Here is a 72,089-nt window from a genome sequence, read left to right on the forward strand (position 1 = left end):
TAAGACGAGATGATAACTAAGTTTTTTCTGTAAAGATACTTTGGTTAGTTGTCACCGGGTTGCTTATTGATCAGGCCTTAATGTATTAGTAATGTTACATTCAAATGAAAACTAGGATCAATCACTTGCACTATTATGCCTTGATCCTCTCACTTATGTCTCTTCCTCTTAGAGGTCACTAGAAACATGCTCCATTCCCTTTCCTGTACTTAGTCAGTACAAAGCATTGCTTTTATTTCAAATATGTTTTTTCTATTTTAATTCTAACTACCCATGTGAATGGTCAATATTGAAAACGAGACAGCCCTTCTGCATGCTGCTCTCAGCTTTGGTCGCCTCTTGAGTCATCTACATGTGCCAACTGCTATCTGTACTCTGTCCTGCTTTTGGAGATTCTCTCACACCCAATGAAGCTCACCGATAGTCAGCCAGCCTTGCTGCTGAACAGCCGGAGCGCCTGTCTCCGAGCAGTCAAAAAAAATTCTCTTCCATGTGCCAACCAAGTAAAACCGCCATTGTCCTTTCCACCATAGCGCCCTCTTCTATTTGTGTTGCGGTGCCGCTCCTCCCTCCATCGATCTCCTAAGCTCTCTTGGTGTAGCTCATTCCCACTGTCTTTTTTTGCTGCAGCCTATGATGGCCCGAGCACGACCATCCAACAGCCTCTGGTCGCTGGTGAGAGCATCTCTAGCAGATCCGGTATACATCGTCCTGTAAAAATCGGTTTACATGATACCGCCAAACATTTTTTTTGCGCATGATTTTTGCTTGACAGAACAAATCCTGTAAAATTATTTTATGGTCCCGGCAACATTGCACAAACCCCCAAAAACACCCACTAAATTACAATTGGGTCCATATTTCTTGCCACATTTCCCCATCCGCGTACGAAGCACGGGTTGGGGCGGAGGTGCCGCAGCGCGCGAGGAGGAGAGCGCGTCTTGCCGGTGACGGTGCCGGGAGCAAGGGTGGACGTGAGGAGCAAACAACAGCAGCTAGCTAGCGATGGTGACAGCAGCTAGCTAGCTAGCTCGTGACCAAGCTTGGGCGCTCGCGGGGTAGCTCCAGCGGGCGGCGGCAACTAGGGTCTGGTGGTCGCCGGCCTCAAGGTGTTCCGGCGAGGTCGCACTTGGTGGCAGGATCCAAAAGTTCCCTTCCGTCAATTGTTTCTATGTTTTCAGGTCACTGTAAAAAAAAGCTTAAATCTCATAGATACGAAAGAAATAAGTCCGTGGATTTGGGGTCCCATAAAAAATCCGGGACGGCCGAATTTACTGGATCTATTCAGACCGCAAAACTGCCACCATCTCGCAAACCGGCGTTTATTTTGTCTGATGGCCTGATTTGCGAGATCTGCTACTCCGAACACCGTAGGCACCGGCATGCTCAGTTTCGGCTTCCCCGCGCGCTCCACCAGCCTCGCCATCGCATTCGGCAGCCCAGCCATGCTCCCCACCTTTGAGTCCAGGCCAGGTGATCTCTTATTGGTGGATCGCCGTCGCCTCAGCCGTAGCCGCAGTCTGGTCCTGTTGCCGACCGGTCATAACATAATTGTATACTGTAGTACATGAACAGAGTGGGTCTTGGGGGTCTGACATGAGTGGGTTGCACTATATCTAGCTTACATATCTTATTAGAATGACAAACATGTGAAATTGTAGTTATTCGGTATTCAGCGCAATATAAGTGATAATCTAATTATCTTTACCACTGATAGGTGAAGGTTAAAACACGAAAAATATCACTGGTGGAAAAAGGGCCTTTGGTCGCGGTTCGCAACTGCCATTAGTCGCGGTTGCGCAACCGCGACCGAACGGGCGCGACTAAAGGCCCCACCCTTTAGTCGCGGTTGCTTAAGAACCGCGACTAAAGGCCCGTCCACGTGGGCGCCAGGCGGCCGTCGGGGCGGAGGACCTTTAGTCGCGGTTCTTCTGGCCAACCGCGACTAAAGGCCGCCGCAGGTTTAGGGTTTTAGCCCCCCCTAAACATGTTTTCTGTTTAATTTGTATTGTTTTATTTCTTTTGTGCTTTATTTTAATTTTGAAGGAGTTTCACATATTCTACGATACTACATACATGCATATGAATGTACAATTTCAAACAAATTTGAAATTAGAACCAAAAAGAATTCAAGAGGAATATACAATATATATTCAATATCATCGGATGACCATATACAATTTTGAACAAGTTTCCATACATAATTTAATGCATATAAAGTTCTACGTCCTCGTAATGGTGTTCTCCTTTAGGATGGAGGACTTCCCTCCTGAACCATCCAGCTAGTTCCTCTTGAAGTGGTCGGAAGCGAGCTTCTGGACTAAGCATCATCCGGAGGTTATTCCTCTGAGCATTGGTATCACTCGGAACCCGCTCAGAGGTGTATCTCCGGATCATCTCACAGACATAGTATGCACATAGATTGGTCCCCGCTGGCTGAATATCCTCACCATTCTTAGCCTTTGCCCTTTTGAATTCTAGCTCTTTTTTGAATTCACCGACCTTTGTATTCGCGGTTGGGGAGGCGACCCGCGACTAAAGGGTACCTTTAGTCGCGGTTGGGGAGGCGACCCGCGACTAAAGGGTACCTTTAGTCGCGGTTGGGGAGGCGACCCGCGACAAAAGGGTAACCTTTAGTCGCGGTTGGGGAGGCGACCCGCGACTAAAGGGCTTTTTTGGCGGGTTTTTGTTCCCGCGCGCAACGACCTTTAGTCGCGGTTGGGCAGGCCAACCGCGACTAAAGGTATTCTTAAAATACTTTTTCTTTTTCAAAATGTTAAAAATACAAATAATATATCGAAAAATTCAGAAAAATAAAACTAATTCAATTCAATATGTTAAAAACACAAATATTATATCAAAAAATTCAGAAAAATAAAACTAATTCAATTCAAAATTCTAAAAATATAAATAATATATCAAAAAATTAAGAAAAATAAAACTAATTCAATTCAAAATGTTAAAAATACAAATAATATATCAAAAAATTCAGGAAAATAAAACTAATTCAATTCAATACGTTAAAAACACAAATAATATATCAAAAAATTCAGAAAAATAAAACTAATTCAATTCAATATGTTAAAAACACAAATATTATATCAAAAAATTCAGAAAAATAAAACTAATTCAATTCAAAATTCTAAAAATACAAATAATATATCAAAAAATTAAGAAAAATAAAACTAATTCAATTCAAAATGTTAAAAATACAAATAATATATCAAAAAATTCAGAAAAACAAAACTAATTCAATTCAAAATTCGAAAAATACAAATAATATATCAAAAAATTAAGAAAAATAAAACTAATTCAATTCAAAATGTTAAAAATACAAATAATATATCAAAAAATTCAGAAAAATAAAACTAATTCAATTCAAAATTCTAAAAATACAAATAATATATCAAAAAATTAAGAAAAATAAAACTAATTCAATTCAAAATGTTAAAAATACAAATAATATATCAAAAAATTCAGAAAAATAAAACTAATTCAATTCAAAATTTTATACGCCTAGGCAGGAGTATGACTAAATCACTCCAAATTTCATGTATCATCAGTGGTATCTCGAATCATTCGAAAATGGACACCAAACACATCACGGGCAATATAATTCACATGATCCATTCAACAAAGTTTGGTACAATAAATTATTACACATCATTTCTTCCGTTGTGTCCCTGCTTGCTTATGATTGTGCCGTATCCATGGAGCATCCTCATCATTTAACTTAATGCTTGGGTCGGTGTTCACTTTGAAGGGTGGAATTTCAGCAAACATATTATAATCTTCTGACATGTCTGTCTTGTCCTCCACTCCCACGATGTTTCTTTTCCCTGAAAGAACAATGTGGCGCTTTGGATCATCGCATGATGTACTGATCGTTTTCTTATCTTTCCGTTTCCTCGGTTTGCTACTCATGTCCTTCACATAGAAAACCTGAGCGACATCTTTCGCTAGGACGAATGGTTCGTCAAGGTAACCAAGATTGTTGAAATCCACCATTGTCATTCCGTATTGCTGGTCCACCTTTACCCCACCTCCTGTTAGCTTGAACCATTTGCACCGGAACAAAGGGACCTTAAAGGAGGGTCCATAGTCAAGTTCCCATATCTCCTCTATGTAACCATAATATGTGACCTTTTGCCCATTCTCGGTTGCTGCATCAAAGCGGACACCACTGTTTTGGTTGGTGCTCTTTTTATCTTGGGCGATCGTGTAAAATGTATTCCCATTTATCTCGTACCCTTGGAAAGTCGTTATAGTCGAAGATGGTGTCTTGGCCAACATGTACAGCTGATCTACAACATCATTGTCATTCATTAAATGTTTTCTCAACCAACTGCCGAAAGTCTCCATGTGGGCCTTCCTAATCCAGGATTCAGGCTTCCCCGGGTTGTCCGAGCGTAAAATATTCTTGTGTTTCTCAAAGTTGACTTTCAAATCCTTGACCATATCAAATACCTCAGCACCAGTGCGTTCCGCAGGCTTCGGCCGGTGATCTGCCTTGCCGTTGTAATGCTTGCCTTTCTTTCTTACTGGATGAATTTTCGGAAGAAATTGACGATGCCCAAGGTATATGTTCTTCTTACAATTTGGCAAATGTACACTTTCAGTCTCATGTAAGCAGTGCGTGCATGCATTGTATCCCTTATTTGACAGTCCCGAAAGGTTACTAAGAGCAGGCCAATCGTTGATGGTTACGAAAAGCAACGCTCGTAGGTTAAATTCCTCTTTTTTGTGCTCATCCCACACACGGACACCAGGTCTGCCCCACAGTTGTAAAAGTTCATCAACTAATGGCCTTAGGTACACATCGATGTCGTTGCCGGGTTGCTTCGGACCTTGGATGAGCACTGGCATTATAATGAACTTCCGCTTCATGCACAACCAAGAAGGAAGGTTGTAGATGCATAGAGTCACGGGCCAGGTGCTATGGCTGAAGCTCTGCTCGCCAAAAGGATTCATGCCATCTGTACTTAGACCAAATCTTATGTTCCTTGCGTCAGCTGCAAAATCTTTGAACTCTCTGTCGATCTTTCTCCATTGTGTTCCATCTGCGGTGTGTCTCAACTCCCCGTCCGACTTACGGTCCTCTTTGTGCCATCGCAACAACTTGGCATGCTCTTTGTTCCTGAACAGACGTTTCAACCGTGGTATTATAGGAGCATACCACATCACCTTGGCGGGAACCCTCTTCCTGGGTTTCCCGCCCTCAACATCGTCACCAGGGTCATCGCCTCTGATCTTATAACGCAATGCAGTGCATACCGGGCATTCATTCAAATTCTCGTATTCACCGCGGTAGAGGATGCAGTCGTTGATGCATGCATGTATCTTCAGAACCTCTAAACCTAGAGGGCAGACAACCTTCTTTGCTTTGTACTTACTGGTGGGCAACTCGTTATTCTTTGGAAACATATTCTTCAACATTTTCAGCAAGTTTTCAAATGCCGAGTCAGCTACACCTGCCTGTGCCTTCCATTTCAGCAAATCCAGTGTGCAGCCCAGCTTTTTCAGACCATCATCGCATCCAGGGTACAACGACTTTCTGTGATCCTCTAACATGCGATCCAAATTCTCCCTCTCCTTTTCAGTTTCGCAGCGTCTCCGTGCATCAGCAATGGTCCGACCAAGATCATCAACGGTCTCATCACGTGCCTCTTCTTCACCTTCACCTTCACCTTCCCCTTCACCTTCCCCTTCACCTTCCCCTTCACCTTCAGCATCCTCCATGAAAGTATCACCGAAATGAGCAAGATAGCTTTCATCGATGAAATCATCCCCTTCTTCATCTGCTTCCATTATAACCCCTCTTTCTCCATGCTTGGTCCAACAATTATAGCTTGGCATGAAACCGTGCCGAAGCAGGTGCAGGTGAACTTCTCTTGAGGAAGAGTAACCCTTCTGATTCTTACAGTCAACACATGGACAGATAACAAAACCCTTCTGCTTGTTCGCATTAGCCACTACGAGGAAATCTTTCAAACCCGTAGTGAACTCGCGGGAGAGTCGGTTACCGTACATCCATTGCCGATTCATCTGCATTATTATAATATAAAATATATAATTAACCATCATGCATTTGTTAAAGTAACTAGCTATAAACAATAGAAATTAAACAATGAACAACACACATGCATATTTTATCAATGACACACATGCATGAAAGGTTCAAGTTGCTAACCGCGATCGAGGAGGAACCTCAAGTGTGGCTCCAACACTTCATATCATGTTTGTTTCACGCTGTTGGGCATTTCATCAAACACCTTGTGTGCATAAGAGGAACCAAAAGCAAACCTACACCCCCTTGTGAAGAGAAGTGGCACCAAATGGCTAAGTGAGTGCGCTGAACTGGTATATATAGGGGAGGAGCTTTAGTCGCGGTTGGCCAGGCCAACCGCGACTAAAGGCCTTTGGGCACCTTTAGTCGCGGTTGGCCTGGCCAACCGCGACTAAAGCCCCTCACGTGCACCAGTTGGCCACCGAGCGCCCTGGCCCAAGCCTTTGGTCGCGGTTCGTCTGCCGAACCGCGACTAAAGACTTCATTAGTCGCGGTTCCTACAGTTTCGCGACTAATGGGGCTGGACGGAAGCCTCTTTTTCTACCAGTGTATAACTCAAATCCTTTCATATTAATACAGGTATTTTGACAGTAGTGGAGCATTTCGATCATATACTCATATCCACTTCATGCTTTTCATTCTATCAATAATGAAGAAAACATGGCCTCGCTCAAGGAACTGGAAATTAAACAATTTTGCAAATGTTTAAATTTAATAAAACATGGAAGTACTAATGGTTTGCAAGGTGTGATAGATTTAACTTGCATATGTGCATTTGTATATAAAAATTTCAATTGTTGTCAGGTAATACACTGCATAATGTAAAGGAATTTTGTTTTCTATATTTGTAGTGTATTGGAAAATATAATTTACAAAACAAAAATATGGTGTCCAATAAAGTTTGGTCTATGTACAGATGTACTATTAGTGGGGCTGATTTACATAGTGGCTCAATGCTCTATTAAGTCATAATTATTTAATTGAGATTTAGCCGGGCAACCCAACTGAAGTGCTCATGTATATCCTGCAAATTAGGGGTAAATGATGGCGTAAAGCAACTCACCTTGCAATAATACTATATACATACAGCAGAGAGGAATTTTAGAATTGTGTATCCTAGGAAGACCAATATTCGATATACATGTAATAAAACCTGCAACTAGCACACACAATCATACACTTTGCTTCAGGAAGTAATTAAACATGACGAAAGAAGAAAGAGAAAAGCTGGGCTGTATGTGTGGAATTTGGAAAAGTAGTGGTAAATTGTGTACTGAAGGTTAGTCCATCAACCTTAGAAAAACCTCATGGATAAATTGTCGAAAAGACAGTGTTTTTAACTGTTAAAATTTATCATGAAAATTTGGTGGGTCATCCAGATCCGAATCTAAGAGCTTGAGGCAGTGGCAGCAGAGATTCATCCCCGCCTACGATTCATCCATGTCGCAATGGAGAAGGTCGCGAGGAGAGCGAGCGAGCGAGCGATTCGTTTCGGTTTTTTTTTCGTTTCGTGTGCTTCAGTTTTAGTTCCGCGAACCCAAGTAACCACGGTGGGCCAAATTGATGCCGAGGAGGAGCATCCCCTAAAGTTGTGCCGGTGCGGGATCTGACGGCTATAAACAGTTACATAGGATCATCCGACGGCTAAAACGTAGAGGTCGTGAGAGAGCTCATCTCATCCTTGGTGCAGTTTTACCTCCCCGCTTGTTCCAGACATTGTGGCGGCCGACGTCTCCAACCTTTTCATCGTTTCGAGGTCAGGCGGCTGCTCCTGGTTTTATAGATCGAAAATGTCGAATCTCCGGCACCTCCTTCGGTTCTTCGGCACCTCATCCCGATCTCCGTTGGAGTCAGGATGGTTGCGGAGGCAGGCAGCATGGAAAGGTCGGATCTATCCACTGCACCTGCACGAGCCAGCAAGATTCATCCTCCCCGGGTTGGGTCAGGCTCGCCGGTTTGGCACAGCCAACCAACGGCGGCAGCAGCAGACCACGAAGCAGCATCTGTACCTGGTACTTGATGACCACGTTGACGGATACAGCATCCACAAGCTGGACATGGACAATGACCCGGAAGCCGGCTGCGGCTTCTGCAGGTTCCCCGCTGCGCCTCTCCGAGCCGCCTGCCCTCCGCATAGGGCCTCCAACAATTGGTAGGGGCTCACAGTTTGCTGCCCTTGGCAGCCACATCATAGCCACATGCCCCTCCGCCATGGAAATACCCATGGTACAAGAGGCCCAGGACTGTGCCACCCTTATCTTTGACACGAAGACAGCTACGCTTACCACGTCAAATATTTTACCGCAAGGTCTACAAAAGTGCTATGATGCAGCCATAGCCGTCAGGAACAGGCTATATGTGTTTGAATCATTTAGCGACAACAACGACGGCACCGACGGTTTATATTATTTTGGGGGCTTCCACTGCCTATCTTCGGACCCGAATGATGATGAGAGGGACTGGACTTGGCGACCCTTGTTCAATTCCTCACGTTTCTCTTGGAGTTGGCCTAAGTTCGGTGGCAGTCCACCTGACTTTCCGTTTGATCCCAAGTTTATGACTTCGCTTGTCGTGCACCCGCGGACGGGCACCATCTTTGTTTCCGCTTGTAGGAGGGGGGGTCTGGTGTACATTGTCCTACGGCACAAGAGGCGATGGCCAGTGGAGGCGCCGTGGTAATTGGGTGCTGCCATTCAAAGGCCCTGCCCACTATGATGGTTTGCTCGACGCATGGGTCGGGCTCCACCTTGACACGGGTGATGCCGATGGGTACCTTTGTGCATGCCATATCATCTCTGGCCGGCAGCCGCCAAAGTGGAAAGTAGGCACGGAGCAGCTCTTTCTCGAGCACCCACACTGGAGACATGTCGATGCAAAACTCGTTTACATGGGTGAGGGCAGTAAGTACTGCCTCGTGGAGCGCCTCCGACCCGAGGGAGCGGACGAGATGAAGTATGTGCTTCGTGTGACCACATTCATTGTCAAGTATGGCGAGGACGGTGAGCTCACGACCATGGCTCACCGGTCTGCTCGCTTCTACAAGGCGCCCAGCTATGATGTGCAAGCGTTTTGGATGTAGTCCATGCTCAAGCTTGTTCATCTACCAACTTTTCATGTTTTCTGCTTTTTTTTGCCCATGTATTTGATGAGCTGGTGTTTGCAGGTTCTTAATGATGATATGAGTTAATATGTGGTATCAAATTCGATGGTGGCTCTCTTAGCTGTTGTACTACGACTAGGTTTTATCACATTTGATAATTTGCTCCCAAACAATATGTGCCTCACAATACTTCTGTTTATGTTGTTATGGAATTTAGCCTCGCATTTGAGTAGCGTTTGTAAAAATGCTACCCTCTTGTCTGGTTTGGATAATTTTTGTAACTTCTGTGGTAAATTACTAACTTTGTTTCACTGTTGGTATTTGATGATAATAATGTATCGTAAATATGATGAAGTGTGATCCATTTGAGGATTGCTTGTATAGTTATTTCCTTACCAAAAGCATATGAGGTGCAGATGTAAAAGATAGAAAGATCCACAGAAACTCCAAAGTTGCCGTTAAGAATTGAAAAACCTAGGTTTGCTAACCTCTCGAATTTGTGAAGCAAAAAGGAGGAAACTTAGTTTGTCTACTATTGCTGTGAAGAGACATGGTTCTGGTGCCGACTTTGCTAATGTATTCCTTGCAAGCATTATTGCAGGATCTGCTTTAGAGCAACTACAAAGGTACCTTCATCAGTCAGCAAATCAGTATGTACTACACGAGAACATTTCTAGTGGTACCGGGCCTTAGCTGATACTCTACAATGGATATAGGTATAGGATCAGCATCCTTTATTAGCGTTTTGGTATCTCTTTAGTAACAGCATCCCGAATTCCTTTACCTGGAGCTGGACCCGATCTGGGCACTACTCTGCTAGTTATGTCTATGATATGCTTTGCCAAGGCGCCACACAATTCTCTGAGGCTGTGTGTACATGGAAATGTGGGGTGCCCTTAAAATGCAAGATCTTTGTCTGGCTAGCGTTGAAATATAGTCGATGGACGTCGAACAGGCGACTCCGCCACGGACTTCAACATTTGCCTTCTCCATGCTTTGTCTGTGGCCAGGAGAAGGACACGGCGGCTCATATCCTGGCTCAATGCGTTGTCGCTAGGGAAATTTGGCATCAATGCTTCGCTTCGCTTGCAAGTGGAGGTTATGATCTCGTGGACCGTATCCTAGACGAGTTTAGGATCTGGTACGAGGCTGATGCGGTGTATCTAGATAGTTTTTTGAGTAGTTAGTCTTTTTTCCTTTGGGTGCTATATGTGGTGTGTCAGGCCACAATGTTCGCGTTTTTTGTTTTTTCCTCCTTAAAAATGGAGTACTTAGAAAAGGCAAGCAGAGCCAACCGCTCGAATGGAATCCTTGTGCATGCATGCTGTTCTCGGAACCGGCTCCTCTACCGTCGTGAAGGCACGGTAGGGTGCTACAGTAACCTGTGAAATGGAAAATACGTAAGGCACGGCAGGTTACACTATAGCAGAGTTTACTGTAGCAAGATGTGCTGTTTTCGCATTGTAGCATGTACACTGTTTATGTTCTGTAGCAAGATATCTGAGCCATTCATACTAGATCTGAAGGCTGATAGGTGGCCCAAAGGTAGGCTACTGTAGCAACCTACCTTGCCTTCACGACGGTAGAGGAGCCGGTTCCGCTGTTCTCAGCCTGGTCGCCTCTCGAGTCATGTACATGTGCCAACAGCTATCTGTACTCTGTCCTAGTTCTGGAGATACTCTCACGGTCTCACTGATAGCCGCCCTCGCTGCAGAATAGCCGGAGCGCCTGTCTCCGAGGAACAGTCAAAAAAGTTTGCACGCCTCTGCCATGTGCCAACCAACTGCAACCGCCCCCTCTTCTATTTCTGTTGCAGTGCCACTCCTCCCTCCATCGATCTGCTCAGGTCTCTCGCTGCAACTCACTACCACCCCACAGTCCCATTCTCTTGCTCTGCTGCCTTGTGTGTGATGGCCCGAGCACGACCTTCCAGCAGCCTCTGGTCACTGGTGAAGACCATTGGCGCCGGCGTGCTCAGCGTCGACTTCCCCATACGTTCCACAGGCCTCGCCTTCGCATGCGGCGGCCCAGTCATGCTCCCCACCCTCGACTCCATGCCAGGTGACCTCCTGCTGGTGGACCGCCGTCGCCTCGACTGGTTCCGCGGCGACGTCGTCGCTTTCCGGTAAGAGCCTCTTGGGCCGGGTCACAGTCATATATGAATGGTTTTTGGAGGCGTGACATGAATGGGTTGCAGGAGCCTGGTCGGCCACAGCAAAGAGCCTATTTTCAGTGAAGGAAAGGCATACCACAGAGGGGTTGTCAGCAGGCTGATTGCGCTGCCCGGCGACCTTATCCGGCTGCGGGGGACGACGGAGCTCCTGGAGGTCCCCGAGGGCCATTGCTGGGTGGAAGGCGACAACCCCAGCCAGAGCAAGGACTCGAGGACGTACAGCCCTGTAAGTAGCGGTAGCGCGCGCACACACATCCTTCTGTATGAGTGTGTGACAAGCATCTCGAATTTAATCTTGGTATTTGCGTGCATGGATGCAGGTTCCACTTGAGCTGCTGGAGGGGACGGTCACACACATAATTTGGCCGCCTCACAGGATGGCTGCAGTCCCCGGCAGGGTCCCGGAAGAAAGGGTTAGATTGATCATCGACCCCGCTGGCTCTGCAAAGGAAACGACGGGAATAGCTCATTCCTGTGGTAGTGTGGATCCTCGCTCCAGTAGCACTGGAGGAGGAGGCCCTCCCTTAGGATCCCGCAAGGAAGGATTATGCCGAAGTGATTGTAATTTCATCTGGTTTGTGTGACAAAAGCCTGGAGCTGTAACGTACTATGTGCTGTCAAACAGTCATAGGTAGCCAAGTTATTTTTTCGACAAAGGGTGAATTTTATTGGCTCAAAACGGAGCATCCAGAAGATACATAACATAATGAGCACACATCCGGCCTCTGCATAACTAGGATGCACACAGCCAACATCAACTCACACATGCGAAAACTCACCGGCGACAAGCAAAGTCATATAAGACCAAATCTATTAGTAGGCGAGAAAATAAGAAAAAAAAGCCTCAAAGCGATCAGATCTAGGACCGACAAACTAGAACGGAGACCGTATCCGCACCAACCATCTCATGACACCACATTGACGACGAGGTTCTTCAACAGCAACGCCTTCAGAAAGGGAGCAACACTTAAGCGCCGTCGTCGCCGGATTCAACCACAAGGTCAGAATCTAGGTTTTCACCCTGAAGAATCAGTCCGAGCATATCCGAGCAATGCCTTCAATAAGGTAACGATGTAAGAAACATCGCCAATGCCAAGTATAACCACTCGGGTCTGACATAGGCTTTTGCCCCGGGGCTCAAGACCGGGTGCTCTAATTGCACCACCATCAAAGTCACTAATGTGTTGCTGCCACCACTTTTCCACGATCCCGACAGCTACAAGCGTTGCGCCCGTCGCCACTGCACAACCATTTCTTTGCGTCAAGTCATCGTTCATAATTTGTATCTCACCACCGAAGTTAACCACCGGATCTGAAGAGATGAACACTCTCGAAGACCTTTCAGTGATCACCATTGTCATGAAGCCATAAGAAGTCGCTGCATCATGTTTGCAGTTACCACCAACCGGCTGATCTGATGTGAATCACCACCACGAAATCATGCACCGTAGCACAGTCGGCCGACCACCGGACGCGCGTAAGGTCACCATCTCGACGCCGCAGTCCACAACCAACGGAGAGGCCGACCCACACCAAATATCAAGTTATTAAGCAATTAATAATGTTGCTGCCTTTGAAAATCTCGTGCCTAGCTTAATATGACACGGTACTGAAATATTCCGTTAGTTACACAGAAAAGTATTACTAGTACTTATCTTCTGGCTGAAATTATCCTTTGTTGTTGATGCTACTTGGTGCAAACCTGGAAGCATGCACACCATGCTGGTTTAGCCATTTAACTAAAATGGAACTCTGTATACCATCTCTCTAAATTTAACACCTCAAAATTTGAGGTGTTAAATTTCTGGGCACTTAGAGCATTTCTAGCAGACCCCGTATAATGCCATGATCGAAAAATAACCGTCAAAATACGGGTCCGCGCGAAAAAAAACTGTCCGGTCAGACCCCGCAAACGCGTCAGACCCATAAATATTTTTACCGGGCACGACAAAATTCCCATCCAGCCCACGAAAACGCAGGTTCTCCCCCTCGCCTTGTTGGTGCCCTATATATAGCGGGAGCGGTTGCACCATCGCCGGGCCGCCGCCTACGATTCCGGCCATACCAGTCATTGGGATCACGCCGGTGGGCCGCCACACGCCCGAGATTGTCCTCCACCACTTCCTCCCGCCTCGGCGGACCGGAAAGTTGCAAATCGACGCCTGTTTGTCGCGGCCGCCGGATTTGGTGTTTCCGGCCACCGGCGGCTGCGCCAAGCCATGGATAGGCCGGGGAGCACCCCGCACAGCTTCGACAAAGCCCCAGCGCCGCATGCAAGTACTGGTTCATCCTCTAGCCGTCGTCGTCGGTTTGCCGGCAAAGACTCGGCCGGCCGTCGCCCAGGCTCGACACTCGTGCAGCGGCTCGTCGGCTCGCCGATGCCGCTCATACAGTGCGACGACTGCACACAGACAGTGTTGCGGCTAACATCTAGCACGCCACAACACCCAGATGGGTATTCTTCAAATGCGAAAACGACGGGGTATGTTCTTGTTTTCATTCGGCTTTGTCAACCTATCCGGTTCAATTGTGGTAGCTTATTGAGATGGTCATGTGTGTAGGAAGGTGGATGCTCATTTTGATATTGGGAAGAAGAATACATCGATTTATTGATAGAAAGAAACTTAATAGATGTTCGTGCACTCGTTGGTAGAATTGAGGCTAATGATGCGGCTGTATGTGCAATTAAAGAAGAAACTAGAGGGAAAGCAATGTCTACTTCTTTAGAATCAAAGAAGAAGAACCAAGAATGCAAGATCAAGAATCCGCAGATCAACAATGAAGGCATGGAGAAGATGTTGGTCCAACTAGTGGGAGCAGTTACGAAAGTTGGATATCTTCTAAAATGCCTAATTGTGGTTCTTGTTTTCTTTGGTGTTACTATTCTAGCAAATATTTGAAGGAAATATGCCCTAGAGGCAATAATAAAGTTATTATTTATTTCCTTATATCATGATAAAAGTTTATTATTCATGCTAGAATTGTATTAACCGGAAACATAATACATGTGTGAATACATAGACAAACAGAGTGTCACTAGTATGCCTCTACTTGACTAGCTCGTTAATCAAAGATGATTATGCTTCCTAACCATGGACAGAGAGTTGTTATTTGATTAACGGGATCACATCATTAGTTGAATGATTTGATTGACATGACCCATTCCATTAGCTTAGCACCCGATCGTTTAGTATGTTGCTATTGCTTTCTTCATGACTTATACATGTTCCTATGACTATGAGATTATGCAACTCCCGTTTGCCAGAGGAACACTTTGTGCGCTACCAAACGTCACAATGTAACTGGGTGATTATAAAGGAGCTCTATAGGTGTCTCCAAAGGTACATGTTGGGTTGGCGTATTTCGAGATTAGGATTTGTCACTCCGATTGTCGGAGAGGTATCTCTGGGCCCTCTCGGTAATGCACATCACTTAAGCCTTGCAAGCATTGCAACTAATGAGTTAGTTGCGGGATGATGTATTACAGAACGAGTAAAGAGACTTGCTGGTAACGAGATTGAACTAGGTATAGGATACCGACGATCGAATCTCGGGCAAGTAACATACCGATGACAAAGGGAGCAACATATGTTGTTATGCGGGCTGACCGTAAAGATCTTCGTAGAATATGTAGGAGCCAATATGAGCATCCGGATTCCGCTATTGGTTATTGACCGGAGACGTGTCTCGGTCATGTCTACATTGTTCTCGAACCCGTAGGGTCCGCACGCTTAAGGTTTCGATGATAGTTATATTATGAGTTTATGCGTTTTGATGTACCGAAGGTTGTTCGGAGTCCCGGATGTGATCACGGACATAACGAGGAGTCCCGAAATGGTCGAGACATAAAGATTGATATATTGGACTGCTATATTCGGACACCAGAAGTGTTCCGGTGAAGTTTCGGATAAAACCGGAGCACCGGGGGGTTACCGAAACCCCCCGGGGGGTTAATGGGCCTCATGGGCCTAAAGTGGAGAAGAGGAGGGGCTGCTAGGGCAGGCCGCGCACCCCCTCTCCCCTTAGTCCGAATTGGATAAGGAGGGAGGGGCGGCGCCCCCCTTTTCCTTCTCTCCTCCCCCCTCTCCTACTTGGACAAGGAAAGGGAGGGGAGTCCTACTCCCGGTAGGAGTAGGACTCCTCCTGCGCGCCTCCTACTAGGGCCGGCCGCACCCCCCTTGGATCCTTTATATACGGAGGCAAGGGGCACCCCTAGACACACAAGTTGATCCACGTGATCATATTCTTAGCCGTGTGCGGTGCCCCCTTCCACCATAGTCCCCGATAATATTGTAGCGGTGCTTAGGCGAATCCCTGCAACGGTAGTACATCAAAATCGTCACCACGCCGTCGTGCTGACGGAACTCTTCTCCGACACTTTGCTAGATCGGAGTCCGGGGATCATCATCGAGCTGAACGTGTGCTAGAACTCGGAGGTGCCGTAGTTTCGGTGCTTGATCGGTCGGGCCATGAAGACGTACGACTACATCAACCAATTTAATGCTTCTGTTGTCGATCTACAAGGGTACGTAGATCACACTCTCCCCCTCTCGTGTGCGTAGGAAATTTTTTGAAATTACTACGAAACCCAACAATATTTGGTGAATTATTATGTATCCAATGCCCTTGAAGAAAATAAAGAAGTAAGGAAATGTGTTTTCATGCCCGAAATTGAAATGCAAATTACTGATTTACGGGCCGGTGCGGGGTCTGCTTGGCCGCCGCCCGCGCTGGCCCACAAAGCCGTTTTTTTGCGAAGTGTAAACGCATTTTGCGGGTCACCATTATATGGGGTCTGCTAGAGATGCTCTTAGTCCTTCCCCAGACCTTAACTTACCAAACCAACATTTTGACAATCCACTCAGTTCAACTACATTTGAAACACAATTTCAACTTGACAAAACAGACTACTGGAATCAGGTTGTTTGAGTACTCGGCAAAGGATCATATTCGCTCGGTAACAGGTTTTGCCGAGTGGTGCACTTGGCAAAGGGTGCTCGACATACCACCTACCGGCAAAGTGGGATTCACCAACTGTCTTCCCTCTAGAACACGACATTGGCTTTCCCGAGTGTCAGACGGTGCTACTCGGTAAAATATAATTGTTTGACAGCCAGCTGACACGTCTCCAACGTATCTATAATTTTTGATTGCTCCATGCTATATTATCTACTGTTTTGGACTATATTGGGCTTTATTTTCCACTTTTATATTATTTTTGGGACTAACCTATTAACCGGAGGCCCAGCCCAGAATTGCTGTTTTTTTGCCTATTTCAGTGTTTCGGATAAACGGAATATCAAACGGAGTCCAAACGGAATAAAATCTTCGGGAACGTGATTTTCTCACCGAACGTGATCCAGGAGACTTGGACCCTGCTCCAAGGAACAAAAGAGGCGGTCACGAGGGTGGGGGTGCGCCCCCCTAGGGCGCGCCCCCCTGCCTCGTGGGCCCCTCGTTGCTCCTCCGGCGTACTTCTTCCTCCTATATATACACACGTACCCCCAAACGATCAGAACAGGAGCCAAAAACCTAATTCCACCGCCGCAACTTTCTGTATCCACGAGATCCCATCTTGGGGCTTACTCCGGAGCTCCGCCGGAAGAGGGCCGTCATCACGGAGGGCTTCTACATCATCATAGCCTCTCCGATGAAGTGTGAGTAGTTTACCTCAGACCTTCGGGTGCATAGTTAGTAGCTAGATGGCTTCTTCTCTCTCTTTGAATCTCAATACAAAGATCCCCCCCTCTCTTGTGGAGATCTATTTGATATAATCTTCTTTTTGCGGTGTGTTTGTTGAGACCGATGAATTGTGGGTTTATGATCAAGTCTATCTATGAATAATATTTGAATCTTCTCTGAATTCTTTTATGTATGATTGGTTATCTTTGCAAGTCTCTTCGAATTATCCGTTTGGTTTGGCCAACTAGATTGGTAGTTCTTGCCATGGGAGAAGTGCTTAGCTTTGGGTTCGATCTTGCGGTGTCCTTACCCAGTGACAGAAGGGGCAGCAAGGCACGTATTGTATCATTGCCATCGAGGATAACAAGATGGGGTTTATTTCATATTGCATGAATTTATCTCTCTACATCATGTCATCTTGCTTAAGGCGTTACTCTGTTTTTAACTTAATACTCTAGATGCATGCTGGATAGCGGTCGATGAGTGGAGTAATAGTAGTAGATGCAGAATTGTTTCGATCTACTTGTCACGGACGTGATGCCTATATACATGATCATGCCTAGATATTCTCATAACTATGCTCAATTCTGTCAATTGCTCAACAGTAATTTGTTCACCCACCGTAGAATACTTATGCTCTTGAGAGAAGCCACTAGTGAAACCTATGGCCCCCGGGTCTATTCTCATCATATCAATCTCCATTACTTTAATCTTGCTTTGCTTTTTTTCTTTGTCTTTACTTTTTACTTTGCATCTTTATACCAAAAATACCAAAAATATTATATCTATCAGATCTCACTCTCGTAAGTGACCGTGAAGGGCTTGACAACCCCTAATCGCGTTGGTTGCGAGGAGCTATCCCTTTGTGCAGGTACGAGGGACTTGAGCGTGGGCTCCTACTGGATTGATACCTTGGTTCTCAAAAACTAAGGAAAATACTTACGCTACTCTGCTGCATCATCCCTTCCTCTTCGGGGAAAACCAACGCAAGCTCAAGACGTAGCACCAGCCGGCAAAAACGGCGCCTGCCAGGTGGCAGCAAGGTTTGCCAGACTATCTCCGGCGGCATACTAGGCAAAGACAGGTCCATTGGAGGACGCCATGTGTCCGCAGTATTTGCCGAGTGTCATATGGTGCTACTCAAAAAATGTTTGTCGAGTTCCCTCTGCAAGGTTCTCGGCAAAGTGCGACCAACAGGAGGCAACACGTGTCAACCTTTTGCCAAGTACCCCCTCGGCGACACTAGAATTCCTTCGTCGCCTGAACTATCCAAACTGGCAACGGAGGGCGGCTACTGTTAAATCACACGAGGATGAGAAAACAACAAAGAAAGAGAAAAACAACTCTTACTTTCTCACAATGATAGCAGTCAAACAACCTTGTTTGGGTCGCCCGTGCGACTCTGCCTTCCCTGAAGGAGACGACCCTTGCTCTCTTAGGGTAATCGATTAAGCCTACACTCTTATGACAGAGCCGAGGCCGGTTTGGATAGTCCCTATGAGAAGGCCCAGGCTGCCACATGTCATATCCCTGAGGTTGCTTGGCCCTATCCCCCTCTTCGCTACTACCACCGGGCAACAGAGAGATGGGCCCGGGGGCTATTATCGGCGTCATTAAAACCAGCGTAATAACATTCCAGTGTAGTGGGCCTAAAAAACAAATCGTGCCGTATGTTTTCGTGTGCATGAAGGGAAGCCTTGGAAGAGCTCCACAACATCTGATGAACTTGGCCATGTGGCAATACGAAGCATCCTGAGAAGATGAAACCAGCCGTGCTCCTACGATTACTTCCTGGGGCCTTTCCGCGAAGGGCGCGTCAACATGTCTGAGAGGGGAAAACATCATCCCCAAACCAGACGAGCAGTGACCCATGACCAAAGGATGGTTGCTGAGGCTAGGTGGCAGACTAAGGGTGTACCGCTCAAGCCTCCCGCCTATGCTCCTGAGGGATCCATGTAAACCAAGTCATCTGCGGTGGTCATGATAAGATTCTTGTGTTGTCCACGACGCAACAGTGGCGGTATTTCAACACCGCCCAACGAATACCGAAGGAGGCAGACAAGTATCGGGGGGGGGGGGTAACACGCTGCCTCAGAAGGACATCATCATCACTCGTACAAGCATGCCATGGGAAACCATGCCACCATGGTACATGCTACACAAGTATACTCCAATATATATTCAACCAATCAGAACCTTCGACAAGGTGTCCCTCGACGCTATAAATACGGGAGACCCAAGACTCACAGGGGGTCGATCTTTTTGGCCTAGGAGGAGACACGAGCCGATCTTCTCATCTTGTAACAAACACATTATAGCTCCATACCATTGCAATACAAAACAAAGCAGAATTAGGGGATTACACCAAGAAAGTGGCCTGAACCTGGATAGTTCCTTGTGTTCATCTGTAGTTCATCCACCATATTCATCCATGACTTAGATCATCTCCAGCCGTTGGCCCTCCAGGGGGTGCATAAAATCGCCGCCTGGGGCGAGCCGGTGCTAAACTCGGTGTGGGGGCTTTCGGGTTCCTAGCCGCCGGTCCTAGGGTCGCCCCCAGAAGGCGGTTAAAAAAAGAATTCGGCTAAAGTTCGGCAAACTGGACAAATATTCGGCTAAAGTTCGGCGAACATGACATTACATAACAAAGTTTAAAAAAACGGTCCAACTACAACTACGGGTCGAAGAACGCGCTCAGCACGGCGAAGTCACCGACGTTGCCGCCATCCTCGTCGTCGTCCTCGTCGGCCTTCTCCTCCTTGACGCGACCGCCCCTGCTGGACCCCTGCCCGGCGTCGCCCTGGCAGACCGGTGGCAGCGGCGCGTCATCGTCGCTGTCGTAGAGGACGACGACGCCTCCCTCGTCGCGGCCACGACGCCAAGCGGCGAACTGCTCGTAGGTGCGGCGCTGGCGCTCCAGCTTTGTCCACGCCTAGTCTTCACGCGCCCATTTCAAGGCCGCTGCGTTGTTGAGCTTCTCCTTGACGCCGCCGGCGAGCCCCGACTCCGTCTTTGATTTGACGTAGCGGGGAGGGGCCGAGGAGCAGGCGTGCCCGCCTCCCTCATTGATGACGATGCCGACGATGCAGGTGCGCCGGCCGAGCGGCGTCTCCGCTGTGGGCTCGGCCTTGACGCTGAACACCACCGGCGAGCCGGAGGAGTGGGAAGAGGAGCAGGAGGAGGAGTGGGAGGAGGAAGAAGAGGATGAGCCGAACCTCCAGGGCATCCATTTCCCAGCGCTCCGGTAGGGGACCAGGGCGGTGGCCGCAGCAGGGTATGCCAGCGGCGGGTCTTTGCTGCCCCATTGCCGGGGAACCGCTCGACCATCGTCGCGGATGGGATTGGGGAGAGAGGGGAGGACGATGGTGGCTGCGCACGGGGAGAGAGGCAGAGCTCGACGGTGGCTGTGGCCAGAGGCGAGGGGGGAGGCGTTGCTTTTAGAGTCAGGCGCCTTGTGTCGCGTGGCGGGAGGGGGGGCGTCGCCGCGCCGCTCGTGAAGTGCCGCCCATGAGGAATCAATGGAAGGCCGAACGGCGGCAGCCTTGCCATTGATTCCCCGCGAGAAACCGAGGCGTTCTGAGGACGACAAGGCGAGTGTCGCTGACTCGGCGGGCCCGCAGCTTTGTCGCGCCAAAATCACTCGCCCCGGTGCCCCCGGGCGCCCCCAGCGCACCGGGTTCGGCCTGGGTCCGCTGGCGCCAGTTTCAGCCCAAACCGGTGAAAACGGCCTCCTGGGGGCGCGACTGGGCCAATTTTTGGGTGTCGGCGCTGAAAATCGCCTAGGGGGGCTGTTGGGGGCGTGGCTAGAGATGCTCTTAGGATTGCGGACGTGTTTAGTCCCTGGCCGAACTCTCAAAGGGTTGTTGCTCACAACTGATATGTAGGTTCTTAGTGAAGGAAATATGCCCTAGAGGAAATAATAAAGTTGTTATTTATATTTCCTTATATCATGATAAATGCTTATTATTCATGCTAGAATTGTATTAACCGGAAACTTAGTACATGTGTGAATACATAGACAAACAGAGTGTCACTAGTATGCCTCTACTTGACTAGCTCGTTAATCAAAGATGGTTAAGTTTCCTAGCCATAGACATGAGTTGTCATTTGATGAACGGGGTCACATAATTAGAGAATGATGTGATTGACTTGACCCATCCGTTAGCTTAGCACTATGATCGTTTAGTTTATTGCTATTGCTTTCTCCATAACTTATACATGTTCCTATGACTGTGAGATTATGCAACTTCCGAATACCGGAGGAACACTTAATGTGCTATCAAACGTCACAACGTAACCGGGTGATTATAAAGATGTCCTACAGGTGTCTCCGATGGTGTTTGTTGAGTTGGCATCGATCGAGATTAGAATTTGTCACTCCGATTGCCGGAGAGGTATCTCTGGGCCCTCTCGGTAATGCACATCACTATAAGCCTTTCAAGCAATGAGACTAATGAGTTAGTTGCGGGATGTTGCATTACGGAACGAGTAAAGAGACTTGCCGGTAGCGAGATTGAACTAGGTATGATGATACCGATGATCTAATCTCGGGCAAGTAACATACCGATGACAAAGACAAAGGGAACACACGTATGTTGTTATGCGGTTTGACTGACAAAGATCTTCGTAGAATATGTAGGAACCAATATGAGCATCCAGGTTCCGCTATTGGTTATAGACCGGAGATGAGTCTCGGTCATGTCTACATAGTTCTCGAACCCGTAGGGTCCGCATGCTTAACATTTGATGATGATATGTATTATGAGTTATGTGATTTGATGTACCGAAGATAGTTTGGAGTCCCGGATGTGATCATGGACATGACGAGGAGTCTAGAAATGGTCGAGACATAAAGATTGATATATTGGAAGGCAATGTTTGGACACCGGAAAGGTTTCGGATAGGTTCAGGCATTTTCCGGAGTACCGGGGAGTTAATGGGCCTTGGTGGGAGAGACGAGGAGGGGCGTGCCCCCCAAGCCCAATCCGAATTGGGAGGGGGCCGCCCCCCTTTCCTTATCTCCCTCTTCCTTCTTCTCCTACTCCAACTAGGGAAGGGGGGAAACCTACTCCTACTAGGAGTAGGAATCCCCCCTTGGGGCGCGCCATAGGAGGCCAGCCCTCCCCTCCTCCACTCCTTTATATACGGGGGAGGGGGCACCCCATAGACACACAAGTTGATCTCTTAGCCGTCTGCGGTGCCCCCCTCCACAGACTTCCACCTCGGTCATATTTTCGTAGTGCTTAAGCGAAGCCCTGCGTCGGTAACTTCATCATCACCGTCAACACGCCGTCGTGCTGACGAAACTCTCCCTCGGCCTCAGCTGGATCTAGAGTTCGAGGGACATCACCGAGCTGAACGTGTGCAGATCGCGGAGGTGCCGTGTGTTCAGTACTTGATCGGTTGGATCGCGAAGACGTTCGACTACATCAATCGCGTTGCTTAACGCTTCCGCTTTCGGTCTATGAGGGTACGTAGACACACTCTCCCCTCTCGTTGCTATGCATCCCTAGATAGATCTTGCGTGATTGTAGGAATTTTTTTGAAATACTGCGTTCCCCAACACTTTGAAACCGACAATTTATGATTGGGATATTCACTGAAAGTAATTTAGTCTTTTCTGAACTTTATTATCCATGATCATGACAACTTTGTATTTCTCTTCGATCTATCCATTTGGTTTGTCCAAGTAGATTGATTTATTTTTAGTGGGAGAGGTGCTTTGTAGTAGGTTAAATCTTGTGGTGTCCTCATCCAGTGATAGCAGGGGTAGCGAGATACGTATTTGTATTGTTGCTATGAACTAAGGGTAAAACGATGGGGTTTTATCATATTGCTATGTCATGTTTCTTAAAGCGTTACTCTGTTTGTCATGAACTCAATACCATAGATGTATGCTAGATAGCGGTCAATTGGTGGAGTAATAGTAGGAGATGCAAAATCATTTTGGTCTACTTGTCATGGACATAATGCCTATATACATGATCGTTGCCATGAATATCGTCATAACTATGTGCTTTTCTAACAATTGCCCAACAGTAATTTGTCTACCCACCGTATGCTATTTTTATGAGAGACAAGCCTCTAGTGAAAACTAGGGCCCCAGGTCTATTTAAATCATATTACAAAAACCAAAAATACCTTACTGCAATTTTAATTCTTTTATTTTAGTTTTTAATTTATGTATCTATCATTACTAGATTTAATCCTTGCAAGTAATGAGTTTAAGGGGATTGACAACCCTCTTGCTTGTGTTGGGTGCAAGTACTTGCTCTTGTATGTGTGTAGGTACCGTTCACTAGGCAATTGTGTGCTTCCCCGATAGGTTCGATAACCTTGGTTCTCACCGAGGGAAATACTATCCACTACTATATTGCTTCACTCTTCCTCTTCAGGGGAAATTCCAACGCAGCTCACTGCTACCTCTTGAGCACTGCGTTGGTTTTCCCCGAAGAGGAAGGGATGATGCAGCAAAGTAGCGTAAGTATTTCCCTCAGTTTTTGAGAACCAAGGTATCAATCCAGTAGGAGACTACGCGCGAGTCCCTCGTACCTGCACAAAACAAATAAATCCTCTCAACCAGCGCAAATAGGGGTTGTCAATCCCTATAAGGCCACTTACGAGAGTGAGATCTGATAGATATGATAAGATAATATTTTTGGTATTTTTGTGATAAAGATGCAAAGTAAAATAAAGGCAAAGTAAAAGCAAAAGGAAATAACTAAGTAGTAGGAGATTAATATGATGAAGATAGACCCGGGGGCCATAGGTTTCACAAGTGGCTTCTCTCGAGAGCATAAGTATTCTATGGTGGGTGAACAAATTACTGTTGAGCAATTGACAGAATTGAGCATAGTTATGAGAATATCTAGGTATGATCATGTATATAGGCATCATGTCCGAGACAAGTAGACCGACTCCTGCCTGCATCTACTACTATTACTCCACTCATCGACCGCTGTCCAGCATGCATCTAGAGTATTAAGTTAAAAACAGAGTAACGCCTTAAGCAAGATGACATGATGTAGAGGGATAGACTCATGCAATATGAAGAAAACCCCATCTTGTTATCCTCGATGGCAACAATACAATACGTGCCTTGCTGCCCCTACTATCACTGGGAAAGGACACCGTAAGATTGAACCCAAAGCTAAGCACTTCTCCCATTGCAAGAAAGATCAATCTAGTAGGCCAAACCAAACTGATAATTCGAAGAGACTTTCAAAGATAACCAATCATACATAAAATAATTCAGAGAAGTTTCAAATATTATTCATAGATAGACTTGATCATAAACCCAGAATTCATCAATCTCAACAAACACACCGCAAAAAGAAGATTACATCGAATAGTTCTCCACAAGAGAGGGGGAGAACATTGTATTGAGATCCAAAAAGAGAGAAGAAGCCATCTAGCTACTAACTATGGACCCGTAGGTCTGAGGTAAACTACTCACACTTCATCGGAGGGGCTATGGTGTTGATGTAGAAGCCCTCCATGATCGATGCCCCACCGGCGGAGCTCCGGAACAGGCCCCAAGATGGATCTCATGGATACAAAAAGTTACGGTGGTGGAATTAGGGTTTTGGCACTGTCTCCGATCGTTTGCGGGTACGTAGGTATATATATAGGAGGAACGAGTACGTTGGTGGAGCAACAGGGGGGCCACGAGGGTGGAGGGCGCGCCTGGGGGGGGGGGGTAGGCGCGCCCCCCTACCTCGTGGCCTCCACTTTTCTTTCTTGATGTAGGGTCCAAGTCTCTCGGGTCTTGTTCGTTGAGAAAATCACGTTCCCGAAGGTTTCATTCTGTTTGGACTCTGTTTAATATTCCTTTTCTTCGAAACCCTAAAATAGGCAAAAAACAGCAATTCTGGGCTGGGCCTTTGATTAATAGGTTAGTCCCAAAAAATAATATAAAAGTGGATAATAAAGCCCAACAATGTCCAAAACAGTAGATAATATAGCATGGAGCAATCAAAAATTATAGATACATTGGAGACGTATCACTCACAAGTAGCAAATGGTTCCAATCAAGGATCCAAGTAATGCTTTTGCTATTGTGATAATCTTCAACTATGGTGAACCTTGTCATGATAAGAAGTTTACAAGAAGCCCATGGTTTGTTTCATCTGTAAGATGACAAACCTTCTCGTGGAAGCATGCCCCATGTGTTGGGAACGTAGTAATTTCAAAAAAAATCCTACACACACGCAGGATCATGGTGATGCATAGCAACAAGAGGGGAGAGTGTCGTCCACGTACCCTCGTAGACCATTAAGCGGAAGCGTTATGACAACGCGGTTGATGTAGTCGTACGTCTTCATGATCGACCAATCCTCAGTACTGAACGTACGACACCTCCGCGTTCAGCACACGTTCAGCTCGGTGACGTCCCGCGAACTCACGATCCAGTAGAGCTTGGGGAAGAGTTTCGTCAGCACGACGGCGTGGTGATGATGTTGATGAAGCTATCGTGGCAGGGCTTCGCCTAAGCACCGCTATAGTATGACCGAGGTGGATTATGGTGGAGGGGGGCACCGCACACGGCTGGGAGAGATCTTTGTGATCAACTTGTGTGTCTAGAGGTGCCCCTCTGCCCTTGTATATAAAGGAGCAAGGGGAGGCCGGCCGGCCCTTGTTGGTGCGCTAGGAGGAGGAATCCTCCTCCTAGTAGGAGTAGGATTCCCCTCTTTCCTACTCCTACTAGGAGGGGGAAAGGAAGGGAGAGAAAGAGAAGGAAAGGGGGGGCGCCCCCTCTCCTAGTCCAATTCGGACCAGAGGGGAGGGGCGCACTGCCTGCCCTAGGCCGGCCCCTCTCTCTTTCCCTTATGGCCCAACAAGGCCCATTAGCCTCCGGGGGGTTCCGGTAACCCCTCCGGTACTCCGGTAAAATCCCGATTTTACCCGGAACTCTTTCGATGTCCAAATGTAGGCTTCCAATATATCAATCTTCATGTCTCGACCATTTCAAGACTCCTCGTCATGTTGGTGATCATATCCAGGACTCTTTAGTTGTATTGCTTGGAAGGCTTATAGTGATGTGCATTACCGAGAGGGCCCAGAGATACCTCTCCGACAATCAGAGTGACAAATCCTAATCTTGTTCTATGCCAACTCAACAAGTACCATTAGAGACACCAATAGAGCACCTTTATAATCACCCAGTTACGTTGTGATGTTTGGTAGCACACAAAGTGTTCCTCCGGTATTCGGGAGTTGCATAATCTCATAGTCATAAGAACATGTATAAGTCATGAAGAAAGCAATAGCAGTAAACAAAAACGATCAAGTGCTAAGCTAACAGAATGGGTCAAGTCAATCACATCATTATCCTAATGATGTGATCCCATTGATCAAATAACAACTCATGTCTATGGTTTGGAAACTTAACCATCTTTGATCAATGAGCTAGTCAAGTAGAGGCATACTAGTGATACTATGTTTGTCTATGTATTCACACAAGTATTATGTTTCCGGTTAATACAATTCTAGCATGAATAATAAACATTTATCATGAAATAAGGAAATAAATAATAACTTTATTATTGCCTCTAGGGCATATTTCCTTCAGTCTCCCACTTGCACTAGAGTCAATAATCTAGATTACATAGTAATGATTTTAACACCCATGGAGCCTTGGTGCTGATCATGTTTTGCTCGTGGAAGAGGCTTAGTCAACGGGTCTGCAACATTCAGATCCGTATGTATCTTGCAAATCTCTATGTCTCCCACCTGGACTTGATCCCGGATGGAGTTGAAGCGTCTCTTGATGTTCTTGGTTCTCTTGTGAAATCTGGATTCCTTTGCCAAGCCAATTGCACGAGTATTGTCACAAAAGATTTCCATTGGACCCGATGCACTAGGTATGACACCTAGATCGGATATGAACTCCTTCATCCATACTCATTCATTCGCTACTTCCGAAGTAGCAATGTATTCCGCTTCACATGTAGATCCCGCCACGATGCTCTGTTTAGAACTGCTCCAACTGACAACTCCACCATTCAATATAAACACGTATCCGGTTTGCGATTTAGAATCGTCCGGATCAGTGTCAAAGCTTGCATCAACGTAACCATTTACGATGAGCTCTTTGTCACCTCCATAAACGAGAAACATATCCTTGGTCCTTTTCAGGTAATTCAGGATGTTCTTGACCGCTGTCCAGTGATCCACTCCTGGATTACTTTGGTACCTCCCTGCTAGACTAATAGCAAGGCACAGATCAGGTCTGGTACACAGCATTGCATACATGATAGAGCCTATGGCTGAAGCATAGGGAACACTTTTCATTTTCTCTCTATCTTCTATAGTGGTCGGGAATTGAGTCTTACTCAACTTCACACCTTGTAACACAGGCAAGAACCCTTTCTTAGCTTGATCCATTTTGAAATTCTTCAAAACTTTATCAAGGTATGTGCTTTGTGAAAGTCCAATTAAGCGTCTTGATCTATCTCTATAGATATTGATGCCCAATATGTAAGCAGCTTCACCGAGGTCTTTCATTGAAAAACTCCTATTCAAGTATCCTTTTATGCTATCCAGAAAGTCTATATCATTTCCAATCAACAATATTGCATCCACATATAATATTAGAAATGCTACAGAGCTCCCACTCACTTTCTTGTAAATACAGGCTTCTCCAAAAGTCTGTATAAAACCATATGCTTAGATCACACTATCAAAACGTTTATTCCAACTCCGAGAGGCTTGCACCAGTCCATAAATGGATCGCTGGAGGTTGCACACTTTGTTAGCACCTTTTGGATCGATAAAACCTTCAAGTTGTATCATATACAATTCTTCTTCCAAAAATCCATTTAGGAATGCAGTCTTTACATCCATTTGCCAAATTTCATAATCATAAAATGCGGCAATAGCTAACATGATTCGGACGGACTTAAGCATCGCTACTGGTGAGAAGGTCTCATCATAGTCAACTCCTTGAACGTGTCGAAAACCTTTCACAACAAGTCGAGCTTTGTAGACAGTAACATTACCATCAGCGTCTGTCTTCTTCTTGAAGATCCATTTATTTTCGATGGCCTGCTGATCATCGGGAAAGTCAACCAAAGTCCACACTTTGTTCTCATACATGGATCCCATCTAAGATTTCATGGCCTCAAGCCATTTTGCGGAATCTGGGATCATCATTGCTTCCTCATAGTTCGTAGGTTCGTCATGGTCAAGTCATGACCTCCAGGACAGGATCACCGTACCACTCTAGTGCGGATCTTGCTCTGGTTGATCTACGAGGTTAGGTAGTAACTTGATATGAAGTTTGATGATCATCATCATTGGTTTCCTCACTAATTGGTGTAGGTGTCACAGGAACCGATTTCTGTGATGAACTACTTTCCAATAAGGGAGCAGGTACAGTTACCTCATCAAGTTCTACTTTCCTCCCACTCACTTCTTTCGAGATAAACTCCTTCTCTAGAAAGGATCCAGTCTTAGCAACAAATGTCTTGCCTTCGGATCTGTGATAGAAGGTGTAACCAACAATTTCCTTTGGGTATCCTATGAAGACACATTTCTCCGATTTGGGTTCGAGCTTATTAGGTTGAAGCTTTTTCACATAAGCATCGCAGCCCCAAACTTTAAGAAACGACAACTTTGGTTTCTTGCGAAACCATAGTTCATAAGGTGTCGTCTCAACGGATTTTGATGGTGCCCTATTTAACGTGAATGCAGCCGTCTCTAAAGCATAACCCCAAAACAATAGCGGTAAATCAATAAGAGACATCATAGATCGCACCATATCTAGTAAAGTACGATTACGACATTCGGACACACCATTACACTGTGGTGTTCCAGGTGGCGTGAGTTGCGAAACTATTCCGCATTGTTTCAAATGTAGACCAAACTCGTAACTCAAATATTCTCCTCCACGATCAGATCATATTTTTCTTGTTACGATGATTTTCCACTTCACTCTGAAATTCTTTGAACTTTTCAAATGTTTTAGACTTATGTTTCATTAAGTAGATATACCCATATCTGCTCAAATCATCCGTGAAGGTGAGAAAATAACGGTACCTGCCGCGAGCCTCAATATTCATCGGACCACATACATCAGTATGTATGATTTCCAAAAAAATCTGTTTCTCGCTCCATAGTTCCGGAGAATGGCGTTTTAGTCATCTTGCCCATAAGGCATGGTTCACAAGTACCAAGTGATTCATAATCAAGTGATTCCAAAAGTCCATCAGTATGGAGTTTCTTCGTGCGCTTTATACCAATATGACCCAAACGGCAGTACCACAAATAATTTGCACTATCATTATCAACTCTGCATCTTTTGGATTCAACATTATGAATATGTGTATCACTACTATCGAGATTCAACAAAAATAGACCACTCTTCAAGGGTGCATGACCATAAAAGATATTACTCATATAAATAGAACAACCATTATTCTCAGATTTAAATGAATAACCGTTTCGCATCAAACAAGATCCAAATATAATGTTCATGCTTAACGCTGGCACCAAATAACAATTATTTAGATCTAAAACTAATCCCGAATGTAGATGTAGAGGTAGCGTGCCGACGGCGATCACATCGACTTTGGAACCATTTCCCATGCGCATCGTCACCTCGTCCTTAGCCAGTCTTCGCTTAATCCGTAGTCCCTGTTTCGAGTTGCAAATATTAGAAACAGAACCAGTATCAAATATCCACCTGCGAGCTCTGGTAAGGTACACATCAATAATATGTATATCACATATACCTTTGTTCACCTTGCCATCCTTCTTATCCGCCAAATACTTGGGGCAGTTCCGCTTCCAGTGACCAGTCTGTTTGTAGTAGAAGCACTCAGTCTCAGGCTTAGGTCCAGACTTAGATTTCTTCTCCTGAGAAGCAACTTGTTTGCTGTTCTTCTTGAAGTTCCCCTTCTTCTTCCTTTTATCCTTTTTCTTGAAATTGGTGGTCTTGTTGACCATCAACACTTGACGCTCCTTCTTGATTTCTACTCCGCTGCCTTCAGCATTGCGAAGAGCTCGAGAATTGTCTTATTCATCCCTTGCATATTATAGTTCATCATGAAGCTTTTGTAGCTTGGTGGTAGTGATTGAAGAACTCTGTCAATGACACTATCAGCACGAAGATTAAATCCTAGTTGAGTCAAGTGATTATGATACCCAGACATTTTGAGTATATGTTCACCGACAGAACTATTCTCCTCCACCTTGCAGCTATAGAACTTATTGGAGACTTCATATCTCTCAATCCGGGCATTTGCTTGAAATATTAACTTCAACTCCTAGAACATCTCATATGCTCGATGACGTTAAAAACGTCGTTGAAGTCCCAGTTCTAAGCCGTAAAGCATGGCACACTGAACTATCGAGTAATCATCAGCTTTACTCTGCCAGACGTTCTTAACGTCATTAGCAACATCTGCAGCAGGCCTAGCACCCAGCGGTGCTTCTAGGACTTAATTCTTCTGTGCAGCAATGAGGATAATCCTCAAGTTACGGACCCAGTCCGTGTAATTGCTACCATCATCTTTCAACTTTGCTTTCTCAAGGAACGCATTAAAATTCAACGGAACAACAGCACGGGCCATCTATCTACAATCAACATAGACAAGCAAAATACTATTAGGTACTAAGTTCATGATAAATTTAAGTTCAATCAATCATATTACTTAAGAACTCCCACTTAGATAGACATCCCTCTGATCATCTAAGTGATCACGTGATCCAAATCAACTAAACCATGTCCGATCATCACGTGAGATGGAGTAGTTTTCAATGGTGAACTTCACTATGTTGATCATATCTACTATATGATTCACGCTCGACCTTTCGGTCTCAGTGTTCTGAGGCCATATCTGCATATGTTAGGCTCGTCAAGTTTAACCTGAGTATTTTGCGTGTGCAAAAACTGGCTTGCACCCATTGTAGATGAACGTAGAGCTTATCACACCCGATCATCATGTGGTGTCTCGGCACGACGAACTTTGGCAACGGTGCATACTCAGGGAGAACACTTTTACCTTGAAATTTAGTGAGAGATCATCTTATAATGCTACCGTCAAACAAAGCAGAATAAGATGCATAAAGGATAAACATCACATGCAATCAATAGAAGTGATATGATATGGCCATCATCATCTTGTGCTTGTGATCTCCATCTCCGAATCACCGCCATGATCACCATCGTCACTGGCGCAACACCTTGATCTCCATAGTAGCATCATTGTCGTCTCGCCAACTATTGCTTCTACGACTATTGCTACCACTTAGTGATAAAGTAAAGCAATTACAGGGCGATTGCATTGCATACAATAAAGCGACAACCATATGGCTCCTGCCAGTTGCCAATAACTCCGTTACAAAACATGATCATCTCATACAATAAATATAGCATCATGTATTGACCATATCACATCACAACATGCCCTGCAAAAACAAGTTAGACGTCCTCTACTTTGTTGTTGCAAGTTTTACGTGGCTGTTACGAGTTGAGCAAGAACTGTTCTTACCTACGCATCAAAACCACAACGATAGTTCATCAAGTTAGTGATGTTTTAACCTTCTCAAGGACCGGGCGTAGCCACACTCGCGGTTCAACTAAAGTTGGAGAAACTAACACCCGTCAGCCACCTATGTGCAAAGCACATCGGTAGAACCAGTCTCGCGTAAGTGTATGCGTAAGTTCGGTCCAAGCCGCTTCATCCAACAATACTGCCGAACCAAAGTATGACATGCTGGTAAGCAGTATGACTTGTATCGTCCACAACTCACTTGTGTTCTACTCGTGCATATAACATCTACGCATAAAACCTGGCTCAGATGCCACTGTTGGGAACGTAGTAATTTCAAAAAAATCCTACGCACACGCAGGATCATGGTGATGCATAGCAACAAGAGGGGAGAGTGTCGTCCACGTACCCTCGTAAATCGTTAAGAGGAAGCATTATGACAACACGGTTGATGTAGTCGTACGTCCTCACGATCGACCGATCCTCAGTACCGAACATACGGCACCTCCGCGTTCAGCACACATTCAGCTCGGTGACGTCCCGCGAACTCATGATCCAGTAGAGCTCGGGGAAGAGTTTCGTCAGCACGACGGCGTGGTGACGATGTAGATGAAGCTACCGTGGCAGGGCTTCGCCTAAGCACCGCTACAATATGACCGAGGTGGATTATGGTGGAGGGGGGCACCGCACACAACTGGGAGAGATCTTTGTGATCAACCTGTGTGTCTAGAGGTGCCCCCTGCCCCTGTATATAAAGGAGCAAGGGGGAGGCCGTCTGGCCCTTGTTGGTGCGCCAGGAGGAGGAATCCTCCTCCTAGTAGGAGTAGGATTCCCCTCTTTCCTACTCCTACTAGGAGGGGGAAAGGAAGGGAGAGAAAGAGAAGGAAAGGGGGGGGGGGGCGCCCCCCTCTCCTAGTCCAATTCGGACCAGAGGAGAGGGGCGCGATGCCTGCCCTAGGCCAGCCCCTCTCTCTTTCCCTTATGGCCCAACAAGGCCCATTAGCCTCCGGGGGTTCCGGTAACCCCTCCGGTACTCCGACAAAATCCCGATTTTAGCCGGAACTCTTCCGATGTCCAAATGTAGGCTTCTAATATATCAATCTTCATGTCTCGACCATTTTGAGACTCCTCGTCATGTTCGTGATCATATCCGGGACTCGGAACTACCTTCGATACATCAAAACATATAAACTCATAAAACCGATCGTCACAGAACTTTAAGCGTGCGGACCCTACGGGTTCGAGAACTATGTAGACATGACCGAGACATGTCTCCGGTCAATAACCAATAGCGGAACCTGGATGCTCATATTGGTTCCTACATATTCTACGAAGATCTTTATCGTTCAAACCGCATAACACTATACATTGTTCTCTTTGTCATCAGTATGTTACTTGCTCGAGATTCGATCATCGGTATCCCAATACCTAATTCAATCTCGTTACCGGCAAGTCTCTTTACTCGTTTCGTAATGCACTATCCCGCAACTAACTCATTAGTTGTATTGCTTGCAAGGCTTATAGTGATGTGCATTACCGAGAGGGCCCAGAGATACCTCTCCGACAATCGGAGTGACAAATCCTAATCTTGATCTATGCCAACTCAGCAAGTACCATCGGAGACACCTGTAGAGCACCTTTATAATCACCCAGTTACGTTGTGACGTTTGGTAGCACACAAAGTGTTCCTCCGGTATTCGGGAGTTGCATAATCTCATAGTCAAAAGAATATGTATAAGTCATGAAGAAAGCAATAGAAGTAAACAAAAACGATCAAGTGCTAAGCTAATGGAATGTGTCAAGTCAATCACATCATTCTCCTAATGATGTGATCCCATTGATCAAATAACAACTCATGTCTATTGTTTGGAAACTTAACCATCTTTGATCAATGAGCTAGTCAAGTAGAGGCATACTAGTGACACTATGTTTGTCTATGTATTCACACATGTATTATGTTTCCGGTTAATACAATTCTAGCATGAATAATAAACATTTATCATGAAATAAGGAAATAAATAATAACTTTATTATTGCCTCTAGGGCATATTTCCTTCACCATGAGGAACTTGCCTCATCTTATGGCTAAAAATATGGGTAGTGTTGCACATGGGCTGGGTTTTTATCATGTGGAAGTACCTATAAACATAGAGTTCTCAATAATTGTGCTATAATTTGTGTGGAATCCAGGGAAATGTCAAAATCGGAGCTAGGCCAAGAGTTCTTTGTGATTTATAAAACTAACGAGATCATTGGTGTTGTGTCCGTCCATTTGTCCAATAAAATGGTAAGAATTGGAATAAATATAAGGTGGCATGGAACATGAAACTTCAATACAAACTAAGTTGTGTTGAATTTAAGTACAACTTGGAACTGAATTTTCATGACAAGAATATATACAACTCTGACAAAAAAGGTAAATATATGTGTTCTAACATGCTAGGAGTTTTAGTTGCACCACAAACCATTCTGGGCAAGAGGGCAACTGTAATACAATAAATACACAAATACCTTATCATAAGTTCCATACTCCCATATCCTGCATTATATCTATTCTTATAGGAGGTATGTTCTCATTGCTATCCTTCTCCTCTTTGAACCATACTTCTCGTGACAGTTCATTAGCGACGACCTTGAAATGTTTAGGAAACCATAAATTAATAATTTTCCAATCATATGTGGATGCACTAAAATCAACGAAAGTGGTGCGGGTTATGATGGGCAAAGACAACCCAACTACGACAACAATCAAGAGAGGAGAATTCATCAGAGAAACCAAGATTACACCGATGTTGTCGGCGCAACCAGGGTTTTTCTAGCTCCACTCATCGGTGGCCCTTTGATGACTATATTTTCTCCCCATGGGCCATGCTTACTCGAAGCTACAGGGGCTGCCTACGTTTACATGGCCCAGTGTTAACCAGAATAGTCTGATTTTTTCACCGAAGCTGCCCCTTATGATAGCCAACTCATTTTCGAGTAAACAAACAATTAATTAGGTAGCAATCAACGGCCCAAAACTACTCAAACATGTGATATAACAGCCAAGAACGCTAAGGGCGTGTGAGGGGTGGATAATGGCTTAGTTTTTTACTGTCCTAAATTGACCTTGCCTGATTAAAGAGATTGATAAGTGGACCGTCATTGTTAAATTTCCAACACATATCCTAGTGGAGGAACTTCCAGGCTATCCTAGGTTTGATTTAGTCAATGAGAGGGGTCATTACTAATGTAATTGAGTGGAATGAGAGATTGGAGGCTTTTCACATGCTACATGAGATTTGGGTTCAGATCAGAAACTCGCACACCCAATGGTGCAGGTGGAATATCTTACATCAGATAACATCCTGCTTTGGACTAGCAGGGGATGTTCCAAACTTTCTACGAAATTGTGTGAGTTAAAGTGTTTTGCGGAGATGCTTCCAAGATACCACATGAAAGAATGTTTTGGCATGGATGAGTAAAAAAAGTAACATATGTAATACTTCTACCAATCAATCGGGAAGGAATAGTGGTGGAGATAGAAAAGTGGCTATGGATGCCTTAAGGAGGTTGAATTCGTAAAATAAGATGATGAAAGGATGGACATGAATGGGGTTGTACACTATTGGTTTGAACAACTATAAGTCACAGGGGTTGTATATTCCACAAGGAAGTTTGTATAGCAAAATGGTACAAGTCTGGACTAGTGTTGCAAGAGGAAAGCATAAAGGCAAAGTTGACACCCTATGTAACCCCTTTCAAATTAACTATTGATGAGGAGTGCATGCAAATAGAAGAGGGAGTCAGTCAGGTAGAAGATGAACAACAGATGATGTTTGGAATGAAAATCAAGAAAAGTAAGTGTTAATGAAAAACAAGTGCGAGAAAATGTGGACAATGAGACTTTGATGGACATGATGTCTTCATATTTCCCAGCTGATGTGCCACATCTTATGTGCATGTTTCCTGATCAAAGTCCACGGATGCATTTCCTAGCTAAAGTGTGAGCCTTTGTGTTTGAATCACGTTTCTCATGGATGATGACCATCTTGTGGCAACAAGACCCAATTGAGGGACATAAACTACAGATGTCGACTGTGAGCCTATGTGTTATAAGTAGAGTTTGGATGATGATCTTCTTTGTGTGAAGTGATCACTTTGATTCGTTCCTATCTTGCAAGGGTTCGTAGTTAGAGGCGTTTTATATTTGGTGATTCATACAAACCTGACATTATTCGACCCAGCAGTGCTATATCGAGTCCCATTGTCTCATGCGGATCCTACCGTGCGTGTAACATGGTCGATACGGAGCAAACACGCACCCGATGTCACTGTTTTAGGTTGGCCCTGTGCGAGGCACGACAGGGCACATTTTTATCCCGTTTCACCTTTTCATTTCTTTCCGCATAGTTGGATCAGGCGCACATGGGTTGGGCGTCAAGGTCTTTTTTCGTTCTTCCTAGTTTTGTTCAATTTTCTTTTCGATTTTTTCTTTCCTTTTTCCATATTCCCTTTGTATCTTTATCTTTTCGCTCTTTCCATTTAATTTTTATAGTGGATATTGTTTCCTTTATGTGTTGTATTTTTATTTTCACCATCCATTTCCAATTTCATGATTTAAAAAAATCCATGCACATTCAGGGACATTTTCTTAATTTTTTTGAATACTTTAAATTTATGAACATTTGAGAAGTGTGGATATTTGTAAAATTCATGAAAATATTCAAACTTTTATGAACCATTTTATATAATCATGAATGTTTAAAACTAATGATTTTATATAAAATTAATATTGTAAATATTTATAAATATTTCCAAAATTCATGAATATTCGTAATTTGCTAAAAAGTTTTAAAATTCTTAGAATTCATTGATTTTTCTATGAAACAATAATATTTTCTGGAAACAATTAAAATTGGTTCAAAGCCGGGCATGGTCCCGCCTAGATGCTTCCTTTTGTTGAGATAAACTCCGAAGCTTTTTATTCAACCGTCACAAGGTTTATAGGGACGAAATCAAATCCACCGGGCCAACCTAGCCAAACATGATGACCAACCCCTAGGGATAATGCATGCTTCGCGAGTTTGTGAGCATCGACGTTCGAGATCCTAAGTTCATGAATAATATTACAATTAGTAAGAGTGTTCTTCCTATGTATGATGGCACCATAGACCGCGGGATTCTTTTGATGAATGTCCTCGACGATCACCTTGCAGTCCGGCGCCACGTGTATTCTTCTCTCATAAAGATCATCAGCCAGCGCCAAGGCCGCTCTGATAGCCAAACATTCTAGTGCCAAAATCTTTGGAAACACGAGTGTTGAGCATTTTGTTACCAGGCCTAAACCAGGTGATGGGCCAACCGAAAGGAGCCCAGTAACGATTGCTACAACGCCGAGGTGCGCGTTTGCTCACACGCGGAAAAGGGCGTCTCCCGCTGCGTACGCACTTTGGGCTGGCCCAACTAGTTCCTCTTTGGTTTTGGGAAAGTTCTAGAACCTTCTTAGAATGGTTTATTATTTATTATTTTCTTTTCGGTTTTTCTGATTTTTTCTCATTCGTTTAATTTATATTTTTCATTTTCATTCCTTCTTCTTTTTTCATGTTCATTTTTATTTTCATTTATTATTTATTATTCATTATTATTTTTATTTTTTGAACATCTTTTCAAATTTGTGAATATTTCTAGAAAACATGAATTGGTTTTTAAATTATAAACATTTTTCGATTTTGCAGAGATTTTTTCAAATTCTTGAACATTGTTTTAAAAATGTATGATCATTTTTCTTAAATCGCGTACATTATCAACGCCGTGAATTTTTTTTTTAACTTTTTATGAAAGTAGCCCACATTTTTTTTGGAATAGACAACATTTTTTGAAATTTGGTACCATGTTTTGAAATTCATCAACATTTTTTGAATACATATACATTTTTCTAAATCAGGAACATTTTTTGAACCAGTGAACTTTTTTGTAATTCATGAACATTTTATAATTTTTGTAAAAATTTGCTAAACATTTATGAACATTTTTTGAAGTAGCAAACATTTTTAGAATACATGATAATTTTTTATAAAATCATGAACATTTTTCGATTTCCCGAACATTGTTTGTGCAAAATTGTGAACATTTTTCTGAAAATGCAAACAGTTTTTTTTCTAATCATGAGCAAGTTTTTAATCCACAAAGCATGTTGTAATACCTTTAAAATTTATCAAAATTTATTGATATATTTGGATTTTTTTTGAAATGGCGAATTATTTTAAAGAAGAAAAAACACAGAAAAGCATAAAAAACAGAAAAAGATATAAAAACATTTGGTGTGGCGCCGCCGCGCCTGGGCCCAAAAGGACTGCCTTGCCGTTGATGTCCAAGGTTTGGCCCACGCAAACAACGAGAGTACGTACATGTCCCGATTACCCCCTCCGACTCAGACCAACGCGCCAGCACCCAGCAGCAGCGGCGGCGGCGAGAAAGCAACCAGAGCGTTCGCCATTGTTCCGCTCCCTCTCTCTCTCCGATAGTGCGAGGCAGAAGCGCCGCTGATGGATTCGCCGTCACTCCTGACCATGCACCTGCGCGGGTCTGCTTCGCCGCCCGACGTCGCCACGTCGGTGGCAATCGAGGTGGAGGGAGGCGACGGGGTGGACCTCGCCCAGGTGGGCCTCGCGCTGGGGCTGGACCCGGCCACCGTCGGTCTCAATGGCTACTTCCTCAGCTGCGGCTCCGGCCACGTCTCTTTGGCGGTCACCTGGGGCGAGCTCCTCGCCTTCTTCGCCGCGGGCGGGCAGCCCACGGGTGCCGACCCTGCCGCGCCCGTCGCCGTCGACGGCGGGCCCGTGCCTTCGCCTCCAGGTGCGCCTCCCTTTCTTGGAAGATTGCATGTATTATTTGCGGCGATCGAAGCTACATTGTGCGCGCGAGATGTCATTAGCACCTGTTCTCTGATTCTCTGACTTTCTTGCTCCTTTAAACTAGTAGCATAAATAATTGTTCAGGGTCCAGTTGTTCAGTTTCATATGTTAGTACAAATTATATAGTAGTACTAAGTACTATCCTATTTGAGCAAGTTGGATACTGATTATCACTGAATGCATTGGGATATTAAAGTGTCGCGGTAGCTATCAACTCGACTGTACTGTTCTTGTTCATAGATTTGCATCATTTTCATGTGGTTGTTGCGAAGCAATTATCTCACATCAAGTATTATTTCCTGATCATGTGATTCAGTACGTCATCTGTTTATGCTACAAGAATGCGTTTATGTCCACTGCACTTGAAGAAGTTAAACAAAATATATTTCCACGAAATTTTGATCTGAATCTGCAAATAATATCTCTGTTAGAGCCCAGAGTTGTTCTGTCCTCAAAGCGAAAGCCTGGGTTGGAGACCGAAAATTGTTCCAAGAAGAGTAAGCTCCAACACAACAGCTCCGCTCAGTCAAAAGGAGGCGAAGAGCTACTTACCGATGAGATCACCCTTGGTTTGAAGAGAAGACTCACATTGGACGAGGCTAGTCCATATAAGAAGATTAAACAAGTAGACTACAGCTCAGGCTCTGGTGAGTGACAACTGACAACTGACCAAATCTCTCAAGAGTCTTCACCAGTTACTGTATTTATTATATTCACCAATAATCTAGCAAATATTCTGAAATATGAAAGGTTCTTGTTTGGTTTATTGCATTGGTTGGTTGATCAATGGAGTAGAAGCACAGCAGTCAGTTAAATACTCTTACAGCTTCGCCATCAGTCACGACAAAGCGGCCATCGAATGATGAGATGGTCATCTCACTGTCGCGCAAGGGAGTCTGGTGATGCCAGTCTATTCTTGCAGATTGATATTTTAGTGTTACTCAAAAGAACTCGCGGACGTATATGGTGATGAGCAACATGTCAAAGAGGCGCAGTGACGTAGTGACTGAGATTTGATTATCACCTTGTCGCAAGTCATTGTTACTCGAAACAACTCCAGAGTTATGATGATAAACTGGCATCGCTAAGAGGCCTAGTGAGATTTGGTGATTCCCCATTACCATCATGTAGTTAGTTTGGTCCGGAGTCATAGTTTCTGGTTTGTATACACAGCGCTAGTCACAATAGTTTCAGGTTTGGATACAGTGCTAGTTAGAATAGTTGTACAATGGAGTATTTCTTTTGTACATCGCAGTATTTGATATAATGCCAGAGAACTTGCCGATGTCTTTCTGTGAACATAATAATGGCTGGCCTAACATGTGTACATTTTGCCTGCAACACAATAGCGCTACTAGCACCGTCAAATCTGTAATCAGTGCATTTGTTGCAAGACACTAACATTTTTTTTCGAGGAATAGCAACTGCTGTTTGGTTTGATTGTACTGTATGCACAATTATTCAGTATTTCACAATGCATATGCATGCTGGAGATTCAAAAAAGAGAGAGAAGAAGCATTCAGTATTTCGCCACACAGAGATAGGTTACTTGATATGATTAATACCCATGTAAATCCCTGAAGAATTGTACTTTTTTTGGGGATAATAATTATAAATTTTGGGGTACATGATTGTATACACAAACGAGAGCAAAAGAGATCTGCATACCACCAACAAAAGTTAGGTCTAAGGTCTTCTATATATTATTAGAGTATATTCCATTTTTTACCTCATCTTCTGAAATGTTGATTTGGATTACCTCGTTCAAGTTATTTTCATCCATTCTACCAGTATTTTCATCCATTTTACCCCATTAACCCAACTTGTGCCGCATTTTATCTTTTATTTGTCTACATTCTGTCATGCTGGTGCGGCATCGCATGTTTTTATTTCGCAACCGGTTTCTCCACGCACTTGTCAGCACTCCAGGTTTGGCTAGAATGAATTTATGACATCGTAAAAATTGATTTCAATTGATGACAGTTTAAAGGAATGAACTGAATATATTGTAAATGTATTTAGACTTCTTTAAGGGAAAATGTATGTAGACTTGAACATATATGATGAGCACACTGTGACATGGATAATGATACATTCGGTGGGGTGTGTTTATTTTGTCGATCTAGCTGGGCTTAGGCTGTAGCCGCACATAGATGAGTTACCTTATTACATGGACATCATGGATATGTACTTAAGTGTACATGGCAGCATCGTATCCATCTTGGTTGATTACAACATAGCCTAAAGGGGTACCGGATTGAGGAAGAGTGCGGTGCCGAGGTCCTTTAGGTCGCTACCAAAGGTGTAGGCATCCCTGCCTTTGAGATAAATGATCTCGTTTGTCCTGCTGCCGGCAATAGTGCACGGTCTATCTCCATGGTCACCTGGTTCAATATTCTCCACCTATTCTCTAGGAGTGCGGCGACAGCCGCCATAGCTTCATCACCTGTTGAGTCGTTCTCTATCATGTAGCACTCCAAGGCGCTAGGCATATCCTTCTTGTGCTTTCCCAACTGCATACATATGTAGGTGAAAGGGGTACATCTGATGAGTATACACATATGCTCATTCACCATACAATGAATGTACAACATATCACATTTTAATATGCAAACTTGTGTTTATTTTGGTGCATATATACCTAGTAAGAAGACATATCGTTGAGGAAGCGAGTGACCTGTGAACCAGAGCGGACCATTCCAGGAACTCTGTCTACCCATTCAAATACCTCTTGGGTTGCCACATCGCCATAGCCCATTAGTGTCACGAGAGTAAGCATCGGTAGACCCGAGGTCATGTTAGATATCTCCTCATGTTCCTTGAAGCTCGGCCGATATTTCTTGCTAGACAAAACAGCCTCACGTAGGTAATATTCTGATGACAGCTTGTACTGTGTCATAATTTGACACATGCGACATATGAATTAGTATCTCTGATAAATATTAGGAAGCGAGATAAAACAATTAATTGTACATACACATGCTCATACACTTTACAGGTGAATCTGTATCTCAATATAGGGCACCATACCGCTTTTTTAATGTAGGTCATGCGATACTTGTGGTTTGGTTCCAACGCATCCTCAAACTCTTTGAAATTGCCGAGAGTCTTGATGTACAACATGTGAAGATATTCCGGTAGAATAGAAACCTCATTTTCATCCCATCTACGAACAAATAGTACAATGATACCCATTAGAGATCATTATACAGAGATGGAGTGAGAGTGAGAGATAGATCTAGTAACTCATGAATCAGATAACTAGTAGTCTACCTTTGCATTGCTTCATTGAGCTTGTGACACTCCTCTAATGTGGCATGGACATCAAAAGTATCATCTAGAAGTGACACCATTCCAAACACTTTGGCGAATAGGATACGTGCACGAGAGTACTCCTCCTCATGGAGCATTCCATAAGTCCAAAAGTAGATCTCCACCATACGGGCACGAGCATATGGTAGCTTCATGGTCTCATATAGTTCCCTCCACCATCTGCATGTGAACATAGTTATTTAACCTAACAATCTTATAAATACCGATGACGTTTCTACTTCTTCAGACAGGTTACCCTATCTGGTATATTGTCTAGCTAGTTGGCAAGATGATGATGTGGCAAAAGGGCTATTTCGTTGAATATATGAGATTTGGTTTAAAATTAAAATCATAGCAAGACTTATTGATTCTCACGCATATATATTCAATCGTCTCCAAATTCCTTTCCCTTTTCAATGCCAATAAGCTAACAAAAATAGTATCATGTGTCTCCAATGTTATTTTATTTAATTTTGCAAAAAATCATAAAAATGTATAGTATATCTTGCACAATGAAAGAAAACCCACAACGGGTCACTCCAAAACCAATGTCAAAATCATCCATACTCTTGAGAATTAATGTCGGACTAAGCATCAATAACACTTTGCATAATTTCCAAAGACAATTTAGCTTAAGAAACACGGTGGTAATGATCCTAAATGACAATACTTGAAGGTTAGGAGACAATATGGCACATTACAAATGGCCAGTGTCCTAAAAAGCCATCTAGCTAGCATACGGAAAGACATACACCACAATATCTACAACATAATAAACTCATATGTATGTGTTGGTTTTACTATAGTGAAGAACTAGAATAAACATCAATGAGAAAAGATCAATTTATGAGAAGAAGACTTACAATGAGAGGTCCTTGAGCTCCTTGAGGTGAAGGATCCTAACGAGGTTAAAGTTCAGCCTAGAAAGCTCTAGCAACATGTCATCGTACACCCCCTCTTGCTCATACTCATCAATGTAGTGCATGGTTTCAATCCTTCTTGTGAACCGTGGGAGGGGGATGTCTAGGGCACGGGAGATCTGCTCTGCAATTGGTGACCTGATGTTGCCTTTGATAGCCTCCAGGTGCCCCCTTGCAAAGGCGATGGCATCGTCAAGAGCGACCTCACCTGGTGTTGCCATGTGAGCTGCATTGTACAAGCTCAAAAGGCCCCTCGGGTCATTGCCAAGGCTTTCACTGAAACTACCTTGGTCCTCTCTGAATTTATCAAATACATCTGCATGCACATTGATTCAAACATATCTTATCAACAGATGTGACATGCATGTTTTGAGCTGCTAAAATAACACGGCTTGATTCAAAAGGGTTAATGATTAGCGACACTATGCACTTACTACTTACCCTCAGATGCCCAAAGTCCATGTTGCCGAAATAGGCGAAACTTAAGTGTGGTGATGTGTAGGCTATTGGAGCCGTCAATCTCCGCCTGCTCTACATGCAGAAGGTTTAGTGCCTCTTCAATCTCTTCACGGAAGTGATTGTCTATGCCTAGTCGCTCAAGTGTGTCCACATATGTTAGTGCATCGGCTATGGTCATGGTGTCCTTGCCCCCCTTGAACGCCTGACGTACTTGCCCTTTGAGTTGCTCCGCCCGCTCTCTCATCCAATCCTCCGGCCTCTGCTGGAAACAACTCAATATTAATCTTTGGATGTCAATCGTGCGGGTAGGATAAAATCATTAACTTGGTCTATCCCACGAAAAAGAACTTCCTTACTGAAGTTTCATGTAGCATATTTTACTCATAAGCTGTGTGTTGTCATTTGCGCAGTATTTGGTTTCCTATGACCGTATTGAATTAATATCATGTACATAAAAAAGTTGACGAAATTCAGTGTAGAGCATGGATGGTCCACGAAGCATGGCCTAATTGATCAACATGTAGCAGCTTCAAAATCCTTGATTCTAGAGTACTTGAAAGTTCTACCCGATAATCAAAATCAAATCATTGAAAGATAATGCATATAGTTAACATGCGCGCATGTTAGTGTAAGCATGCATGCATGCATACCTGTGAGATAGGAGGGACGTAGGTGACAAAGAAGTCACCCCACACCGAGGGCGCAAACTTCTCGCTAGTGTCGGCGCCCCCGGAGGCCACCTGCACAGTGCTGCTGCCATCGGCTTTGGTCACCATCTCGTGGCCGTTCACGACAGAAGCAGCCTGGATCAAGGGCGCCATTCAAAGGGTGTTGCAGTAACAATAATGTATTTGCTTTCTCAGCTGGTTGCAAATACTTGTACTCCCTCCATTTCAAAATATAGTGCGCCCGCGCTTTACGAGGTCTAACTTTGACTATAAATTTAACCAACGAGATCAACTGTGACGGGAGAAAAAATATATAATTGAAAACTTCTTTCGAATACAAATTCACTAATATAATTTTTGCTCCCGTTGCAATCGGTCTTGGTAGTTAAATTTACGGTCAAAGTTGAAGCACGGAGATAGAGAAAGCACTACATTGTGGAATGGAGGGAGTAATAACTAGTGCTGTAGTGAGGTACCACAAGCAGTGCTTGCTGCAGGTGATTTATCTGAGGCTGCAGGGATCTCTATTTATAGACCTATAGTTGTATCAACTGTTTGCATTGTAGTACTTCACATGAGCCTATAATTAAGCAGGCCCCCGTGATTATCCACATGGTACCAAACCATTTGAAGGACGTGTCCCTTTTAATTAATACTTGGCGTTAGGTATGGCTCATGCAAAATGCGTGTAACATAACTAAGTACATTATTCTCTGTACTCGTGTAGAATGTGCATGTAGCCACGTACCCTATGCTAGTGGTTGGCGATCAAGAAGAAAAGAACCGATTTTTTATTAATAGTAATTATTAACCCAGTAATTTGGAAACTAGTAACGGGCACGTGGAAATTTTAAAAATAGTAAGACGCTAACTACAATGGCGTCCACAGCTGGATGCTATCGAGGACAGCGTCCACTCAAGTGCTTCGCCGAGCCACCAGATCCGACTAAACCGAGTCTTTCCTAATGACAGATAGAAGTTGCGCGAGGTTTAAAACCCTAGTACGGATGCATTCTTCGCTCCTGGACCTCGCCATACGGTAAGCAATCTCTGGCAGCCGGCAACGCCGATCATCACAGGAGTATGGATGCAGTCTTCGCTCCTAGACCTCGCCATACGGTAAGCAATCTCTGGCAGCCGGCAAGGCCGATCATCACAGGAGCGACATGGTCTCATCAGCCGCTCGCCATTAGGATTCTCCAATTGATTTTGTGCTTGGTTCATTTTAGTTGTTGTACTGTTCTATCTAATCTCCTTTGTTTTAATCTTCTATGCAATTGATACAATGGTTTACAAGCAGACACTTTATATATGATTGGATTGTTATTCCTGAATTATGGTCCTTAATTTGGCTGGTTTGTGAGAAACCAAAATTTCAGTCGTGAGTCTATGGTTGATCAATGTGAAATTTTGATATTTACTTGCTGCATGTTCATGTTTGTAGGTGCATATAAGAACATGTTAATCATTCTGGTTTACGTGGATGGTGAAGTGCAACATGGATCCATGGGTGTGGAGTATACCATTCCTCCCAAATTAACATTTCCAGCGTCCGAGAATACTACTTTTGAAGATATCAAGAGTGAGACATGTCGAGGACTTGGACATGTTAATGTCAGTGCTCAAACAAACCTGAATATCCAAGCTCGCTTTGATATTGGGGCTCCTGGACCACATTATTTTCAGTTAATTCCAATATACGAGGAAAGGGGATGGAACATGATTTTTGAGAAGACCAAGTCCCGGACAACGTGGCAAGTGATAGTGTTATATGTTAACATCACGCCAAATCAAAATATGTTGAGCGAAGTCAGTGGTGGAAGAAACATACCAATAATTGAAAGTCAATCACAAAGGTATGGAAGTGCAGTGCACTCGTCATTGCATCAAACATCTATCGGTGGTTTTCCAAATTCTAGTTCACGTGGTCCTGGCTTTGACATGGCACATGCTCCATCTTATACTCATAGTACTGTGAAAAATGATTTTCCAACAAGTACTGCCAACACTAGTAGAAACAGGTCCTTTTGTCCCGGTTCATAAGGGCCTTTAGTCCCGGTTCTGGAACCGGGACTAAAGGGTCGGTACTAAAGCCTCCCCCTTTAGTCCCGGTTCTTATACGAACCGGGACTAAAGGCCCTCCACGTGGCCGCTGCCCGAAGGTCCACCTTTAGTCCCGGTTGGTAACACCAACCGGTACTAAAGGAAATTTTATGATTTTTTTGATTTTTTTTGAATTTTTTTATTTTCAAATTTCTGAATTATTTTAACCTTTAATCTCTAATCATCCCTCATCACTGCTTAATTTAACCTTTAATCTCTAATCACCCCTCATCATTCCAAATCATCTAACTTCCCGAACAGACACCCATCCTCTCACTACTCCAGCCTGAGCACGCTTAACTTCCGGGTTCTATTCTCCCTCGTTTCCAAGTCTACACTTGTTGTTTTCCTGACAATAGTAAGATGTCAATCCTATTAACCCTCAGGAATTTAGCTTGAGCATGAAGTCACATATTTCACTGTTTGAGTTTGAAACTATTGTTCTAAAAAACAATAATTATTTAGTAACACTAATATTTCTTGAATAAATAGTTTGACCACAGTTTGACCCTAGTTTGACCACAATTTGACCATAGTTTGACCAGATTTGACCAAAATTCAAAAAATCTGAAATAATTATTTAGTAACACTAATATTTCTTGAATAAGTAGTTTGACCATTGTTTGACCACAGTTTGACCATATTTGACCAAAATTCAAAAAACTGAAATAATTATTTAGTAACACTAATATAATTGAATAATTATTTAGTAACACTAATACTTCTTGAATAAGTAGTTTGACCATATTTAACAAAAATTCAAAAAAAAACTGAAATTTGAGCATAGTTTTTTTCCTTTTAGAATTTGAGGATTCTAAAAATTTGCAAACAGGCCGTTGAAAGGACATGCGGTGCCCCCATGTGTGGTTTTGGTAATTGATGACAATCTCTATGGACTAACGGTTGCCTTGAGTTATATTTGAAGGATTTGTTGAAGTCCATGTGTTGGTTTCAAGGAGTTTATGAGATGGCCAAAGTGCTTTTCAAGGAATTATCCAAAGATTGGTCATGTGTGAGTTGAGATGGCCAAAGTGCTTTTCAAGGAATTATCCAAAGATTGGTCATGTGTGAGTTGAGCTTATTGCAAGCATGTCTTGAAGAAGAAGATTGTGTGATCATTCATGTTTACCTTCAAGACATCATCCAAATGAAGAGAGTTGGAAAGATTCAATGTTGATCAAGACTAAGTCAAGAGTGAATCAAGTTGATCAACTCACAAAGCGTAGAAGAAGTACCGAGAGGGATCAAGTGATCCCATGGTATGGTAAGCATTGTCCATTACGCTTTGTGTACTAACCCATGGTCTACGTGAGAGTTCTTTGTGGGGTTAGGCTGAAGGAAATATGCCCTAGAGGCAATAATAAAGTTATTATTTATTTCCTTATATATCATGATAAAAGTTTATTATTCATGCTAGAATTGTATTAACCGGAAACATAATACATGTGTGAATACATAGACAAACAAAGTGTCACTAGTATGCCCCTACTAGACTAGCTTGTTAATCAAAGATGGTTATGTTTCCTAACCATGGACAAAGAGTTGTCATTTGATTAACAGGATCACATCATTAGATGAATGATCTGATTGACATGACCCATTCCATTAGCTTAGCACCCGATCGTTTAGTATGTTGCTATTGCTTTCTTCATAACTTATACATGTTCCTATGACTATGAGATTATGCAACTCCCGTTTGCCGGAGAAACACTTTATGTGCTATCAAACGTAACAACATAACTGGGTGATTATAAAGGAGCTCTACAGGTGTCTCCAAAGGTACATGTTGGGTTGGCGTATTTCGAGATTAGGATTTGTCACTCCATTGTCGGAGAGGTATCTCTGGGCCCTCTCGGTAATGCACATCACTTAAGCCTTGCAAGCATTGCAACTAATGAGTTAGTTGCGGGATGATGTATTACAGAACGAGTAAAGAGACTTTCCAGTAATAAGATTGAACTAGGTATGGGATACCGACGATCGAATCTCGGGCAAGTAACATACTGATGACAAAAGGAACAACGTATGTTGTTATGCGGTCTGACCGATAAAAGATCTTCGTAGAATATGTAGGAGCCAATATGAGTATCCAGGTTCCGCTATTGGTTATTGACCGGAGACGTGTCTTGGTCATGTCTACATTGTTCTCGAACCCGTAGGGTCCGCACGCTTAAGGTTACGATGACAGTTATATTATGAGTTTATGCATTTTGATGTATTGAAGGTTGTTCGGAGTCCCGGATGTGATCACGGACATGACGAGGAGTCTCAAAATGGTCGAGACATAAAGATTGATATATTAGAAGCCTATGTTTGGATATCGAAAGTGTTCCGGGTGAAATCGGGATTTTACCGGAGTACCGGGAGGTTATCGGAACCCCCCGGGAGGTATATGGGCCTTAGTGGGCCTTAGTGGAAGAGAGGAGAGGTGGCCAAAGATGGGCCGCGCGCCCCTCCCCCCCTTGATCCGAATTGGACAAGGAGAGGGGGCCGGCCCCCCTTCCTCCTCTCTCTCCTCTTTCCTCCCCTCCACGAATCCTATTCCAACTAGGAAAGGGGGGGAGTCCTACTCCCAGAGGGAGTAGGACTCCTCCTGGCGCGCCTCTCCTGGCCGGCCGGCCCCCTCCCTTGAACCTTTATATACGGAGGCAGGGGCACCCCCTAGAGACACAAGTTGATCCACGTGATCATATTCTTAGCCGTGTTCGGTGCCCCCTTCCACCATAGTCCTCGATAATATTGTAGCGGTGCTTAGGCGAAGCCCTGCGACGGTAGTACATCAAGATCATCACCACGCCGTCGTGCTGACGGAACTCTTCCCCGACACTTTGCTGGATCGGAGTCCGGGGATCGTCATCGAGCTGAACGTGTGCTAGAACTTGGAGGTGCCGTAGTTTCCATGCTTGATCGGTCGGGCCGTGAAGACGTACAACTACATCAACCAAGTTAACGCTTCTGTTGTCGATCTACAAGGGTACGTAGATCATACTCTCCCCTCTCGTTGCTATGCATCACCATGATCTTGCGTGTGCGTAGGAAATTTTTTGAAATTACTACGTTCCCCAACAGTGGCATCCGAGCTTAGGTTTTATATGTTGATGTTATATGCACGAGTAGAACACAAGTGAGTTGTGGGCGATATAAGTCATACTGCTTACCAGCATGTCATACTTTGGTTCGGCGGTATTGTTGGACGAAGCGGCCCGGACCGACATTACGCGTACGCTTACGCGAGACCGGTTCTCCTGACGTGCTTTGCACATAGGTGGCTTGCGGGTGACAGTTTCTCCAACTTTAGTTGAACCGAGTGTGGCTACGCCCGGTCCTTGCGAAGGTTAAAACAGCACCAACTTGACAAACTATCGTTGTGGTTTTGATGCGTAGGTAAGATTGGTTCTTGCTTAAGCCCGTAACAGCCACGTAAAACTTGCAACAACAAAGTAGAGGACATCTAACTTGTTTTTGCAGGGCATGTTGTGATGTGATATGGTCAAGAGATGATGCTAAATTTTATTGTATGAGATGATCATGTTTTGTAACCGAGTTATCGGCAACTGGCAGGAGCCATATGGTTGTCGCTTTATTGTATGCAATGCAATCGCACTGTAATGCTTTACTTTATCACTAAGCGGTAGCGATAGTCGTGGAAGCATAAGATTGGCGAGACGACAACGATACTACGATGGAGATCAAGGTGTCGCGCCGGTGACGATGGTGATCACGACGGTGCTTCGGAGATGGAGATCACAAGCACAAGATGATGATAGCCATATCATATCACTTATATTGATTGCATGTGATGTTTATCTTTTATGCATCTTATCTTGCTTTGATTGACGGTAGCATTATAAGATGATCTCTCACTAAATTTCAAGATAAAAAGTGTTCTCCCTGAGTATGCACCATTGCCAAAGTTCGTCGTGCCCAGACACCACGTGATGATCAGGCGTGATAAGCTCTACGTCCATCTACAACGGGTGCAAGCCAGTTTTGCACACGCAGAATACTCAGGTTAAACTTGACGAGCCTAGCATATGCAGATATGGCCTCGGAACACTGAGATCGAAAGATCGAGCGTGAATCATATAGTAGATATGATCAACATAGCGATGTTCACCATTGAAAACTACTCCATTTCACATGATGATCGGTCATGGTTTAGTTGATTTGGATCACGTGATCACTTAGATGATTAGAGGGATGTCTATCTAAGTGGGAGTTCTTTAAGTAATATGATTAATTGAACCTAAATTTATCATGAACTTAGTACCTGATAGTATCTTGCTTGTTTATGTATGATTGTAGATAAATGGCCCGTGCTGTTGTTCCATTGAATTTTAATGCGCTCCTTGAGAAAGCAAAGTTAAAAGATGATGGTAGCAATTACACGGACTGGGTCCGTAACTTGAGGATTATCCTCATTGCTGCACAGAAGAATTACGTCCTGGAAGCACCGCTGGGTGCCAGGCCTGCTACTGGAGCAACACCAGATGTTGTGAACGTCTGGCAGAGCAAAGCTGATGACTACTCGATAGTTCAGTGTGCCATGCTTTACGGCTTAGAATCGGGACTTCAACGACGTTTTGAACGTCATGGAGCATATGAGATGTTCCAAGAGTTGAAGTTAATATTCCAAGCAAATGCCCGGATTGAGAGATATGAAGTCTCCAATAAATTCTATAGCTGCAAGATGGAGGAGAACAGTTCTGTCAGTGAGCATATACTCAAAATGTCTGGGTATAATAATCACTTGATTCAGATGGGAGTTAATCTTCCAGATGATTGCGTCATTGACAAAATTCTCCAATCACTGCCACCAAGCTACAAGAGCTTTGTGATGAACTATAATATGCAAGGGATGAATAAGACTATTCCCGAGCTCTTCGCAATGCTGAAAGTTGCGGAGGTAGAAATCAAGAAGGAGCATCAAGTGTTGATGGTCAACAAGACCACTAGTTTCAAGAAAAAGGGCAAAGGGAAGAAGAAGGGGAACTTCAAGAAGAAAAGCAAGCAAGTTGCTGATCAGGAGAAGAAACCCAAATCTGGACCTAAGCTTGAAACTGAGTGCTTCTACTGCAAGCAGACTGGTCACTGGAAGCGGAACTGCCCCAAGTATTTGGCGGATAAGAAGGATGGCAAGGTGAACAAAGGTATATGTGATATACATGTTATTGATGTGTACCTTACTAGAGCTCGCAGTAGCACCTGAGTATTTGATACTGGTTCTGTTGCTAATATTTGCAACTCGAAACAGGGACTACGGATTAAGCGAACACTGGCAAAGGACGAGGTGACGATGCGCGTGGGAAATGGTTCTAAAGTCGATGTGATCGCAGTCGGCATGCTACCTCTACATCTACCTTCGGGATTAATATTAGACCTAAATAATTGTTATTTGGTGCCAACGTTGAGCATGAATATTATATCTGGATCTTGTTTAATGCGAGACGGTTATTCATTTAAATCAGAGAATAATGGTTGTTCTGTTTATATGAGTAATATCTTTTATGGTCATGCACCTTTGAAGAGTGGTCTATTTTTGATGAATCTCGATAGTAGTAACACACATATTCATAATGTTGAAGCCAAAAGATGCAGAGTTGATAATGATAGTGCAACTTATTTGTGGCACTGCCGTTTAGGTCATATCGGTGTAAAGCACATGAAGAAACTCCATACGATGGACTTTTGGAACCTCTTGATTATGAATCACTTGGTACTTGCGAACCGTGCCTTATGGGCAAGATGACTAAAACACCGTTCTCCGGTATAATGGAGAGAGCAACAGATTTGTTAGAAATCATACATACAGATGTATGTGGTCCGATGAATGTTGAGGCTCGTGGCGGATATCGTTATTTTATCACCTTCACAGATGATTTAAGAAGATATGGGTATATCTACTTAATGAAGCATAAGTCTGAAACATTTGAAAAGTTCAAAGAATTTCAGAGTGAAGTTGAAAATCATCGTAACAAGAAAATAAAGTTTCTGCGATCTGATCGTGGAGGAGAATATTTGAGTTACGAGTTTGGTCTACATCTGAAACAATGCGGAATAGTTTCACAACTCACGCCACCCGGAACACCTCAGCGTAATGGTGTGTCCGAACATCGTAATCGTACTTTACTTGATATGGTGCGATCTATGATGTCTGTTACAAATTTACCGCTATCATTTTGGGGTTATGCTTTAGGGATAGCTGCATTCACGTTAAATAGGGCACCGTCAAAATCCGTTGAGACGACACCTTATGAACTATGGTTTGGCATGAAACCAAAGTTGTCGTTTCTTAAAGTTTGGGGCTGCGATGCTTATGTGAAAAAGCTTCAACCTGATAAGCTCGAACCCAAATCGGAGAAATGTGTCTTCATAGGATATCCAAAGGAGACTGTTGGGTACACCTTCTATCACAGATCCGAAGGCAAGACATTCGTTGCTAAGAATGGATCCTTTCTAGAGAAGGAGTTTCTCTCGAAAGAAGTGAGTGGGAGGAAAGTAGAACTTGACGAGGTAACTGTACCTGCTCCCTTATTGGAAAGTAGTGCATCACAGAAAACTGTTTCTATGACACCTACACCAATTAGTGAGGAAGCTAATGATAATGATCATGAAACTTCAGAACAAGATACTACTGAACCTCGTAGATCAACCAGAGTGAGATCCGCACCAGAGTAGTACGGTAATCCTGTTCTGGAAGTCATGCTACTAGATCATGATGAACCTACAAACTATGAAGAAGCGATGGTGAGCCCAGATTCCGTAAAATGGCTTGAAGCCATGAAATCTGAGATGGGATCCATGTATGAGAACAAAGTATGGACTTTGGTTGACTTGCCCGATGATCGGCAAGCAATTGAGAATAAATGGATCTTCAAGAAGAAGACTGACGCTGACGGTAATATTACTGTCTACAAAGCTTGACTTGTCGCAAAAGGTTTTCGACAAGTTCAAGGGGTTGACTACGATGAGACCTTCTCACCCGTAGCGATGCTTAAGTCTGTCCGAATCATGTTAGCAATTGCCGCATTTTATGATTATGAAATTTGGCAGATGGATGTCAAAACTGCATTCCTGAATGGATTTCTGGAAGAAAAGTTGTATATGATGCAACTGGAAGGTTTTGTCGATCCAAAGGGAGCTAACAAAGTGTGCAAGCTCCAGCGATCCATTTATGGACTGGTGCAAGCCTCTCGGAGTTGGAATAAACGCTTTGATAGTGTGATCAAAGCATTTGGTTTTATACAGACTTTTGGAGAAGCCTGTATTTACAAGGAAGTGAGTGGGAGCTCTGTAGCATTTCTGATATTATATGTGGATGACATATTACTGATTGGAAATGATATAGAATTTCCTGATAGCATAAAGGGATATTTGAATAAGAGTTTTTCAATGAAAGACCTCGGTGAAGCTTCTTACATATTAGGCATAAAGATCCATAGAGATAGATCAAGATGCTTAATTGGACTTTCACAAAGCACATACCTTGACAAGATTTTGAAGAAGTTCAAAATGGATCAAGCAAAGAAAGGGTTCTTGCCTGTGTTGCAAGGTGTGAAGTTGAGTCAGACTCAATGCCTGACCACTGCAGAAGATAGAGAGAAAATGAAAGATGTTCCCTATGCGTCAGCCATAGGCTCTATCATGTATGCAATGCTGTGTACCAGACCTGATGTGTGCCTTGCTATAAGTCTAGCAGGGAGGTACCAAAGTAATCCAGGAGTGGATCACTAGACAGCGGTCAAGAACATCCTGAAGTACCTGAAAAGGACTAAGGATATATTTCTCGTATATGGAGGTGACAAAGAGCTCATCGTAAATGGTTACGTTAATGCAAGCTTTGACACTGATCCGCATGATTCTAAATCGCAAACCGGATACGTGTTTACATTAAACGGTGGAGCTGTCAGTTGGTGCAGTTCTAACAGAGCGTCGTGGTGGGATCTACGTGTGAAGCGGAATACATAGCTGCTTCGGAAGCAACAAATGAAGGAGTCTGGATGAAGGAGTTCATATCCGATCTAGGTGTCATACCTAGTGCATCGGGTCCAATGAAAATCTTTTATGAGAATACTGGTGCAATTGCCTTGGCAAAGGAATCCAGATTTCACAAGAGAACCAAGCACATCAAGAGACGCTTCAATTCCATCCGGGATCTAGTCCAGGTGGGAGACATAGAGATTTGCAAGATACATACGGATTTGAATGTTGCAGACCCGTTGACTAAGCCTCTTCCACGAGCAAAACATGATCAACACCAAGGCTCCATGGGTGTTAGAATCATTACTGTGTAATCTAGATTATTGACTCTAGTGCAAGTGGGAAACTGAAGGAAATATGCCCTAGAGGCAATAATAAAGTTATTATTTATTTCCTTATATCATGATAAAGTTTATTATTCATGCTAGAATTGTATTAACCGGAAACATAATACATGTGTGAATACATAGACAAACAGAGTGTCACTAGTATGCCTCTACTAGACTAGCTTGTTAATCAAAGATGGTTATGTTTCCTAACCATGGACAAAGAGTTGTCATTTGATTAATAGGATCACATCATTAGATGAATGATCTGATTGACATGACCCATTCCATTAGCTTAGCACCCGATCGTTTAGTATGTTGCTATTGCTTTCTTCATGACTTATACATGTTCCTATGACTATGAGATTATGCAACTCCCGTTTGCTGGAGGAACACTTTGTGTGCTACCAAACGTCACAACGTAACTGGATGATTATAAAGGAGCTCTACAGGTGTCTCCAAAGGTACATGTTGGGTTGGCGTATTTCGAGATTAGGATTTGTCACTCCGATTGTCGGAGAGGTATCTCTGGGCCCTCTCGGTAATGCACATCACTTAAGCCTTGCAAGCATTGCAACTAATGAGTTAGTTGCAGGATGATGTATTACAGAACGAGTAAAGAGATTTGCCGGTAATAAGATTGAACTAGGTATGGGACACCGATGATCGAATCTCGGGCAAGTAAGATACCGATGACAAAAGGAACAACGTATGTTGTTATGCGGTCTGACCGATAAAAGATCTTCGTAGAATATGTAGGAGCCAATATGAGCATCCAGGTTCCGCTATTGGTTATTGACCGGAGACGTGTCTCGGTCATGTCTACATTGTTCTCAAACCCGTAGGGTCCGCACGCTTAAGGTTACGATGACAGTTATATTATGAGTTTATGCATTTTGATGTACCGAAGGTTGTTCGGAGTCCCGGATGTGATCACGGACATGATGAGGAGTCTCGATATGGTCGAGACATAAAGATTGATATATTTGAAGCCTATGTTTGGATATCGGAAGTGTTCCGGGTGAAATCGGGATTTTACCGGAGTACCGGGAGGTTACCGGAACCCCCCCGGGAGGTATATGGGCCTTAGTGGGCCTTAGTGGAAGAGAGGAGAGGTGGCCAAAGATGGGCCGCGCGCCCCTCCCCCCCTTGGTCCGAATTGGACAAGGAGAGGGGGCCGGGCCCCCTTCCTCCTCTCTCTCCTCTTCCCCCCCCCCCTCCACGAATCCTATTCCAACTAGGAAAGGGGGGGAGTCCTACTCCCAGAGGGAGTAGGACTCCTCCTGGAGCACCTCTCCTGGCCGGCCGGCCCCCCTCCCTTGAACCTTTATATACGGAGGCAGGGGCACCCCCTAGAGACACAAGTTGATCCACGTGATCATATTCTTAGCCGTGTGTTGTGCCCCCTTCCACCATAGTCCTCGATAATATTGTAGCGGTGCTTAGGCGAAGCCTTGCGACGGTAGTACATCAAGATCGTCACCACGCCGTCGCGCTGACGGAACTCTTCCCCGACACTTTGCTGGATCGGAGTCCGGGGATCATCATCGAGCTGAACGTGTGCTAGAACTCGGAGGTGCCGTAGTTTCGGTGCTTGATCGATCGGGCCGTGAAGACGTACGACTACATCAACCAAGTTAACGCTTCCGTTGTCGATCTACATGGGTACGTAGATCATACTCTCCCCTCTCGTTGCTATGCATCACCATGATCTTGCGTGTGCGTAGGAATTTTTTTGAAATTACTATGTTCCCCAACATAGGTATGTTTCCATGGTCTTGAGTCAAGAGGAAGATCTCATACAACCCATGGAGGATGACATCAAGTGGTGATCGTCATCACGTTTGCAGTGTGCAAGTTTAAGTGGAGCAACTCGAAGAGAGGCTCACCCATAATGGAGTATGGGGGAGCAATCAAGCTTGAAGCTTGTTGTCCATTGTGGTGTTAATGGAATTGTGAAGATGTGCCAAAGAGTGGCTCACCCATAGTGGAGTATGGGGAAGCAATCAACTAGTCTTCATCGAGCCAACACAATCAAGAAATGTGGTCCAACTTGAGGAAGTCAAGATCGTCATCATCTAGCTCAAGTGGACTATGTGCAAGGCAAAGGTTTGCCCTTGATAGGTTTTCTATTTTACCGGTCTCATAGTGGTAGTTGGGAGACCGGGTTGTAGGATCAATTGCCGTACTATCAAGGGGGGCTCTCTAGGAAGTAGCTTGATCGTATCATTAGTCAAGAGCTTAAACCATTGCATCCTTGCATCATCTTTCTTGGTTCTTTTTTGGTTCCATTTGTGAGTCTTAGAGCTTATGGTCATCTTGATGACAAGCTTGAGTTCATCGAAAACGGAGTTCGCATGCATCTTCTATGATGTTTTCGGTGTTGGAGGTTTTACCGGTCTTTACCGAGGAAGGGTTATCACCATTTTATTATGGTCCTTTTCTCACTTGCTTCTTATTGATATTTCTCTCAAGATTGTGTTAGCCCTTGTCGTTAGCTTTCCAACAAACTTGGTTTCGTTGAATTCGGAGCTCGTACGCGAAAGTTGTGGTTGTTTTGATATTGTCTGTTTTACACAGAGAGGTTGTACCGCCCCATGGAGAGGTTGTACCGCTTGACCAGTACAACCGGTGTTTGGAGCGGTTGTACCGCTCCAGAATTGGTCCGGAGGTTGTACCGGTCATGTACCGCTCTACCACCGGACTGGTCTCTGTTGTGGTGCGGTTGTTGGGCGGTTGTGAGCCGGTTGTACCGCTTATTGCCTGTTACCGGTTGTACCGGTGCTCATAGAGGTTGTACCGCTCCTATGTTGTTCTGTACATAACGGACAGATTCGTGGGGACCTATTTAAGGGGGTCTTCTTCCCCAATGGTTCCCCATCTCTTGAGCTTGTTTTTGCCCCCATTGTTGACCTTCTTTGAGCTTGCTAACTCTCACTCCCTCCATGGATTCTTGCTAGTTTTTGAGGGAAAAGAGAGAGGAGATCTAGATCCACATTTCCACCAATCACTTTCTCCTCTATGTGAGGGGAACCCCTTGGATCTAGATCTTGGAGTTCTTGGTGTTCTCCTTCTTGTTCTTCCTCTCATTTTCCTCCCTAGCATTAGTTGCTCTGGTGGGATTTGAGAGAGAAGGACTTGGGCACTCCGTGTGCCCTTGCCATTGCATTTGGTGCATCGGTTTGAGTTCTCCATGGTGATACGTGGAAGTGAAGTTTGAGAAGCTTATTACTCTTGGGTGTTTGGGCACCCTAGAGCTTGTTCCTCTTGGGTGCCTTGGCGCCCTAGACGGTTGGTGTTGTTCGGAGCTCAATCATTGTGGTGTAAAGCTCCGGGCAAGCGTCGGGGTCTCCAATTAGGTTGTGAAGATCGCCCCGAGCAATTTGACGGGTACCGGTGACCGCCCCCAAGGGTTGCCAAAGTGTACAGGTTCGGTGACCGCCCCCAAGGGTTGCCATTTGTACGGGTTCGGTGACCGCCCTCAAGGGTCCCTTAGTGGAATCACGACATCTTGCATTGTGCAAGGGCGTGAGGAGATTACGGTGGCCCTAGTGGCTTCTTGGGGAGCATTGTGCCTCCACGCCGCTCCAAATGGAGATTAGCATCCGTAAGGGTGTGAACTTCGGGATACATCGTCGTCTCCACGTGCCTCGATTATCTCTTACCCGAGCTCTTTACTTATGCACTTTACTTTGTGATAGCCACATTGTTTCTTGTCATATATCTTGCTATCACATAGTTGCTTATCTTGCTTAGCATAAGTTGTTGGTGCACATAGGTGAGCCTAGTTGTTTTAGGTTTTGTGCTTGACAAATTAACCGCTAGGTTTATTCCGCATTTGTTCAAGCCTAAATCGTAATTATTTTAAAACGCCTATTCACCCCCCCTCTAGGCGACATCCACGATCTTTCATTTGGTATCAGAGCCTCGTCTCTCTTTATTGGGCTTAACCGCCTAGAGAGTAAGGATGTCGACTAGGGGTTTAGGATTCTCTGACACTCTTAGTTTCGATGGCACAAATTTTGATGTTTGGGTAATTCGCATGCTTAATCTCTTTAGGGTCATGGACCCAAATTTAGAGCGAATTGTAGATATGGGTTTTTCTCCTCCAAAGGATCCCCAAAGATTATCTTTAGAGGATGATAAAAACTCTTATCTCAATGCTCAAGCTTCTAATGTGCTTTTCGATGCTTTGAGCAATGTAGTTATATTTCAACTCATGCCGTTCCGGGATGCTCATGAGTTGTGGACGAAGCTTCAAGATAAATATGGTGTGTCCAAGATTTGTGGGGATGATTGTTCTCCCTCCACCTCGGTCGTATAGTCTTCTCAACTTCTTCTACTTCACCTACATGTGGTTTGCCACAAGGTAATGATATGGTGAGTAGTGTTGGTCATTGCAATGATGATAGTATGCTTATTGTGGATGATCCTTCATCACTATCTTATTGCAATGCTCCTTCTTTGGACTTTAACACTTCGAGCACTCTAAATGTTTCACATGCTTGTGTTAAAAGTTCTTGCATATCTTGTAGAAATTGCTTGCTCAAATCTCATGATGATATGCTTGCTATGTCTTGTTGCCATGATAAAAATGTATCTATTTCCTCGAGTTGTTGTGCTAACAATGTAGAGGAAACCCAACACTCCATGGAACAAGATGTGGTCTTGAACAGTGCTTCAAGGGATCCTACATCATCATCGGTTGCTTTTTGCCTTATGGCCAAGGCTTCAAAGGTATCTCCCACTTTGAATCCCAATATATCTTGTGATAATATTGATGATGGCAAGAGTGATGATGATGCCGATTATGATGAAGAGAATGATGATGTTGCCTCCTTAAAAGTTAAGGGGGAAATAATTTTTAAAGCTCTTCTTAAGAATAAAATTGCTCGTTCCAACTTCATGGAAATCATGTCTATTGCTATTGAGGGCAAGAAATATATTGATGAGTTGGAATCTCGTCTTGAGGAGCATGAGGTCACCATTGATAAAATGGAAGGTCATGAGCATGATTACGCTAATGAGATTGCGGACCTCTCTCAAGCTCTTGAACTTGAACAAACCACCAAGGAATCTCTTGAGGAGACTTTTGCTCTAGAATTATCTAGAGTGAAGGAATCTCATGATAGAGCTCTTGAGGTGGCCAATGCTTTTGAAACTAAAAATGCTAAGCTTGAAGTTGCTCATGCTGGACTCCTTGAGGATTTTGAGCACCTCGAAAATGGCTCAAGGGTCATCAAGGGTGAGCTCATCAAACTCACTGAGTCTCATGCTCAACTTGAAGCTTCATATTCAAAAGAGCTTGCCAAGTTGTCTTCTCCTCTTGTTTCTAATGATGATGCTTGTGCCACTAACTCTATCTCTTGTGAAGCATCCATATTGAAGGAGAATGTTGAGCTAAGGGCTCAACTTGAGTTGCTATCTAGCAATTATGGGATGTTGGAAGAAAATCATGTAAAGCTCACAAGCTCTCATGATGATCTTCTAGTATCCCATAATGTGCTAAAGTTAGCTCATGAGGCCATGCTTGCTAAGGTAACATCTAGTGAGCCTCATGTGGATACTAGCACTACTTTTATTCAAAATGCTATATTGCCTTGTGCTAGTCCTCGCGATTCATCCATGCATAACATTGGTACATCTTGTGATGAATTGCTTTCCTTGCCTTGTTGCTCTAAAGATGAATCTTATACTTCCTCTAGTTCTTGTGTTGAGACTAACCATGTAGAGGAAATCAAAGAGCTCAAGGCCCAAGTCACTTCTTTGAAGAAAGACTTGGAAAAGAGTCATGAAGGGAAATTCACACTCAACAATATCTTGAGTGTGCAAAAATCCCCCAATGACAAAGGTGGACTTGGACTCAACTCCAACAAGAAGAAGAAGTCCAAGGTGAACAAAAAGAAGGGCCAAGAACAAGTCAAGAATTCAGCCAGGATTGTTTGCTTCAAGTGCAAAGTAGAAGGGCATCATGTTAGATCTTGCCCATTGAAGAAGAAGCCCATTAGTGACAAACAACAAGGGAAGCGGCCACAAGTTCACTCTCATTCTCAACCTCAAGTTGAAGAAAGGCCTCTTCCCAAGAAAACTCAAGCAAATGCTTCTCAAGTTGAGAAATCAAGTGAGAAGAAAGTAAAGAGTAGACGTTGCTACCTATGTCGTGAAAAAGGTCATGTCGCTTCTTCATGCACAAATGGTACCTTATCCAACCCTATTCTAATTGATGATATCTATTCTCTTGGGAAGGATAAAGTTAGCAATGTGTTTGCCAAATTTGTTGGTGCTCAAAGTGGTGTCAAGAAAAGAACCATTTGGGTAGCCAAGCCTATTGTGACTAACCTCTTAGGACCCAACTTGGTTGGGGACCAACAAGCTCAAACTTGATCAATAGGTGATATTGGAGGTCATTGGAGACTTGGCTACATTATGAAGAATTAAGGGGACTTCATCATTCTCATTGTCTCAAGCCAAGTCATTCGGATTATCAAGTTTCTATCTTATATCCAATGTTCCTCCTTGCAGTAACTCGTGCTTAAAGTGTCTACATTGATAGTTACTTGCCCCTTTGCATGTTTGGTTTCGTACCTTGCATGTGTTTGTATATGTTGTGCTTCCAACTTGATTATCTTGAGCAATCAAGTATGTGTGTGTTGGTTTGCACATCATGTACATGTGTGTCATGCGTTGAGCCTTTTGCATCTTGTTTTTTTCTTAGTTGGCTCTTGTGAGAGATTAATGGAATATCCCATTATGGGGGAGTGATGTGCTTTGTGCACTTCACAATCCTATAAAGGAGGGTACATGGGAAATACCACTTAGTATTGATATTGCAAGCTTATCTAGTCACTATGTGGTATGTCTTCTCATGAGAAATTCAAATTCTAAATAGTCCATTAATTATGTCTTGTTGGATCCTTTAATTGCCTCTTGTCTATCTCTAATTGGTATCACATTATGAGGGAGTAATATGCTATGTGTATATTACTAGCCTAGAAAATGTGTACATTTGAGATATTGTCATCTAGAGTTGATATTGTAAATTATCTTGTTCCTAGGTGTCACGCTAGCTCTACAAGTTGCAATTTGCTTTTTGTTTGGTGTGAAGATGATGTCGGATATCCTTGCTATCTACCACCGGGAATTATTTCCAAATACTTCTTTTCTTTTGACAATTGGTACTCACTTGTGTGGTAGATATTATTGATCATCTTTACATTAGACTTTGCTTTTATTTGCCCTTTCTCTTGCCAAGGATTGTATCAACTCCCTTTGTCTTCCATACCACTGGTGGATCTTGTTTATTTCTTGATCTTGTCTAGTGTTTGTATAGATATAGTGAAAGTGGTGATCCCATCTTGTGCTTTTTGTATTCAAATGAAAATTCTCCATATTGCACAATGCTTGGGGGAGCTATCCTATTTTTCTATAAAACACTCTTCTTGTGATCCTTATCAAGTGTGTGTCGGTGGAAGGCAAGTCATTTCTTTTGGGTACTTTGTGCCATCATGAAACTTTGTAGAGAGCTTGGTTTGTTTGGAACCATCCTCTCTTTTGGGGGTTTGATATCCTTTATTTAGTGGGTATCAATGGATATCTCATTCCTTGATGTATCTTTTATTGATATCCTCCAAGTGATGATTTATTCATTTGGTATCTTTTCTTCACTTGGTATTTCTTTTTCTTTTGGTATCGGTTCTTGAAAGTCTTGAGCATGCGTATTAACTTCGTGTAGTATCTTTGGCATGCTTTCTTTCTTTGACCAAATATATAGGGGAAGCTCCACCAAGTCTCAAATTGGATGAGATGTGCATGAAATTTATTTTCGTATCTATGTGCACATTTTTATGTGGAGTTTGTCTTATGTATTGTCGGTTCTCTAACTCTTTGGTCCCAATGAGTTTGGGTACCATTTTGTTTGTGTTGTTGTTCTAGGAACAATTGGAGATACATTGGAAGCTCGGCTCACTCACAAGGAAGGTGTTGTCATCATGTGCTTATTGGAGTTGAGCTAGGATGATCAATGAACTACTATCTACCTTCAATTGGTATCTACTACATCCTTCCAATGTTAACTCAGTAACAAGTATCTTCATATTCTTCATGCACACATTTCTTGTATCAACCTTGTGTAGGTTGTATCATGGCATGTTATTCATTCATTCTTGTGATACTTGTTTTCTTTCTCAAAGCATCCCAACAATGATCTCTTGTTGCTAGTTGTGATGTCTTTGTTGTTCGTGTGTGGACTTCATTTATATACAATAAGACCATATCTGGCCATGAGCTATGCTTCCAAGAAAATATCTTATTGGTATATGTATGACCTCCCTTTGGATATCTTGTTCCTCGTGTTGTAACTATTTCGGGTGTACATCCTTCTTTGTAGATATATATCATCATGATTTCGTCTACCTAGAATCTTATACACTTGAGAGAAGTTGCATATCTAGTTGATATCCTTTCTTTCATGGCCACCTTGTCTTTCTTATGTTATTTCTTTGGTGGCTCTATGAAAGCTTTTGCCTTGAGTGCGTGTCTTATATTGTTGCATCTTGATGCACTCTTGTGTGTGGTGAAGATTATTTTCCTCATGCTTATCTTTACGAGGCTTTTGCCATCTTAATTGGTATCCCTCGTCTTGATGAGGCTTTCATCTTCTATCTTCACCACAGGTTGTCACAAGCATAGGTTCTTAATATGCTTATTAGTAAGCTTGTGAACCCATTTGCTAGTTGTGTGTGGGAATGATAGGCCTTGCACCGTGTGCCTCGTTCTTTCAAGACTTTATTGATGCCTAATGCTCAACCGTACATAAGTCTTCTCAAGTGCATTGCCTTGACTCACACACATCATTTTGGTTCAGCCCATTCTTAAGTTGCCTCTTTTATTACTTTTTGCTCAACCATGTGTGTGTTGCAAGTACTAGGCTTTGTTTCCTATATGCTCACTTGCACTTATTGTAAGTTTCTATTGATTTTGGGGGAGCTGTGATCCTATTTTGTGCACTTTGTATCCAAATACAAAAATTCTTATGTGTGCACAAATCATGGGGAGCTTCTCTAGTTTCTTTAGAACACTCCTTCGCTCATATCATAATATCCTTTATTCATGTAGCTTGTAGGATCTTTGGTCTAGTTGGTTCAATTGATACCCGTTGATTGCTTGCTTCAATTGGTACCTTTTGATTGCTTGTTTCTTTCTTTGTTATGTCCTTGTGGCATATCATTCCTTTAGCAATCTTGGTGCCTCAATATAGTTGGTCTTCCTTCAAGTATTATAGTTGGATATGTGTATTGCATTCCACTCTCTTGTTGAGAAATACACAACTTATGGAGGAACACAATTTATATTGGCCTTCTAAGCCTTTCGCCCATTTTGGCAATCGATGCCAATGGGGGAGAAGTTTCAGAGAGTTTTGTGGATAAGTTTAGAGAGTTTTTTCTTCTTGCTTTGGTTTTGTACCTAAGCATTTGCGTCTCATACACATGCATTATTGGTTGTTGCATTGCATGGTGATAAATAATTCCTTATATAAACTCTCTTGAAAATGATTGTCATCAATTACCAAAATGGGGGAGATTGAAAGGACATGCGGTGCCCCCATGTGTGGTTTTGGTAATTGATGACAATCTCTATGGACTAACGGTTGCCTTGAGTTATATTTGAAGGATTTGTTGAAGTCCATGTGTTGGTTTCAAGGAGTTTATGAGATGGCCAAAGTGCTTTTCAAGGAATTATCCAAAGATTGGTCATGTGTGAGTTGAGATGGCCAAAGTGCTTTTCAAGGAATTATCCAAAGATTGGTCATGTGTGAGTTGAGCTTACTGCAAGCATGTCTTGAAGAAGAAGATTGTGTGATCATTCATGTTTACCTTCAAGACATCATCCAAATGAAGAGAGTTGGAAAGATTCAATGTTGATCAATACTAAGCCAAGAGTGAATGAAGTTGATCAACTCACAAAGCGTAGAAGAAGTACCGAGAGGGATCAAGTGATCCCATGGTATGGTAAGCATTGTCCATTACGCTTTGTGTACTAACCCATGGTCTACGTGAGAGTTCTTTGTGGGGTTAGGTTGAAGGAAATATGCCCTGAGGCAATAATAAAGTTATTATTTATTTCCTTATATATCATGATAAAATTTTATTATTCATGCTAGAATTGTATTAACCGGAAACATAATACATGTGTGAATACATGGACAAACAGAGTGTCACTAGTATGCCTCTACTAGACTAGCTTGTTAATCAAAGATGGTTATGTTTCCTAACCATGGACAAAGAGTTGTCATTTGATTAACAGGATCACATCATTAGATGAATGATCTGATTGACATGACCCATTCCATTAGCTTAGCACCCGATCGTTTAGTATGTTGCTATTGCTTTCTTCATAACTTATACATGTTCCTATGACTATGAGATTATGCAACTCCCGTTTGCCGTAGGAACACTTTGTGTGCTACCAAACGTCACAACGTAATTGGGTGATTATAAAGGAGCTCTACAGGTGTCTCCAAAGGTACATGTTGGGTTGGCGTATTTCGAGATTAGGATTTGTCACTCCGATTGTCGGAGAGGTATCTCTGGGCCCTCTCGGTAATGCACATCACTTAAGCCTTGCAAGCATTGCAACTAATGAGTTAGTTGCGGGATGATGTATTACAGAACGAGTAAAGAGACTTTCCGGTAATAAGATTGAACTAGGTATGGGATACCGACAATCGAATCTCGGGCAAGTAACATACCGATGACAAAAGGAACAACGTATGTTGTTATGCGGTCTGACTGATAAAAGATCTTCGTAGACTAGTGGGACTAATGGGCTGACCCGGCCTGGACCTTTGCCCCCTTTTCTACTAGTGCAATGACCCATATGATCAGGAGGATACAGAGCCAGAGGAGGATTCTATGGGACATGATGATGACGATGAGCATGATTCTGATGCCGCACCTACCCAGAGTTCAGACGAACATCCAGAACCAAGAGTTATGCATCATGTTAATCCATTTCCATTCATGCGTACATGTGGACAGAATGGTGTGAGAGCCTTTGGTGACATATCTATACTAACAGAGACGACAGCAAATGAAAGTTTTTTTGGATGCAAGAAACACTTTCAAAGACCATTGTCAGAGCAGCAATTTTTTGATTCAAAAGAGCACCTAAAAATTGCGATTGGTGAATTTCACATAAACATGAACTTGGAAGTGAATTATAGCACAAGTAGTCAATCTAAACTTGTAGCAGAGTGTATCGATGACAGTTGCATGTGGAGGTTGTATGCAATACCAACAAAAATTGGTTCATGCTGGCAAATAAGGAAATGTCCTTATTCTCACACTTGTCGTGCACCGGCTAATAGAACTGACCATTCTCAGTTATCGGCCTCTATAATTGCAGATGTTATCCGTGAAGCACTCAAGGATGACCTAGAGTTGAGTATAAAAAATGTGCGGGCATTGGTCAAACAACGTTACAGAAATGCGAGACCATCATACAATAAGTTGTGGCGTGGAAGGGAGAAGGCCATAGCACAACTTTTTGGTAGCTGGGAAGGATCATACAATCTTCTCATCCCTTTCCTTGAGGCTATTAAAGTAAAAAATCCAGGTACAAAGTATGTTCTTCTATCAAAACCCATGACATTAGAAGGGCATAGAGAATTTTGATGTGTTGCTTGGGCATTTGGACCTTGCATTGTAGCAGTTCCCCACCTTCGACCTGTAATAAGTGTGGATGCATCATTTCTATCAGGAAGGTACAAGGGCCGATTGATAATGGCATGTGGATATGATGCTAATAATAGGTTAATACCTCTTGCATTTGCCATTGTTGAGAAAGAGGACGCTACGAACTGGGGCTAGTTCATGAGATGGTTGCGGAGGGAGGTAATTGGTGTTGGAAAGTTCATGTGTGTGATTTTAGATCGCCACAGAGCAATTAAATGGGTGTTTAAGCAGCCACACCTTGGGTGGAACGAAAGTGCTGGCGAGTGTGTGCATCGTTTTTGCTCTCAACATGTCGCAGAGAACCTATACAAAGCTTTTCGTGATGTTAACATTTTGAAAGTTTTCAAGTGGGCAGTAAAAAAAAGAAACCTCGTAGATTTGAGGAGGGCATGTCATCTATTGAACATACTTGTCCTGATGCAATAACATATCTTAGAAAGGTCGGTAAGTATTTGCAGGAAGACAAAAATGAGCAAGAGAAGCCTGAGAAAGTATTTCAATGCAAGGTTGGGGGTTACCGGTGGGGGATCATGACAAGCAATGGGTTCGAGTCCTTAAATAATGTGTTCAGGCTTTCTCGAAGGCTACCGATGGCAGCAATTGTGGAGGAGACATTTTCAAAGTGCTTAGAGTGGTTTGTAGAAAGAAGGCGAAGTGCTCTTAACTTGGTTGACGGAGGCAACCAATGGTCCAAACGGGTGGACAAGCTATTGGTTAAAAGGGCCGACAAGGCACGACATATGCATGTTATTTCATATGGTGATGAAGTTGGAATATTTGAGGTCAAGCTTGACAATGAGAGGGTTGGATTACACAATGGAGATCATGTTCTTTTTATTCATAAAGACTTCAAGTACAAGGTCGCTCTCCAACCAAATACTGCTCCATCTTGTGACTGCCTAAAGCCAAACCTGACCGGTGTGCCATGTGCTCATTTGCTTGCTGTTTGCAAGTACAGGAATCTAAATGAAAATCAAATAGTTCATTCATATTATTCTTCTGAAGTACTTGCAAACACTTGGGCTGGACAAGTTCATCCTTACGGGAACCAAGAGTGGCCAACATATAATGGCCCGATTATTGTTCTTGATGAGAACTTAATAAATCATGGGCGGCGTCAACATAAAAGGATTCCGATGTACATGGATGAGATGCAAGGAAGGAGAATGGGACGCCAAGCCTGACGTACGACTGCAGACAATAACCAAACATGTATATAAAGTAGTTTTGTAGTGGTGGTTTAGATGCAAACTTATTTTCACTTGATTTTAATATTCTGTATGTACTATTTCACTGTACGTACATCATGTAGCCAAGGACAGACCATTTCATCGAGTCGAGGACAGACTGGAGAGAGGTCGAGTCAAGAGAAGAGCACATCATCCAAAGGAAAGAGGCCGAATCAAGGGAAGAGCACAACATCCAATGGAAAGAGGACATGTCAGGGGACGAGCATATCATCCAGAGAGAAGAGGTCGAGTAATAAGAAAAGCACATCATGCAACCAATGATGGACGTGCTTACTGATTTGCATTTACGTTCGCACATTTTCCTTAAGATGTAAACAAAATTATACTCCGGATACGAGTTTGAAACTATTTTCTGGATGTGAGACACGAACCAAAAAAATAACTTTGAGCAAAGGAATTCATATTCTGCAGCGAATTGAAGAACCTGACCTCCCCGCAGACATGACATTCGATTTATTTTCCTTTCACTGTAGCAATCTGGAATATTCTCATGAATGCGTGGCACAACAAAGCCAAAAAAGTTTTGCAGTTTCCTGTGACATGTCACAAGCTGCCACTATTCGATATGCCCTCTGTACTTTACAACCAAAATATGTTCACTTAACAGGAACTGTAGCAACAACCTAAAACTGAAGCAGTACCAAGAATTCTAACTTGAAAGCCATTCTTTAGTAACCATGGCAGGATACTTTCAGTACAACATCAGTCATACTTTCCAGCTTTCAGTTTAAGTTGGTAGATAACAAGTTGCACTAGACAACTAGAATGAAGTAGAAAATGTCTGAAATCAAACTCAGACAAATTTAGCATTTGGTGACAACATGATGCCATATTCATACAAGGTAGGTTGCCACATGAACTTATCAAATAAGGAGTGAGAAAACTTAGTTTTTAAACTATTACAATCCATATTGGGGATGGCCATTCTAATCAACTGCTTGCTACGGACTCCTAGATTGATGCCTACTAGTTCTAACCAGCTCATTAGAGTTGGTCTGTTGGGTCACTTGACCTACATCTTGTGTTGTAGGTTCTCCATCGCTCATTGCTTCACCAGCCTTCAAGTATGTTGTAAAACCTTTGCTAGAGTATATCCATTCATTAAACACATTAGAATTGCTCTCTTTTGGGGGGCTTGGTGGCTGAGCAATATAGGAAGCATCATCGTCAGATGGAATATCTTCAATCTTCAGTGGTAACCTAGCCTCAGTGAGCATGCTTTGCAGCCTAGGCTCCAAGTTCAGATCTGACAAATTTCCTACACAGGACCTCAATACAGATTTCCCTATCTTCTTGCATCTACTAGTAGTAGCACATTTTATCCCCCATGTGGCATTCTTTAACTCACGTAACCCCTACAAGTGACAAAACAAATATTGCATTACACATTTATTACTATATAATGCAAATAATACAATTAAAGTGTTGCACACACTTACAATTCGAGCCAGTGGCGGACCACTAGGCATGTAGCCAGTCCATTCGATACTATCTCGAGGATATGGAATAGATTTATCTAGGCCGCCCAAGCACTGAGAATCGAAGAATACTGTGTACATACCATTTTGTTGGAACCAATGTCTGTAATCAGGGAAACTAGCTACATCGAAGGGAATTTCTTCTGACAACACACTTGCTTGAACGCGATTGTATTCTTGAACGTAATTGACATGGAATTCCTCCCAATTATGCGATTTTCCTGCAGAATGCTTAATTTTTCGCTGTCTCCGAAGCTCTGCCTCGCCACGTGGAATAGAAGGTGGAATGGCCTGTCTTAATCCAAATTGTCGCATCACCCTATCTGGATAGTGAAACTCCACAATTCAACAATGCATGAGTGGTACTCTAGCATACCACCAACCAGAATCATCATGAACTTGGATAGGCATCTGTTCCAGAAGATCATCATATGGTTGCCAATCAATTGCACCTTCTCGAATCAAATCAATCTGATTCCGATAGTATTCATTACCTATATATATTTCATTGCAAGGTAAGAAAAATATTTGTGGTAGCACAAATGACGTGTAATAAATTTAGTTATTAGAATACAATACCAGCATTATGAGGGACATCAAATGCGTGTGCAGCACACCACTTTGCTCAAAAAACAGGGTTATAATCCAAATGTACTTCTTCATCTTCCTCTTCTTCAGGTTCCTCTCCTTCTTTAGGCTTCTCAAAAATAACTTTAGGACGACCAAGTGGCAAACGGGACCAAGACCATAATTGTAGTAGCAATAAAGGCCCTGAAATTTCTAGTCTCTCCTTCTCAGCACACATGCTCAATTGTCTATACAACAGAGCAAGAGTAGCTACTCCCCAATTATACTCTGTTGGCTGTCCTAAAATTTGCATAAATTGGAGATACATAGCTGGCACTCCATCTCCAGATGTATCCGTAAGGACTATGGAGCCAAGGATTCCTAGAACAAGTGCTCGAGCATGCCAATTAATATCCCTATCCATTGGATTATCCGGCAACACATGGAAGCGTTCTCGTAGTTTTCCCAAATTTAGAGAGTATTGTGAATCCCTCACAACAATATTATCATCACTTTTTCTCCTTTTCTTTTGTTTCATGTGTTGTTCATCCATGGGAATCCCAAGCAACCTCTCAACTAATTCCGACCATGGCGCATCAGCTATGCCAACAAGTGGTTTACCATGGATAGGCAGCCCCCACAAACAACTGACGTCTTGCAGTGTAATAGTCATTTCTCCTACAGGTAAGTGAAAACTATTTGTCTTGGGCCGCCAACGTTCCACCAACGCTGATATCAAGTATTTGTCGACATTGATTTTCCTCATCATTGCAATCTGATAAAAACCAAGGTTCTCTAAAGCTGGCCTACATAGAGGATCAAATGGGATGCCAACATGATGACACCGTACGTTCAAGGAAACATTAGGCTGCATTAATACAAACAGAAATCAGTTTAAGCCAAACACCAAGTATAACAGACCACATGCAAATTCAACAAAGACTCACATTTTCCCAAGATTTGGATATTTTATGTTGGCTGTGAGGCATCCATAATAAATCACTAAAATGCCCATTTGTATTCATTTCAGTACCCTGTCACAAGATAAAAGGAACAAGTAAGCCTTCGGAGTGCACTACATCAATCATTTGCATTTATTCTTCAGAGTATTAGATAAACCTCAGTAAATCATATTATCTCTCAGTAAGAGCTATGCTTATGAAACCAATGGCAAATCACTAAAGCAGCCGCATGAGCAATATCAATCATTTACTGTCAACTACATACAAGTACCAGGTTGCACACTTCCAGTCATGAAAATTCAGGAATAGAATTTTTTTTGGCACAATATCAATACCAATCTATTAATCAGAAGAAGAGAAAAATACCATGCAATACATAGAAGATATCTGCTAGCATCTACTGTAGTGTGCTATTCAATTGGAGATCAGGAAGAACATACAGTTTGAGGGAAAAATAACAGTACCTACCGTCCTGTGCTCCGGCGGCTGACGATTGAGGCTGCGAGGAATGCAGGGACGAGGAACGGAACAGACGTGGTGACCGCGGTCGAGAGAAGATAGAAGGGCCGTCAACTGCGCCAATCTCGCCGTGGTGGCGCAACCTACTTTGACAGTGAGGAGGTGGACGAGGGGATTACAGGGAGGCGGCCTTGAGGAGTTTGGCGAGAGATGAGGTGGAGGGCGGAGGCGGCCGTGGATAGGTGGTCGCGGGGATCAAAGGTGGAGGGCGGCGGCGGCCGTGGATATGTGCTCGCGGGGACGAGAGGTGGAGGGCGGCGGCGGCGGCCGTGGAGAGGTGGCCGAGGTGATAATGGGCCAAAGTTGCTGGATTGCGGATGGGGCCCAACCTAACGGTGGCCGTGATCGATGCTAGCGCCCCGATCTGGACGTCGCTTATACTAGCGTCCGCGTGTGGACGCTGTAATGCCTAGCGTTCTTCCTATTTCTCAAATTAGGAATTATCCTTTCCTTGTTTCATAATTCCGTGATTATTAATTACTATTAATAAAAAATTCGGAGAAAAGAAGCAGCCCATGGAGATATGCTATAGAAAGGCCCACACAGATGGCTCGCTTACTATGCATCTTTCCAACCAACCATGCAAAAAAAACTATGCATCTTTCCTTATTGCTGCCGATAGATCCCGTACGTACGTGTGCGATGTCCCCCCTAGGCTGTTTTATCCGTTTGTGGAAGCTTTTAGTCGGTAGATTTGATATTAGTTTTTCTCTCAAGCACGCCAAGGTGACCAAAGCGAGGCAGGGTAGATTGCTACTCTCTCCGTTCTGTACTAAATCAGCGACTATTAATATGGATTGGAAGGAGTAGTAAAATATAGACTAAATTCTACACGTGTTTGATGATAAGTTGGTGGTTATTAGACATGTACTTGAAGGTGTTTCCTAATGAAGGTCATAGTAATTTTCTGTATTACTAAGAGCAACTCTAGCAGACCCCGCATCCCGTCGGCCCGCAAAACGTGTTTGCAGTTCACGCAAAACCGCTTTTGCACTATTAATATGGATTGGAAGGAGTAGTAAAATATAGAATAAATTCTATACGTGTTTGATGATAAGTTGGTGGTTATTAGACATGTACTTGAAGGTGTTTCCTAATGAAGGTCATAGTAATTTTCTGTATTACTAAGAGCAACTCTAGCAGACCCCACATCCCGTCGGCCCGCAAAACGCGTTTGCAGTTCACGCAAAACCGCTTTTGCGGGTCGGCGCGGGCTGGCACAGATGCAGACTCCCCCAAACAGATTCGTAAAAAAGTATATTCGTGAAATATGCCTTTTTACGGGTCGGCGTTTATGGGATCTGCTCGGGCACCACCGCGACGACCCGCAAACAGATAAACTGCAAATCTCGCATTTGATATAGGATTTCACAAACAAGTTCAAATTCAAACGACATAAA

The 72,089-nt window shown here is 43.5% G+C and overlaps 2 protein-coding genes and 2 pseudogenes across 2 annotated transcripts; 2 read left to right on the forward strand and 2 right to left on the reverse strand.

Annotated features, from left to right (window-relative positions):
* The first annotated feature begins 10,935 nt into the window (after nt 1–10,935).
* On the forward strand, nt 10,936–12,055 carry LOC123059010 (mitochondrial inner membrane protease subunit 2). Its single transcript, XM_044481673.1, has 3 exons — nt 10,936–11,292; nt 11,365–11,566; nt 11,661–12,055. The coding sequence occupies exons 1-3, from the start codon at nt 11,078–11,080 to the stop codon at nt 11,922–11,924; spliced, it is 681 nt and encodes a 226-aa protein (XP_044337608.1). The 5' UTR covers nt 10,936–11,077; the 3' UTR covers nt 11,925–12,055.
* Nucleotides 12,056–13,394: 1,339 nt separating this feature from the next.
* Nucleotides 13,395–14,146, forward strand: LOC123059011 (uncharacterized). The gene is made up of 2 exons (XM_044481675.1): nt 13,395–13,822; nt 13,902–14,146. Exons 1-2 carry the CDS (start codon nt 13,560–13,562, stop codon nt 13,951–13,953), a joined length of 315 nt encoding a protein of 104 aa, XP_044337610.1. The 5' UTR covers nt 13,395–13,559; the 3' UTR covers nt 13,954–14,146.
* Nucleotides 14,147–40,654: 26,508 nt separating this feature from the next.
* Nucleotides 40,655–43,925, reverse strand: LOC123059013 (eudesmanediol synthase-like; annotated as a pseudogene).
* A 24,020-nt stretch (nt 43,926–67,945) lies between these two features.
* On the reverse strand, nt 67,946–71,017 carry LOC123063079 (serine/threonine-protein phosphatase 7 long form homolog; annotated as a pseudogene).
* Nucleotides 71,018–72,089: the final 1,072 nt, after the last annotated feature.

The sequence above is a fragment of the Triticum aestivum genome, chromosome 3A (genome assembly GCF_018294505.1).
Source record: "Triticum aestivum cultivar Chinese Spring chromosome 3A, IWGSC CS RefSeq v2.1, whole genome shotgun sequence".
Classification (NCBI taxonomy): domain Eukaryota; kingdom Viridiplantae; phylum Streptophyta; class Magnoliopsida; order Poales; family Poaceae; genus Triticum; species Triticum aestivum.

Bases quoted from the DNA above. Each gene is read 5' to 3' on its own strand.
- LOC123059011 (XM_044481675.1), top strand. From the start codon at position 13,560: ATGGATAGGCCGGGGAGCACCCCGCACAGCTTCGACAAAGCCCCAGCG. The intron at 13,823-13,901 runs GTATGTTCTTGT...TCATGTGTGTAG, and splicing joins TCAAATGCGAAAACGACGGG to GAAGGTGGATGCTCATTTTG.
- LOC123059010 (XM_044481673.1), top strand. From the start codon at position 11,078: ATGGCCCGAGCACGACCTTCCAGCAGCCTCTGGTCACTGGTGAAGACC. The intron at 11,293-11,364 runs GTAAGAGCCTCT...AATGGGTTGCAG, and splicing joins GGCGACGTCGTCGCTTTCCG to GAGCCTGGTCGGCCACAGCA. The intron at 11,567-11,660 runs GTAAGTAGCGGT...GCATGGATGCAG, and splicing joins ACTCGAGGACGTACAGCCCT to GTTCCACTTGAGCTGCTGGA.